General features: G+C 40.4%; 1 protein-coding gene across 3 annotated transcripts; it reads left to right on the top strand.

The window, feature by feature from the left end:
* The first annotated feature begins 1,054 nt into the window (after window positions 1-1,054).
* Window positions 1,055-52,883, top strand: OGDHL (oxoglutarate dehydrogenase L). Of its 3 annotated transcripts, none has more exons than XM_059477289.1 (23): window positions 1,055-1,141; window positions 5,844-6,078; window positions 12,998-13,171; window positions 17,058-17,160; window positions 20,408-20,523; window positions 22,256-22,410; window positions 24,946-25,092; window positions 25,683-25,773; window positions 26,308-26,487; window positions 26,865-26,993; window positions 27,362-27,541; window positions 27,811-27,963; window positions 29,313-29,415; window positions 30,026-30,154; window positions 32,142-32,292; window positions 34,345-34,472; window positions 40,621-40,799; window positions 44,888-44,959; window positions 45,777-45,902; window positions 46,517-46,589; window positions 48,650-48,813; window positions 49,348-49,502; window positions 50,211-52,883. In XM_059477289.1, exons 2-23 carry the CDS (start codon window positions 5,872-5,874, stop codon window positions 50,332-50,334), a joined length of 3,039 nt encoding a protein of 1,012 aa, XP_059333272.1. In that variant the 5' UTR covers window positions 1,055-1,141; window positions 5,844-5,871; the 3' UTR covers window positions 50,335-52,883. The 3 variants fall into 3 exon arrangements, with proteins under 3 accessions (XP_059333272.1, XP_059333271.1, XP_059333273.1); XM_059477288.1 differs by lacking the exon at window positions 1,055-1,141 and adding an exon at window positions 4,714-4,915; XM_059477290.1 differs by lacking the exon at window positions 1,055-1,141 and adding an exon at window positions 4,950-5,161.
* The last annotated feature ends 8,065 nt before the right edge of the window (window positions 52,884-60,948 follow it).

Raw genomic sequence — 60,948 nt, 5'->3', positions numbered from 1 at the left:
GATGATAATAAGGTTTTTGATGTCTTTATGTGAGGATTAAGGGTTTTTTCATCTTGAAGAAATTAATTTTACTCTAATCAACAACTGTATCAACTGGTAAGCCTCAAGAAAATCTGAGTGACCGTTAGGTGACAAAACTCCAGATGAAGCCTGTTGTGTTTCTTCCTAAGGTTTTTCCTTTCCATTTCTGCCCACCTGACCCTGATAAACTCATTTTTGCATTATATCCTTAGCACAAAACAAATTATAGCTCTTTCTCTCTTCCTTCCTTTTAATGTGTGTCCAGTTTTCCCATCAATCTTATTACTTACCCAGAAAGTTAACAAATATTGGGATGTATGTGATAGTCTCAATAGTTATCTGAAATACCAATTTTGCATATATATATATATAGGCATTTGATCTTGGTTGTAACTTGATTAACAGCAGGTAAATAAAAAAATACATCATTTTTGATTTGTGAGAAGAAATGGACAGACATGTAATTTGAAGGAAACCAGGAGAAAACATGAAAGTTGTAAATGAGAATTCTACCAGCAAAGGAACACTTGAAATTGTATTGTCTGGCATTTTATATTTGGTCATATAGGTCAGATACTATCATTTGGTCAAGGTCTACTTTATGTACAAATTTTGGAGAGCAAACGGGTGTGTCCTTGGGACACTTTGTATGTCCCTTGGCAAGCTTCCCATCTTCTTCCCGCCAATCTTGTCCTGCACAGGAGCTGTGCGAGCAGCTTGTCCATGGGACGGGATTCCTGAGGGGCTCACCGGGAACGCGCTGCTCTCGCCGGTATTTACCCGTTCGGTGAAGGCTGAGGGGCGGGAGCATCAAACGCGTTCTGTGCCCACCGACCCCGCCATGGCGCCGGGGCCGGGAGGGCTGTGAGGGGCCGGAGGGCGTGTCGGGGGCTGTGGGGATGTCCCGGGGCGTTTCCCGAGGGGCGGGGGCGTGTCTGGGCTGTGTCCCGGGTGTGTCCCGGGGCGGTGGTGCCGGTGCAGCGCCCGCGGCCCCGCCCCGCCGTGACCTCAGCGCGCCTCACGTGATGCAGGTGCGGCCCCCGCCCCGCCGCTCCCGGCGCTCCCTCCCTCCGTTCCCTCCGCGCCCCGCGGATGCGCTGGAGCCTCCGCGCCCCCGCAGGTCTGTCCGCGCCGGTGAGGGGCGGGGGGCGGCGGAGCCAGGCCGGGCCCGGCCGCGGTGCAGGGCCCGTCCCCCGCGCAGGCCCCCGGCGCGGCGGGGCCTCTCGTAGTACGGCTGAGGGGGTCGCGCCGCAGGCCGGGCCGGGCCCCGGAGCGTGGGATGAGCGGGGCGGCCCGTCCTGGCCCGGGCTCCGGGGATGCCTCAGCCCCGCCGCAGCCGGGAGCGCCTTGACAGCCCGGCAGGCTCCGGCCCCGGTGGCCAGGGTGACCGGGACACCGCGTCCTGGCATCACGGGGAGGGGCCGCAGAACAAACCCGACCCTCCCAGATCCTCCCCTCTGCCTGTTGGTAGGCTGGAGTCTGTGGTGGTGTCATCCCTCCGGTACTGTGGAGTGTCATCCCTGCGGTACCCGCTGCAGGCGGTTTTCAGGGCAGGGTAATAAATCCGTTAATTTTATTGCACCGAGGCGCCTCCATTGCCCGGGACTCGCGCCTTGGGCGCCTTGGGGCGAGGGCGCCGCTGGAAAACCTCCTGCAGGTCAACTTTGTGTGTGCAGAGTCAGGATTCTCCATACAGCACGGCATACCTGTGCTGGGGGAAAAGAAACATTTAGTGCATGGAGGTATCCCTGAAGTAGCCTTATTTAAGGATATTCCCTCTATCTGTAATTTAAATTATCTGTGATAATCTTTTGGAGAAACTTTATCCTGTTCATCCATTTTTTTCAATGTCAGCCTTATTTTATTTGAATTACTCAGTCTTAGGGAGAACATTAAGAGTAAGCTGTGTGGAGAATATTATGGGAAATTACCATGATAGTGGATGAAGAACTATTTTTATGAAATATGAAGCAGATTTTTTTTAACCGCCACTTATGCAGAGCATAAAGAACATTAGCAGAAGGGCTTCACATGGATTAAGAAACTCAGTAATGACACTGACAATATCAGGAGGATATTAATTCATATGTGCAGTATATTTATACTGAAAGTGATTTTGAAAAGAGCTGGATAAAAACTTAATTATCAGAAGTGTCTGCTGTCTGTTTTCCACATGCTTCTATATGAAGCCTGGGTAGAATAATTCCCAAGGCTCTCTGTGACATTAGGGCACTGCTAGAGGTGGAAGTGCCGAGGTGAAAGCCAGGTCGTTGTTTGAGACAGAACAGCTGCAGGAATTTTCAGCTACTCAGGGCTTTTGTTCCTCCATTTTGAGGGTGCTGTGGTGCATTAAATATCAGGTTGTTCTTGTGGTTCACTGCTTCTTTCTTATTTTTGACCTCTGGTAGAGATTTAATTAATGCCATTCTTTCGGTTGCTCTTAGCTCAGCCTGATCCCTTTCCAATGACTGTTTTCATTTCAGGGTTGGTTTGGGAAGCATAGCGGAGTGGAACGTGTGTGACTGCAGCCGGCTCGGTGCGCTGTCCCGGGTGCTGATTTCTGAGTGACAGCCGCAAGGCCGAGCGGGCTGGGACGCTCTGTGATCACGCTGGGGGTCTCTGCTTTGTTCAGCTGCTCACAGCTGACATCTGTGCTGAGGAGTGATGTGTGCAGAAGGAAAAACTGGGAAGAAGTCAGGGCTTTGGAGTCATATTAATCTGGAACTGAAATCTGGCTGGAATGACTTAGCTGCTGCATGCTTTTATAGATTGCATATTCAGTAGTTACTGCTTGAGGTATGGCTCTGACCTCGTTGTGAAATTTAAATGGAGTCAGAGGGAAGTGACTGGTACCACTTACACGCTCTTTTTTTCTGTTATATATGATGTCACTTACACCCATTTTCCAATATCCTTGATACATTTTTCTTATTCTGTTATGTGTTCTTTACTAACTTCTAGAAGAAAGAACTACACATTCTTCAGGCAGACATATGATGATGAAAAAATGTAAAATTACCTGTGCTTAAGAAGCTTGCTGCTGCAGTGTGATCAACTGAGAAAAATGTTTTTCTCTTTCCTTTCTCCCTCAAGTCTTTACAAACTACTTTAAGTGAGAGTAGGTAATCCCTTAGGAGTAGGTAGGAGAGTAGGTAGGAGTGAATGTGTGCAAAGGTGACAGAGGGTGAGATTTGTATGCAGTAAGGTAGGTATAATAATGATAATCATGAAGATGATGATGATTAATAATACTAATAATAATATTCTATGAGAATGGGCACAGACACAAAGTTGTAAGTGCCATGGTGACCTCTCTGTTCTTACTGTTATAACATGTTGAAGTCTCACCCACTTTTGCAAAATGACATCATGAATGCTTGCTGCTAAATCTTACAGAGAATTATGCATGCAGACAGTATATGAGTTCTGTCAGAGCTCTTAATCTGCTTCCACAATGGTGCTCATGGTGTTCCTGTTCCTCCGGTTGGCCAGGAGCTCTGCTCAGAGATGGGTGTTGACACAGGTGTTGTAATAAACTAAATAAAAAGTGGGAAATAACACTGATGAGAGGGAATCAGCATGCCAGTAGCCCAGCTGTTGCCAGTTTGCTGCAAATGCCAGCTGGAGAGAGAAGAGTGTGTGGTTTAGAGGAGCTCATAGGTTGAAATGAGGACTGGGTGCTAGTTTCAGTGCTGCTGCCTTGGAGGAACGCTTGCCACATGTCTGGGCATATGGAAAATGTGGACAAGTGCCTATTTAGAGCATCCAGTTTAGAGCATCCATCCAGGATGATGGCTGCTTCTCTTAGGAGCTACAGCTCAGCTCTGCTGGTGGGTGAGAGTGAAAAGGCTGCAGAAGCCTTGACAGAATAGACATGGGAATCTGGTGTGATCAAGGACAGTTCACTGCTGGGATGATAGGTAAAGGTAGTGGCCAAGAAAAGGATCTAGTCATCAGCTTTTAAAATAGATGTTGAGCTAAAAATGTGATGCCAGAGAAGAACAAGCAGTAATACTGTTTTATTTAGTAGGAGCCCTTTTTCTTTTTTCTTTTTTTTCAAGATCAATATTAACTTTTAAATTGGATGATGAAAAATATGGCTATTCCTATCCCTTAGAAAATTAGGCATTCTGTAACCATGTTTTGTTTTTTGAAAGGAGGCTGTAAGAGGAGAAGCAGTGAGAAAATAATTTAATGCGATTTATATACAGAAATGTTTATGAAGATTTTTTATAGTATCTGTTTTTGAATTAGAGATAAAGAAATCTTAACATGTAATAGGTAACATTAAAATTTTTTCTGTTACTCAAAATAGTGAGTAACAACAACAGTGTTGTTTTTAAAAAAACTTTGAAGTCCATTTGGCAGCTCATAACTTTTGTTTTTAGCAATTGCTCAGTCACACCAAACAACAAAAGGCCTTGGGTTTTACCTTGGACCAAATACATAATTTCTCCAGATGGACAGCTAAACAATTGAGAGACTTTTTGGAGTTAAATATGAATTTTACTTCTAAATTAATACCTCATCGTTCATGATATTGTAGCTTTTTAAATACTTAAAAATGAAAACAAAATTAATAATTTCTTTTCACACTATTGCTCTTTCTTTGCAGTTTTTGCAATTTCAGCATTAGGATTATATTATTTTGGGACTAATTTTAAGATGCATTTATTCTTTTTTTATTTTGAAGGTGAGCCCTGATTCCCTTTGCTAGCACTGGAGCTGATGGTGTTCAGCATTCAGAAGATTCAACCCTTATTGTGGGAAATTGACTTGGAAAATTGAATTTCTCAATTCAAAATTGCATGGAATCTGCTATCCTTGTTACAAAGCTTGTAAGAGATCATTGGAAGCACAAGATAAATGTTTCCAGTTAGGCAAACTAATTAAAGTGAGCCTTTTCTCAGTGTTTCACTGTTTGGTTGAAGGCTAATGTCAATATGAACACTTAACTAACACTTCTAATGATTTGGTCAGCTCCATTACTCGTGGCAGGAATTTGAGGTAGCAGCTTTTTGTTTTCCACAGCACCTGTGGCTGAGGCTGTTTGCTGACCCCAGCCCAGCTTGACTGGGTGAAAAGCCACAGCTTTCCAAACAGAGGGAAGGCAGTTGGGGTTGCCAGGAGCTCTGGAGAGGTCAGTGATTTGTTAGCAGTGCCATTTGTTCCAGGGAGCTGGGCCTGGGGCAGGCAGTACAAGTGGTGTTTAATGGTGTTTGCCTCAGGGAGCAGGGTGGTGTTCAATGGTGACTGCCTCAGGGAGCAGGGTGGTGTTCAATGGTGACTGCCTCAGGGAGCAGGGTGGTGTTCGATGGTGATTGCCTCAGGGAGCAGGGTGGTGTTCAATGGTGTTTGCCTCAGGGAGCAGGGTGGTGTTCAATGGTGACTGCCTCAGGGAGCAGGGTGGTGTTCAGTGGTGACTGCCTCAGGGAGCAGGGTGGTGTTCAATGGTGTTTGCCTCACGGAGCAGGGTGGTGTTCAGTGGTGTTTGCCTCAGGGAGCAGGGTGGTGTTCAATGGTGATTGCCTCAGGGAGCAGGGTGGTGTTCAATGGTGTTTGCCTCAGGGAGCAGGGTGGTGTTCAATGGTGTTTGCCTCAGGGAGCAGGGTGGCATTACCAGCTGCAGGAGCTGTGTGGGGATGGCCAGCAGCAGCCACTCCTCTGCTGTGGCTCCAACTCTGAAGGGAGCTTCATGCCTAGGCCTGAGCTTTGTACTAGGGCACTGTAGCCAGAAACCTCAGTTTTTGCTGTGAGGCTGAAATGTGTCTACAATTCATTGGCTCTTTTTCTGATTAAGTTTGGTTTGATTTTATTAATAGACTTGGATCGTCTGGCTAATAAACAAACATGAGTCACCTGAAGTTGTTTGCAGCTACGCTGAAGAGGCATGGCTTTAAACTTCTGGAAAATCAGGATGTAGCCAGAAGGGCATTTTTACATGGCCAACGGTATGTTTCATCAGGAACCTCAGAGCCAGTCCTGAGTGGGAGTAATTCCAATTACATGGAGGAAATGTACTGTGCATGGCTTGAAAACCCTGAAAGTGTACATAAGGTAAGTCTAAAGCTTGACCGTAATGCTGGGTTAAGAGTGGAATAGGTTTCTTTTACTTTGTCACTTGCTTTTTAATAAAAAGTTCAGGAAAAGGTGTTGTGTGAAATGAAAAACATGAAATTAATTTCCCATCTATTGCTTGGTGTAAGATGTGATATTGCAACTATGAAAGTACAGGGGAGGAACAAGCATGGTGAGCAGAGCAGAAAGAAGGATAAGTACAGACCAGGAATAGACAGCTGCTCTGAAACTTTATTCGTCCATGGAATAAAGTGCTGGTCAAGCACTCAGTTAAGTAATTCATTACATCCAGAAGAAGACCCAAGAATAAATTATACTTAATTTTTTGGTTTATAATAGGGCTGTATCAGAAAATATGTTTAAATAATGCGTTGATGTTGGTACTTCTAATCTGTCTGAAGAAGATGAATGTTCAGTTGTCTTTGGATTAAACTATGGAAGTTGTAACCTTAAAACTGAATCTGAAATGGTCAGAACATTATTCTGAAGTATCTTGAAAAGTATTTTGTTTTGAATCTTTCCCTCTCTCTCCAGGCAGTAGACATTTGTTTGCTTTTCTAAAAGCTCTATTACCCAAATCCTTTCTTGTGGCCAAAATACATAGGCTTATTTTTTAACAAGCTTTCTGCTGACAAAGAGGGCTCTGTTAAGGTGATACATGTATAGTAACTTAAGAAGTTGATGAAAAGTCTGATCAATTCTAAGACAGACAAGTCATTTTCCAGGAAGTAATGTGAATTGTGCCCAAAATGTTTACCAAATTGGTTGTCTGTTCCCTTATTCTCAAGGCACGTATATCAAAATGTCACTTAGAAGTTGTTGTTCTAAGTCCGATAATCTGTCTAGAGTGTGATGAAGTGATGCATGCCGAGGGCAGAAACTAAAAAGGAAACCAAAAAGGGTGGTTTTGTAGCTGCTTTTTTCTTTGGATGTTGTGTGTGAACTTAGTCTTGTTGAAAGGTACATATGCAGTGCCAGCCCTGAAGACTGACTGTTATTCACACAGCAGATTGACCCTTGGTCTTCTGTGTTACACCTGAACTTGGGATGGAGAAACCTTCTCCAGGAATGGCTCCTTCTCATCTGACTTGGAGCCCTTGTGCTGCAGCTGCCAGCTGAGCTGCACCAGTGTGGGTGGGATGGCATGTTGTGTGGTGTTGAGAGTTTTTTGCAGATTGAGGAGTTTTTGTTAGACAGTGGCCATATTCAGCCAATGCACAATCCAGCCTGCTTGTACTAATGGACAATGGTCACGTACACAGGCAATGAATAATGGACATATTCAGAAATGGGGTTGGTATATCCTTGAAAGAGATACAAGAAGAAGAATCATCAGGACTCAGCAAGTTTTTTAGCAAGTTTGGGAAAGTCAGAAAAAAGTAAATCATGGGTGGGCCTGACGAGCACAGCAAGATGTGTGAAAAATTAGGTGATCCAATCAGCATTCTAATTTAGGCACGTGAACAGCCAGGGTGAACCAATCATGTATTAACTAGAGACGCGTGGACAGTAGAGATTATAATAAATATAGTCTTTTTAGGGAGAATAAATTTGGCTTCACTGGATCATGTTGGTCATGGTGTGTTGTCCCTGAACCTCCTCGTCCTGCAGTGTGGGTGCACTGAATTTCTGCAAAAAGCCCTCATGGTGTGTCAAGGCTGTAGATCGATCCCAACCCTTTTATCCTGGGGATACTGAAGGGATGAACTCATGCAAAAGGAGTGCGTGGTGACATCAAGGCGACATCTTGGTTTTTATTGTGTTTACATTACATTGGCTTCTGGCTAACTTCTCTCCTTCTAGATGAGTGAAATTCCTGGTTCAGCCCCTTTGCAGAGGGGTGCATTTTGCTGCAGGGAAGCGCTGCCGGTGTCTCCGTGGGCGGGAAGTTCCCTCCGTGCAGGCAGGGGGTGCAGAGCCCGCCGCAGCCGGAGCGCTCCGCCCGGAGCTGCCCAGGGTGCTGAACCGGGGCTGCCGGAGATGCTCACCTGCTCGGGTAGGCAGGAATGCTACAAACCCTGCCGAAAGGCCGTCCAACTCATCTGGCAGTGCAGGGATCTGATATGGATCCCGTTGAGGTGATGCAGGTTGTGGGTTGGACAGCAAGCAATAAATGAGTTGACTGAGGAATGCAGAGTGTGCCTAGGGAGTGGATCACAGGTGATTCAAGATGCATTTTTGTCGTGGTTTAACCCCATCTGGCAACTACACAGCCACTTGTGCTTTCTCTCTCACACACATGCACGAATGGGGGAAAGAATTAGCAGGGTGGAAGTGAGAAAACATGTAGATGGAGACAAAGACAGTTTAATAGGGAAAGCAAAAGCTGCATGCACAAGCAAAGCAGAACAAAACAAGGAATTAATTCACCAGTTCTATGGGCAGGCAGGTGTTCAGCTATCCCCAGGACAGCAGGGCTCCAGCACATGTAGTGGTGACTTGGGAAGACAAACACCATCATTGAATGTCCCTCTTTCCTTCTTCTTTCCCCATGCTGAGCATGATGTGGTTTGGAATATCCCTTTGAGGGAATATTCCTTTGAGGGATATCGAGGTCAGCTGTCCTGGCTGTGTCCCTCCCAACTCCATGTGCACCCCCAGCCCCCTCACTGGTGGGATGAGGAGCAGAAAGGCCCTGACACTGTGTAAGCTCTGCTCAGCAAACAGAATATAACATAAACATAACAAAAATGTCTCTATATTGCCAATCCCCTTTTAAAACCCAAACCAGTTACTGTGAATTAACTACCCCAGCCCAAACCAGCACAATTATAAAACTGTGTGAATTCTTTCCTAGGTTAACTGTGTTTAATGAACTTGTGACAGTAACAAACGGAAGTAAATTCACTGTGTCCCTGATTTATGAGGCTTGAAAGAATATGATGGATGGAAATAATGGATTACAGCTATTCTTGCCTAAATTATTAGTTTTCTCACAGCCTGTAAGAAAAGGGGAAGGGGAGAAGAATGCCAATTAAATTTTATTTTGTTTCATCAACAAAATTAATTTTTGATTTCTTGAGAACCATTTCATTTAATTGCCTGAAAGCTGTTAATACCTTCCCAAGATTTTTGTTGACAGAATTTGTTCAATTTGAGCTTTCATAAAACTAGTTAAAAATGTTAAGGGTTGAAATCACCCTGTTTTCTTAAAAATACAGAAAAAATCATGCTGTGATTTTGATTGTAAAGATATGCATTTGTCATTCAGGTATAGAAAGGAGAGGAAGTGTTGGAAAATAATGTCAGGAGACACCACGTGGTGTTGATTATGATTTTGTTAATGGTTTGGCTCTCTGCAGGCCACTCATTTTTGTTGTTTTATTTGGTATGTCCAGCATGATTTAGAGATCCAGTTTGTACATTTAGACATTGCATTCTCTTTTCTTATTTTCCTTTTTATACTTTATTTCTCCTCATGTTTCTTCTTAGATAACCCTTTTTCAGAGGGGATGTGCCTCCTCATTGATTAGCTGGAAAAGCTTGTTTTTTCCTGGGCTTTAAAAGTCCTATTCTATTCACTTGTACTTAGAAACTCCAATTAATCAGGGCTCCTGAACTGATTTCCCCCTCAGAAGGTTTGACTGGGCATGTCTTTAGAGCTGTTTGAAGTATGGCAGCCACATTCCAAAGTGTTTCTAAGATTTACTCCTTTCTATGTTTATCATGGTATCATACCAGGGAATATGCATGTTTATTATACATTTTTATATAAATATATATAAAGAGTTTTTATTCTTTGTACAAATCCACTTCAGATGATTTCCTGCTTTTCCTTGCCTTTTGAATTTCCTGCCATCAGAGTAGCCAAAACAACAATCAGAATAAAATGACGTGTGCTCTGAAAAAGGCATCATTATTTCTCCTTGAAGCTTGGTGTCAGGGCCATAGATCATAAGAGAGAAGCTTGACAAGGCTCAGTTATTACTATCACAAGATTAATTACAAAACTGCATGGTTTGCTATGAGTACATAATGCCTGCCATGTTATCCTGTGTGCAGCTGCTCTGCTGTGAGTGTACAATCACCTCCTTGGTTTATGGACCAGGAAAAGCTGTGGGGGTTTGTTTTGCTTTGACTTCATTTTATTCATTTTCTTTTTAAATGATATAGTGGTGCTCAGTGTGTGTCTTCTAAGGCTTTACTGTTCTCACTGTAGTTGATGAATATTGTGATGGCACTAGGAAAAACCCCAAACCATCAAGAGAAAGCATATGTTACTTGTTATTCTAATTGCATCACTGTTTATTGTATGACAGTAAAATATTGCCCCTGAATCATTTGAATTGTGTTATATTACTTGAGAAAATAATGGTTAACTACAATATAGATTTGCTGGTAGAAGGAAAGAAAATGTATAATCTATCACTATAGTATTTTTCTTTTCTGAATATATTTCTGTATTATAAATCTCCTCTACCATTTTCTTGATGAACTTTACTAATTTAGTTGAGAAGCTGCAGGTTTGCAGTGAGAGCAAGCTGCTATTCTGTCTGCTCAGTCACATGGCAAATGCTGTTGCCAAAGACTGACATTGATACACAGAACTTGAAGACTATAATCTGGTATCAATCTTGAAAGACACTATAGAAATTTGTAGAGGCTTTGATGGATGTGTATCTAGTAAAAACTAATTTTCTGTAGCCAAATGATGTATTTTCCCTCCCCTCTGATTAAATGTCAAGCCTGTCCAACAAATCAATAAGTTCAAAAATGTGATAGGAAAAAGTAGTCTGGGTCCATTCTGTCTCAGCTGGCTGCATCTTCAGATGGAAACATTTTCTTTATATTTGTGAGTTTGCATGAAGAAAGAGCCCCATACTGATTCTCCTTAAACAGATCGCTTGTTGGGCAAGACTTTTTGGAGTTTGTTAACAACTCTCTCAGCAGAGCACTTGTCTAAAAACACAATCAGTTGTTTGTGGGACTGTGCTGTGATAACTTTTACATTTAAATGAAAGGTTTTACTCAAAAAAGGAACAGTTATGTTATTATCATCATTGTGTATGTATCATGGTGTTAGAAAAGTAAGGAAGAAACCTTAACATAAGCAAAGCAAATTCTTTTTAAAACTTTGAATGTGAGAGATGTCATGGATCCTAGTGTATTTTAGGAATTTCCTAAATTAATGTTTAATAATAATTTTTTACTGTGTATTGCCCAAATAATTTCTCCAGTCTAAGCAGCTTTAGTAGTTAAAGAAGGGATTGTGATTGTTTTTCACTGTCAGGGGTGTCCAGACTCTCAGACTGGGTGCTCTGTAGGCATGGAATAACAATACTGTTCTTAACACAGACCGGGAAGGTGAATAGAGAGAATCCCAGCTGAAATGCAGTTACACTAATAGGCTCTTGTAGACCACTTATAGGGTGTAAATTCAGACTTCTAATCTCAGTGTGGCTGCCAACATGTCAAGGTAAGAAGAATATAGGAAACAGGCATAAATAAGAGAAGGGAGGAGGAATGAATGCTTCATCAGTGTCTGGAACTGGCTACCACACATGATGTGTCTGCCTTAATTTGTCAGGGCATATAAAAGTCAGGCTATGTTTAGATAAGCCTGTGTAAGAGCTGGGTGATAAATTAGGTTTACTGTATTTGTATTGATGCAGCTTTGTGTGAATAAAGAAGTAAGAGGGATGCATTAAAACAATGTTTCTTGGGCAGGGGCCTCATGCTAATGATGAGGTTCCCACCCACAGGTTCAGTGAATTCTCCCACTTCCACAACTTGAGCTTGGAAGATTGGGTGATATTTAGTTCCTTTATGCTGCCTCTCTCATGGTGTTTCTGAACACCTTAGAACTTTTAGAAATTCCAGTATGAAGACTTTTTGTTAATGAAAGCAAAAAGGATTTTGTAAATATTTTTCTGTCATGCTATGCCTGTGAGTTCTGTAATGCAAGTATTAGGTAATCTTTTAAAAATAATTGTTTTGGACTACTTTTTCTTTTTTTCTGGCACTTGGTTCTTTGAAATGTAATGGAAATCTGCAAGGCTCACAGCCTTGCAGAAATTTATCTCTTGCAGTTCTTCTGTTCCAGTCACAAAGATACGTAAGTTTACAAATAGCTTCCTTTTTGTTTTCTGAAGTTAGCCAGCTGAGGGAATGTTTTACACAGGCTTCCTTCTTTGCTGAGTGACACAGTGACCACATCATCAGAATGAAAACAGTTCAGGAAAACAAGATTGGAGCTTATGTGAATGAAGCAGCTTGTGTAAAAGCACAGAAGGAAATAAAAGGATCTCTTGTTTGTTGTGATTCAGTTTCTGAGAGGAGGACTTTTCTAAACTTGTGACTTGTACCTGAAACCAGGCCCATAATTTCTTTCATAGTAAGGTAACCTAAGCTGGTGAGGAAAGGATCTTAGAACAAGTCTTGCTCAAAAAAGCTTTAATTACTTTTAAAGTTTCTTCAAGGAAAGCTCTTAAGGACTGATTCTGATTTAGCATAATCAGTGAGTGTCTTGAAGTACCCTAAGTTCTATAAGAATGATCAATGAATGATTTAATTTATTTTAGTTTATTAAGGTTCTTTGTTTTATAGGCTTGATAGCTCTTTACCAGCAGCACTATATTGTACCCATTCTTGGCTGCCTGAATAAACAGCACAATTAAAAAGAGCTGTGTGATTGGATAATATATGGAGATGCTTTACAGTCCTGTGTGCTGCAGAATTTTCTACTGAGCAAGCTTGGTGTGAGAAGTGAGAGGAAAAGTGTTCTGTGTAAATAAAGCACACAGTTCTACTGAGACTGGGACGTATCAGTGCTCTTTTTTTGCTGTCTGTGAGTAGACACTGTAATGCAGTGAGGTTCCATTTGCAGTTTGAATGTTGCATTGCAGTTTTGATGAGACTTTTGTTTGATGTTACAAATATTTCTCTTCTCTGTGTGCAGTCCTGGGATGTGTTTTTCCGGAGCGCTGCCGCTGGCCAGGCAGCCCGTCTGCCGGCTCAGCAGGAAGGGAAGGGCTCGTTCCTGCAGAGCCACGGGCTGGCCCCCACACCCACCACGGCTGAGAAGGTTGTGGAGGACCACCTCGCTGTGCAGTCCTTGATAAGGGCATACCAAGTAAGTGCATTTGGGGTAGGGGTGGGAAGGCCTCTTCTCTGCAAACACCCTTCTTCTTTTTTATGCTCTCATCATCCAGAGGAGAGCAGTGAGGCTGGTGAGGGGCTGGGAACACAAGCCCTATGAGGAACATTTGAAGGAACTGGGGTTGTTGCCTGGAGAAGAGGAGGCTTAGAGGTGACCTTATTGCTCTCTACAATAAAATAAAATAAAACACAACTCATTTCTTTCTCCTTGCTTAACTCAGCACCTCTATAGGCAATAAAAGTCTGTTTTGAAGCAGAAACTGAGGTACTCACAGGGACTCCAACCTCATAAAAGCATCTGTAACCGTAATGGAGAGTTTAGTAGCCAAATATTTCCACGGTACTGAGAAATTAAGAGTGAGGTGACTGACAGTAGGAGTGTACAACAATGTGCACAGGCGTTTGCCTGTATGTAAGAGTTCCATCTCAAATATTTGCTCTCCCATGTACAACCATCCTATTTCCTGAAGGGAGGCTGCAGACAGGTGGGGTCAGTCTCTTCCACAGGGCAGCACTGACAGAACCAGAGAACACAGTCTCAAGCTGTGTCAGGGAAGGTACAGGTTGGATATTGGGGAAAAATTTTTCACTGAAAGAATAATAAAGTACTGGAATGCTCTTCCCAGGGAGGTGGTAGAATCACCATCTCTGGATGTGTTTAAAAAAAGACTGGACATGGCACTTGGTGCCATAGTCTAGGTGAGGTGTGAGGGCATAGCTTGGATTCAATCATCTTAGAGGTCTCTTCCAACCTCATTATTCTGTGATTCTGTGATTTGTATTCTGGTCTTAACTACTGTCTTGCTTCTGATCCTAAAGCCTTTGAACTAGACAGCTTTCTTTCCAGGACAGTGTCTGAACATGGAAGTGTTGGATTCACACTGGGGTGATCCTTTGGGTTGCAAACTCATAATCCAGATTACCCACAGACCTGATGTTGGTTATCTGATTTAGCCTAGAAGGACTTTATGGAGACAGTGGTTTGTGAAAGTCTGTCTTCACCTCTGGGAACGTTTTTGCTACAGTTCTAAATGTTACTGCCAAAGGATGGAATGTACTTGCCTTGTCATACATCTTGAGATTCCTGATTTGAGCAGGGTTATAGGTAAAAAGACAGAGGAGAAATGATGAATTAACCAGAAAGTGAATTTTGGGAGGCTGACAGTACTGAGTTTGGGTTAACTTTGATTGATTCTTTTGGAGAGCTGTTCACCAAAATTGATTTTGTTTCACACTCTGATTTTTAACCTTTTAATTAAATTAAGAAATTAGGTCTAATTTCATTATTTTTCCTCTAAAAGAGGAAGGAATTTGGAAATAGGACAGTGAATTTTGTTAGATAGTTTCCAAATGAAAAAAATAAGTTTAAATATTTTTGTTTAGACTTGTATTTAGAATCTTAGTTTCAATGAAAGGCTTACAAATGGTGTCAAAACCCCCCCAAGAATAACCAACCCATAACACTAGATCTGTATTTAACAAAATATCCCACAAGTATTTTTAAACTAGTAACTTACTAAGAAGTTTCCTACAGCTTGTTCCTCCCTGCCCTAAGTATTTTAAATCCTGTTTGGTGTCATGAAAGGAGTAGAAGAGGAACTTCTTAAAAAACCTTTTTTTGTGCACATCACATTGTCACCATTGGGTTGTAGGGTTGTTGTGAAAGAGTAGAAATGTTTGTGAGTATAAAGACTATGTGAAATTTGCTTAGAAATAAATATGCAGAAAATAACCAATTTTGCAGTAAAAATTTGGTGAAGTATTAGACAAAATTGGAGAAGGTTAGGCTGCTTTGACACAGTTTACTTGAAAATAGTTCAGGGATTGCCATTTTGCTCCCTGTATTTGTCAAGTGATGGAACAGAAATGTCTGTACAAATGGCAGGCACCCATGTGTCTGCAACAAACAGTCACAGAGGATTGCCTAAGGCAACTGTCTGCTTTTTAAAAGGTATTTAGTACCCTCTAAATTCAGTGCTGAAGGGGTATGATAATTTGTGACCTTCCTTTGCCTGATAATGAAATGAAATGGAGAAGGATGCAGAATTTTCATTTCTCAAACCTGTCAGTGTTTTATGGCTTTGTGTTAAACTGCTTTGTGGTCTGTTGAGCTGGACTTTGAGAAGGCAGTTAATCTATTGCCTGTTCTAACAGAGAGCACTGGGCACACTGAGAAAAGGAGTTTCAGTGGGATGTGTGTGCTTACAAAAGTGAGGTCAGAGAAATCAAGGTCTAGCTTCTGGTACTCTCTACTTGCATTTAACCATATGGCAACCAATGGAAATTTTCTATGTATGTATTTTCACCAGGTTGATCTCTGATTTTTGCTGCTACTGATGCTACTGTTTTTTGTATTCAGTGAAAGTAGTAGGACTTACTAAAATGCCTTGATATTGAGGGAAATACTGTCTTTTAGTGAAAGACCAGACTGCTCCTGGAATAATATGGCACAGCATTTACTGCTCTGCCTTTCTGTGTTTTGGCATTCCTGCTGATCTTCCTTTTCCTATGAATACTGAAGAGCAGGTGTAACTTAGGCAGGTGAATTCTTTCCTGTTGAGATAGAATTGTTTGAGATATGTTTGAGATAGAATTGTTTGCTTTGTTCCAGTCAGATAAACTTAGTGCTGCTGTAAACAGTCAGATGGAACTGATGTTGCTGTGGGCATCATTTGGCCTGTCAGAGTTTCATTACTGGTGATTCATGAGATGCAAAGAATCACAGAAGTCAGGCTGAGATTACAGGGCTGGTAGTTCCAAAAAAAGATGCCATATTTCTGGTTTCTTATGACTGGAAACCATTTTGTTATAAACTCTCCTGCAAATATACAATAATTGAACAGTGTTTTTACACCCTTCTTGATGAACCACACTTTAATCATATTCTATTACAGTGTGATGCACTTCACTGTTAATGTTGCAATTTATAATTTTGGGTTTTTTCAGGGACAATTAGGATACTAGTAGTGTTAATGAAATTCTACCTAAGGGATGCAAATTTGTTGTTAAAAAGAGAAATTATTAGGAGAAATTATTAATATATTCCTCTATACAAAGCTTTTAATGAGTTCATTTGGTATATGAGAGTCACACATAAGAGGCATATTAAAAATGGTTTTATATTTGTGACTCTCTTGGATCAATTAGTTATTTCTTCTGTAGCAATATTATATGATAATTCACTGGTTTATAGCAATTTGTGGCATGCATTAGCACCAGTCACACTGATCATTGAGAGCTGGCTAAATTCCTCACTCATTTGTGTTCTTCAGTGTCTTGAATATCAATTCTATCAGATCAAATTTCTGAAATTTCATCAATGAAAATAGGTGCTGCCAGATGCTATCTGATTTGGAGCAGAGCTAAGGAAGAGTGATTCCTTCACTGCCAATAGAAACTACTTCAGCACCAATCTGTTTAAGTCAGCAATTCTGTAATTTAATATAATGCAGGTGCAGAAAGGAGGATTTAGGCAAAAATACAAAATAACTGAATTGGCAAATGATAAGATCTATTAGGCTCATCATAGTTACTTAATTTTACCCAGAGACTGAAAGTGTACTCTCTAGTAGCCTTCTTCACTAAAACTCCAGTGTAATCCCAGTTAAATTGTGTGTCAGACAACATAATAAACATTATGTTGTAATGTGTAATTTTTGATAGAGGTATATATGTAATCAGTGATTTAATGCTTATTTTCTGTTCTTATGGGAAAACTAGAGAGTATGTAACCCTGTCATCACATTAGCAGTTTGCTTGTTCAGCTTAATGGCTGATATTATGGAGAGATATTACTAACTTTTTCATTTTGTCTGACTTTTAGTGTGATTTCATTTTGCTCTGCTTTGCTCCTTTTTCAGATCCGTGGCCATCATGTGGCTCAGCTAGATCCCCTTGGAATTCTGGATGCAGATTTGGATTCCTTTATTCCATCTGACCTTATCACCACAATTGATAAACTCGGTGTGTAAGCTGTGTGCCTTCTGTGTGCCTTCTCATTGAAATGCTCATTTGTGTATCCCTGCACTGAGGGGATTTCATAGACATTGCACAGATTCATAGAAAGGCTTGGGTTGGAAGAGACCTTAAAGATCACCTAGTTCCAACTCCCCTCAATGGGCAGGGATGCCACATTTCAGGGATTCTTTTCTGCTTGCTTGATATCATGACATAGAGCCTTTGAGCATCTATAAGGAGGCTAAAATTTCAGGATGAAGGAGTTTCTACTCTGAGATCACAGGTGAGGTTCCTGTGAAATCATCTACTGATGAATGATTGTTATAAATGCTCTATAACCCCCTAAATATTTATTTTTGAACCACACCAGAAATGAATACTAATCAATACATTCTGATAATCTTAATTATTCTTATAGCATTACAGTTCCTACTTGTTTGAACTGGTGACATCTGAAGGGTAGTCAATAGGGAAACCAAGCAATAAAGAAAGCACTGGACAGAGGAACTTAGGGTAAATTTCATACCAAATTTGGAATCTAATGTCTAATACTTATTCCTTGTGTAAATCTTGAAGAAGTCTCTTTAAAATTAACAGAAGAAAATGTGGAAAGCATTCCTGTGGATATAAGCCAAGGGTGATTATATCTTTTATTAGAAACTTCAGTTTACTGCTAAAAGAGGGTACACTAGGGTCTGCTTTTGCATAGGTTGTTCTCATTGTTAGGAGGACTTGTGTCTGAGAAATTGGCACCGATCAATTTCTTTGCCTCTCTCTATTTGAATTAAAAAAACACCTGATTGATTTTTCTCTGCTCTTCAATCTACCTGGTTAGTTTAAAATGTGGTTTTCTACTTGATGAAGACACTGGATCAATTTTTCTTTGATGTGTAGGGAAGCTTTTTCGATCAGACATAGTGCAGGAAGTAAATAAAACACTCCCTGCCTAATTTTACTATAAGCATATCTACTCTTTGCTACTCTGTTTTCTATTTCTGGTGTAGGGAAAGAAGGAGTTCTGATTGTATAAAGGAAGTGGATACCTAAGACTAGAGGGGTGCTTACACAAATTGGGTCTTCTCTCTGAAGTTTTTCAGCTTTAATTAAAGAAAATTACCAACTAGAAAATACACATGACACATTTATTGAGCAAATATAATTAATTTGGAGCATGGGTGACTACTAGCATGTCAGTACACATTTCTTTACACTCTACAGATAATTTAGTACAGGTTGTTGTGACTGATCAAAAGGCATTCACTGAAGCCCTCATGCCCATAGGAAAAATATTCCAGACCTCTGAATGAGATGGGGGGACGTGTTTGAGAGTGTAACTGAGGAGATTTCAGTTTCTGAGGAGAAACAAAATTTCTAATCCAGTCTTGGCAAGCTAAAATAGGGGAAGCTCTCAAATCCTATCCTTAGTGTTCCAGGCAGGAAACTTATGAAAGGTCTTTGTCAGGACAGGAAATATTTTAATATTTTAGTTTTCTGTGCATTTTCTTTGTCCCATCTTCTGATTTCTTATTGAGAAACCTTGTGGTAGGAAATTTCTTCTGAGAGTTGCTTCTGAAAATGCAGGTAGTTACAGATGTACTTAGTGCATGAGTCACAGTATGGAATTGATTTTAGGATTTCAGTGAGGGTGTATCTCTTTAAACACGAGGTGATGCTTCAGTAAATATGTGGTGCTGTGGTACAAAGCACAGATGTTCTGTGTGTGCCCAAATCACTCCTGTACGTGTTCTGCTTTATGCATGAGAGGGCATCAAGAGCCTTTGAAGTCTGAGGGAAAGTCAGCAAAAGTGAAGAAGTAAATGCACTGCTTTGTTTCAAATGACACTAAAGGCCCTGTCATCCCCTGTGTCACTCTAACCTCCTGCTGGGAACAAACTTGTTACAATACCAAAAAGGAGAAGTAATGGTACCTATGCCTTTTTTGGCCATTCCAGGGCTGAAATTTTAATATATTATTGAAATTTTTATTAAAAACAAAATTAACATTTTAAAGTGTATTATTTTTAAAGCAAAAATGTGTTATTTACTAACAGTGCTTTATAGTAAAAGTGGTAGCAATGCAATCCTATGGCCTGTCTTCAACTCTTACATGCTGTCATTATTTCATCTTTAATTTGCTGCTTTGCTTTTATCTTCAGAAAAGTCACTTAACTCTTAAATCAATAAAGCGCTTAAATGTTATGTGCATGCTGTTTTATCACTGCTAAAGTGGATGTCTACAGCTTATCTGGAACCAAGATAAAGTGTTCGAAATTAAAAATGGAGAAGGTGTTTTAATCCTTCAAATATTTTCACATGTGTAGGAACATATGTAGTTTTAATGGATATATAAGGTTCTATAACTGTGGGTGATGTGTATTGTAAGTGTTGTACTTTTTGCTGCTTACAATTATAAGGAACTATTTTTCCTTCCCTCATTTAACAGGTCTAAGTTAAACTTGTATTATACAAGGCCTTTAACTTGCATTGATACCAGTCTTTCAGTCTTGTCTGTTGAGTGTTTTGGCTTTTGAAACTGCATAATAGTTAGGTTAAATATTTTCTTAAATAATATTCTCAGCCAGAACAAGTTTAGATGTGTCCAAAACAAGATGTATCAATGTGGTTAAACAAGGTTTAGATGGTGGGGGTCTAGAAATCTGTGTATTTTATATGGGGTCACTGCCTGGGAACTAGAGCTGTACAGGTCATTACATGGCTATTTCAAACTAATTTCCCTAAAAAGAGAGATTGTATAGAAATACCTTGAAAGTTCTCCAGAGTGCTTGTACAACATTTTATTGAACCTGTTGTGCATTCTTTTAGTCTGTCTATTAATGTAAAATGCTTCCAACCAGATGATTCTGTTGGTGAGAAGGGTTTCTTTTTGTGTTTATTGCCCATGATAGAGTCAGTTATTTTATTAAACAGTGAGCTGTAAGTAGTAGTGTGGAAAACTGATGATGTGTGTCTTAATATGGTAAAATATAAAAAAGGCTAGAAGGATTCTAATTCCAGCTGTTTCATTTGAGCATTTAAGAAAGAATCAAGTAATGACTATTTAATTCAAGTTCTCTTTTTAAAGTCCATTTTACTAATGGATGCCTTCAGAATATTCACACTTTCAATTTTTTAATCTGGTACCTTTTTTCTTAATACCGCTTTATTAAATATAATTGCCATGGCTTGAAAAACAATGCTGGTTTCCTTTTTGTCTCCTGTTCTGCTTTGCAAATCAATAATGTACCTGTTGTAGGGTTTTATGGTTTGCACGAATCAGATTTGGACAAAGTCTTTCAGCTGCCAACAACCACCTTCATAGGAGGAAATGAGAACAGTCTGTCCCTGCGAGAGATCATCAAGCGCCTGGAGGTCAGTGGGACGAGATTTCATGTTTTCATTTGCAATGCTTTCATTCAGACCAAAGGGAACTTTTTCCAGGTGTCAGTCACAAAACCCCTTATTGTTTGCCAGTTACTAACAGAGCATGTAAAGGATTCCAACAACATTAAAAATAACCTTTGTACTGTTTGTAGAGGTCGCAGCACCACTGGTGCAATTAGCTGGATATTGGAAATACACAGATTAAGGATGAGTAGAAAAGAGGTGAATATGGTAGAATATTAATGCCAGCCCTCATTCTGGAAAGAACTGATATTGTTTAAAAGGAAAAGAGCCTTTAGAAATTGTCTTTGAAGTGTTTTAACACAGATAAAACACCTGTGCACACAGTGTTCAGGACATTCAGGGGTTGCTTTCAGATCCTTTACTTGAGGAAAAATATGGAGGCTGAGTAGCAAATTGATGAAAGCCCAGCTGTGGCTTGTAGGCTGTGATGGTCCTTGTTTTCCATCCCCAGTCTTTTTTCTAGAGTTTCATTATCTGACAGGTGACATGGTTTATGCCACAGGAAGCCATCAAAGCTGGAATAATTCAAAGAAAAACTAATTTGAAGGAATAAATATAATTAGAGGTGAACTCCAAATAGCAAAGCAGCAAATAGGAATGGCAATGAATTTGTAGGCTGCCGAGTGAGTCATTGTTGGATATTCCCAGTTGCTTGACTTTTATGTTGGCTTAGCTGAGGCATGGTAAATTGTTAAACCACATTATCTTTGTTGTGCATTTGAGCTCTATATTTGGTTGGGGTTTTTTTGTTTGTTTTTGCACTTCTAGCTTATCTGTGTGGCAATAATTCTTAAAATTGTAATGTGCAAATAAAAGGACAAAATCAACTGCAAAATATAGAAGCCCTAAGGAACTGATTTGTGTTAAGAAACCATAACCCTCTTCTTTCCTCTTGTCTCTAGAGCTTTGGATTTTTTTTTTTTTTTTTGAATAGAGGTTAACATTCAACTCCTTAAAGGCAGTAGAGAGCACATACTATGTTGAGAGTAGTTTTGTCTCAAACTCACAGTAGGTCTTACTTCTGTTGACTTATATTTTGGAAATATTTTTTCTAATGGAATACTCTTTTTAAAGTAAGAAAATTAAAATATAAAAAATGTACAAGGAGATAAGATTACTGCTGAGTTTTTTAATTTCTCCCTGTCCTTTCTCTGCTCTCAGCTGCTTGGATCTTTTTTCACATTTGCAGGTTTCTGAAACTTGACAGTTATCAGATAATTTGCAGTAGATTTCATAGCTGTCTTCTCACTGTCTTTATTTCTTGGTTTAAGGTTACATTTAAGGTTACATTTACAAAAGATGTGATAAAGTACACAAATTTTGATAAATTACTTGAAATCTGTGCTAGTGCATCTAAATAAGAATCTACTATGTCTGTAAGAAAAGCACTGAGTTAGGTGAAATGTGCCAGTTAGTGTAATGCAGGTATGTTGGCCTACTTTGAGTGTAGCATAAGATGGGAATCTTCCAGTTTAAAAATTTTGAAATGTTATTTTGTAGAGAAAACTTTGTGATAAAAAACTAGATTCAGTAAAACAATTTATTCATTTGTAGAATTACTTAGGGGGAGATGTTGTGAAACAGGAAGACAAGGTAGCTTTCAGGAGAGTAACAGAGGATATAATTTAAAAATATATTTGTTTCTTTGTGGCCCACTGGCTCCTAAAGCTTGTCTGTTGGTGTTTTCCCTTGCTAGCATACCTACTGCCAGCACATTGGCCTGGAGTTTATGTTCATCAACGATGTGGAGCAGTGCCAGTGGATCCGGCAGAAGTTTGAGACGCCGGGAGTTATGAAGTTCAGCAACGATGATAAGAGGACTTTGCTGGCAAGGCTGGTGCGCTCCATGAGGTACCCTGGGCTGGGCTGGGCTGGGCTCTGCTCTGTGCCTGCTGCCTGGGAGCTGCTCATGTGGGGGGAACAGAGTCTGTGTTGTGACTTAGTATCCTGTTATCTTAAAATGCATTTTGTGCTGTGCCTGGCAATGTTTTCATTGGCTTCAGGAGGTAAACTAGGAAAAAGTCGCTTCAACACACTAGTAATATACATTTGTGTTAAAGAAAATAAGTGTCAGGACAATGTTGGTGTGTGATTTCAAGTCCTTTCTGCCCTTATCATTTTGAGATGTGCCAAAATGTGTTGTGCTGTTGTTACATGACCTGGCAGCAGCAGTTTTAGTATCTACAATAAAAAAAGCACATTTGGAAATAGCTTATTGACTGCTCCCATTGTGGCTATCTCTGTGGAAATACTGTGATCCCAGAGAATGAATTATCCTCTTACCCCTGGAACAAGACTTCTCAGACATAAGATTTATTTCAGTCCCTACAATCTGAAACAGTGTGTATGTCCTTTGTTAAACACAAGAGTCAGAGATCTGTAAAGGCACACTTTTTGGTTAAGATTCTATGTTCAAACATCTAAAAATGAAGTGCTCATTGGAGGTGTTGTAAAATACTTTTGCCGGGTGTTTTGTTTGCCAGTGTTATAATGTCTCATTAAAAGTTTCATTTAAACAGAAATAAAAATTACACTTCCTGTTCAAGTGAGTATTATACTTGAGTAAGTTTGTTTAACAGGTGCTCAGTATGAACCATCTCCATTTATCCTAAGACAAGAATTTGTGCTTTTATTCCTGCCTAAGCTGTGGAAAGATCTGGGGTTTCTAGTGGCATGAAGGAGCCTAATGTTCATCTTGGCATCCTTGGCAGTTCATCTGCCAAATTAACTGTCTGCTGAACAGGGAAGAAAAAGGTTTTACAAAAATTCCTATCAAGCTATCTTTAGAGTGCTTTTCATTTTATTGTTTGAAAATTACCTAGGAAAAAAAGTCTGTTTTTGTGGAAAACTGGTTGTCCTCTTGAGATTTGTGGCTTTGTAAAGCAGGTTTTCATTTTTTTGCTCAAGACTGTTTTTAAAAATGATCCTTCCAAGAACTAGAGAGTTCAGGTACTTGAAACTGAATTTTAAAGTCGGATTTTAACCTTGTGGTTTTCACTGATAGGTTGTTGAAGAAATGGTCATTTTAAACTCCTCCTATGTAAAATACTCATTGTATATTTCTGAGCTACTTTGTAATGCATTAGGAAACATGTTAGACCCTGGTGTGGAGCCTGATCTGGGCAGGGCCAAGCATTTCCAGATGAATCCCTCATAAGAGCAGCCAGTTTTCACCAGATGTTTTCCTCACTGGGTGCTGAATGCATGCAGAGGCTGGGGCTCTGTGACCCCCAGTGGCATGTGGGGGACAGGCAAAGTGTAACTAAGAAATTCTGTAGCTCTGCACACTTAGTGGCACTTTGCCTCAAGTAATGAACTTGCTGCTTGTCCAGTACTGGCTGAGCTTGCTGCTGCAAAGAGGAAGGAATCAGTGTGTGCACTGCTTTCCTTTGCCCTGTGGGACCTTCACATGGCACCCTGCTTTCCCTTTGTATGCAAACTGGCATAGCCCCCCAGACTTCACTCAGGAATCCTGGCAGAATGGTCAGCTGAGGGTCTGGCTTGTTCTTAGATGGCTGGGTTGATTATAAGGTATTGATGGGTGAGCTAGGAGAGATTCTGGCAACAATTCATATCACTACCTTTAGGACTTCAGTCTAAAGAGGGAAATGTCAGGATTCCAAGTGAGGAATAAGCTGAGTATTAATGGATTATGGCAACGATGTGAGGCGAGGCATTGCACAGATGATGTAACCAATACAGTTGCTTTCATGAAGATGTATTTTCTTTGCCTTTCCTATCTCCAAGCTTTACAATGTATAATCCTTTCAGTGTTTGTTAAAAGGTACTTTTTAACCACTCATATTGCCTCTGGCCCAAATGCATTAAGGAATGAAAGAGCTTAGAGCTGTCAGGGATAGACATCATTCTGTTGCTGAAACTGAGGCAGGGATACCAGTGTCCTGCTTCTTGGCCCATTCCTAAGTGTTACATCACACAGTCTGAGGAGCCTTGCTGTTGAATGAGACCTATGAAATAGGTGTGTTTTCTACTCTGGTTTTGTTACAAGTATTAGAAAATACGGGTTCTCTATTTTTTTCAATTCATGGAAGAGACTTCTTTTCTGTCACTCTGCCTTCTCAGTGGTCAGATTTGTGTACATGAGAACAGAGTTTAACTTGGGAAGTGAATTTTTTCTGAGGTAGGGACCTTTAATTGTTTCAAAGTCCTAGTAAACAGTTTTCAGATGGGGGAGAAAGAAGACTGCATTCACTCCTGTGTTTCCCTCCCCATGTGTGACTGAATTCCAGAGGTGTATAACTTGTATTCACGGATATTTTAAACAATTTTATGTAGCTTTATTTGCTGTAAGATGGTAAACAATTTTATTTGCTACATTACCTTAGTGAAAATAATTTTCTTGTTTTTTGTTTCTTTTTGGCAAAGATTTGAAGATTTCCTGGCTCGCAAGTGGTCGTCTGAAAAGAGATTTGGTTTGGAAGGATGTGAAGTAATGATTCCTGCACTTAAGACCATCATTGATAAATCCAGTGAAATGGGAATTGAATATGTTATAATGGGAATGCCTCATAGGTAATGCTAGTGGAAACACCTCAAAAAGTGGGCTTACTGTGTTGGGACCAGTTTTGGGTTCTAGAAATTTAATTAAAAGTTGATATTAGAGAAGCTGAGGTAGGAAGAGTCAGTCATAACAAGTAATGGGAACAGAGAGCTGTAGCAAATGCCTGTCACTAAGAGGCTACAGGCTTCAAAAGTAAATGATAGAGAAACTCTGCTCAGTGTACTTTGAAGCTGCAAGCAAATGTGGCAGCAGCCATGGTATCTCTGCCATTGCATAGAGTCTCTAGAACTGGGAAAGCTTGTGAGGTAGTTTGGAACTTACTTTTGCAGTCTGCCTTAACTAATTTATAATGGGATTATTTGAAGACTGCTAGATAGCTACAAAATTCGCTTGGATAACAAGATGTTCTAAAATATCTGAGGGAATGCATTGGACAAACTTTGTAATGGGAAGAAGGGTTGAATCAAGGGTTTCAGGCTCAAAAGTTTGAAGAGAACATTTGCATATTTCTGACAGGGTGGTTTGCAGATGGTGTAAGTTTTATGCTGTTGACTCTGTTAGCACCATGTTTGAGTCATAACTGTGTTTGGAATTTTCTTAGAGGTCGGCTGAATGTGTTGGCTAATGTAATCAGAAAAGAGCTGGAGCAGATCTTCTGTCAGTTTGATCCCAAACTTGAAGCAGCTGATGAGGTAAGATGCTTTTTCATTAGATCTGTATGGAGAGGTCAACATTCATGATGGTTTTCAGTTCTTTTGGTCACGGTTACTATGAAAACAGCATTATCAGCTGCAATGCCTTCTTTGCTAGTTTGAGGAACATGATTTGGTGAAATTCCTTAACAAATTAAAAAATAATAATTATAATATTAATATTAATTTAATAATAAAAATTTATAATACTTCTAACATGCAGAAGGTCTCTCAGGAGTGACTGTAGATAAATAAGTTCCATTTGACAGAATTCATAACCTCTAAGCATCTCTTTGTTTTATATGAATGTATTAATATGCTGTAAGTATTTATCTAACATTTGATGACAACAGTAAGATAATAGAATAGGAACAGTGTTTCAGTTTAAAATTATGGTTTCAAACCCATGGTGAACACTGATGTTCAGGTAACCAGATGCAGTTTTCAGGCTGAAGCACAAATTTTAGGCCTAGTGAATCAGATGGAGCAGGTCTGAATGACATTCCTGAATTGTGATTATGTCTTTCTTTTTAGGGATCTGGGGATGTAAAATACCACCTGGGAATGTACCATGAGAGGATCAACCGAAAAACAAACAAGAAAATCACTCTGTCCCTCATGGCTAACCCTTCTCACTTGGAAGCAGTTGATCCTGTTGTGCAAGGCAAAACAAAAGCTGAACAGTTTTATCGAGGAGATACAGCAGGGAAAAAGGTAAAGATTGTTTAATATAGTAACTTGTAATAGTAGTTCTCATGGTAATGCCAATAAAAATAGTTTGCCGGTAGTTTCATATCACTGAATCTTCCACTTTTCCTCCTTCAAAAGGGCTATATCACCTGCTGAACTAGGTAAGGTTCCTGACATGAGACCTCAAGGGTAACTTTGGGAGGTAGGCTTAAAGCTTCATTTCCTTTGCAAACTGAGAAAAGGCAGCAGAATGCTGAGAAATTTATGGTTTATTATAAAATTGCTGTTTTACTTTATAAACACTACAAAAATATGGAGCCAAGAAATCTTGCTGAAAAGCTGAAATTGCAGTTTTCCTTTCTAATATATGTGTGGTATGTGTGTACAATTCTCCCTCTTAGGTTATGTCCATATTATTACACGGGGATGCTGCCTTTGCAGGACAAGGAGTGGTTTATGAGACATTTCATCTCAGTGACCTCCCATCCTACACCACAAATGGCACTATCCACGTTGTGGTCAACAACCAGGTAACAAGTACAGCCTTTTGCAATCACCTTCTCTGCTGAATATTTGCCCATCTATCTCTTTTTATTGTTTGTTAACTGGGTTCCTCTCCCCCTCTGGATATTAGAATGGTTGAGATGTTTCTGAAAATGATCCTAGTATCTAGCAGCTCTTGAGTGGATAATATTTTATCACCTGTGTATATTCCATTCAATTTGTAGTACTTTATTGGATTAGGCTTGCTTTGGTTTTTAAGGGAGCAAAAAGAAACTAGCTAGCCAAAATGAAAAGCTGATGCTGTTGCTGTGTGAATGGCTATTAAATGCAAATTTCAAAACAGAGTAGAGGGAGGTGGCCAAATTATTTTAATGGAGGTGTCTGGAATTTTTAGATTGGCTTCACCACAGACCCCCGCATGGCCCGTTCCTCTCCGTACCCCACGGACGTTGCTCGCGTGGTCAATGCTCCCATTTTCCATGTGAATGCTGATGATCCTGAGGCAGTAATGTACGTGTGCAGCGTAGCTGCAGAGTGGAGAAACACCTTCAACAAGGATGTGGTTGTTGACTTGGTAAGTCTTGGTTTCTTTACTTTTCTTTCTGTGCATTTTGTACTACTCTTTATTTTTTTTTGTGCCTTAGAAGGTCCAGTCAAGAAACATATTTGATTTTAAAGGCCTTTAGTTTCCTCATTTAAAAAAACCAAGGAACAAACAGGCCAACAAAAAGCCATGAATGTTTTTTGTACAATAAACCTCTCAAAATCTCTGTAAAATGATGAAATGGAAATATTCCATTTTACATTTTTCCTTATCAACAGAAGCAATCTTTCCCTTTGTAGGTTTGTTACCGTAGAAGAGGGCACAATGAAATGGATGAGCCCATGTTCACCCAGCCTCTGATGTACAAGCAGATCCATAAGCAGGTGCCAGTCCTGAAGAAATATGCTGACAAACTGATTGCAGATGGGACTGTGACACTGCAGGAGTTTGAGGTACATGCCAGCAGAGTTAGAGGGAATCTAAGGAGTTGTAAGGAGAAAGTTCCAACAGTCACTGTATGCTGCCTGCTTGAAAACTTCCTTACTGTGATATGTCTTTACCCTTTGTCAATTTATGATTCAATTTGGCTTGGATTTTTGTATAAAATACTATTGTTGGAACTAAAGGACTGGAAGTATTCTGAAGTAATTAAAATATATTGCTCACAAAAAATTGCTTCAGTTCTGAGGGGAGAAGGTGATTAAATGAGAACACTGGAAAATGGAAGCATTTGTCAGCTGTTCTTTATCTCTAGAACCTTGATTCAGCAACAAGACAGTATTTGAACACTCCTGTTGATAGCTTAATATTGAGACCCTTGGCAGGCTTGTGTTCAGCAATGATGAAATAGAATCAATTTAACCTTTTAGTTTTCTTGCAAGAATTCAACCAAGTTCAGAGATCATTTGAAGTATTCCAGAACGGTGAAGTGTAGAGTCTGGTATCTATTAAACTGGTTAGGTCTTTCCCTTAATTTTTTTTTGAGAATGGAAGTTTAGAGTGCAGATGAAACCTTTTGAAGAGCCTTGAAACATTCAAGGACCTTCTGAGAAGGTGTAGTGATGTGATATTGCAGATCAAGAAAATAAGCAGTTTGTGTAGTTGCATTCTGTAAGAAGCATCACAGCTCATGCAGAAGTAGCTTTCCTGAATCATTTATTGAAAGAGCATGCCAGTAGAGGCACCATGGAGTTTGGTGACTGGATCTAGGATCCTGGATGGATGTTTGGCTGCACAGACTGAGCTCAACATTGCTGTTAATTCCTTTAAAGATTAGCTAATAACTTCAGTGTGATTCTGGGTTGAAACACAGGTATGGCAGAGGTGTTCTGCCTCTGTGGAATATGGCATTCTCTGTTGCCCTTGAGAGGTGTGGCCAGCAGGTTCTTTGCTAGACTGTCCCAGACAGACTAAGTTTTTGGAAACTTCTTTTCCAAACTTTAGTGACTTTCATAGCCAGGAGTATGAGAGCTGGATGATTTTGATCTTAGAAGTATGACTGTAAATTATATTTAGTATTTCATTTGTTGTCTCATTCAAGAGCAATGCTTGCAGCTTCAGCTCTTGGTACACTCCTCTGTAACACCTGTCCAATGAAATGATTTATTTAGAGTGATGTGTGTAAGCATGTTTCTAGAAGGCAGTTTGATGCTAGATAAAATTAATTTTATTTCTTTGTATTATTGTAACTAAATTTTCTCATGGAGTTAAATAGCTGGTATTGTCATGCTGAATGAGAGGTGTCATCTGTAAGATATGAGGGTGTTATATTTATCCATTTTAAAACCTTTTTGTTCTACAGGAAGAAATTGCAAAGTATGACAAAATATGTGAAGAAGCATATACTAGATCTAAGGATAAGAAGATCCTTCATATCAAGCACTGGCTGGATTCACCTTGGCCTGGTAAGCAGTTGTCCTTTCACTTATTGTAGTGTTACCCAAATGTGCTTTTATTTTGAGTCCAAAATCTAGGATTTAAATAGATTTTATCAGACAACATTCCTTTAAAATGGAATATGCGACCTTTGATTTGCCCCTGTTAATAGTAAATATAGCATTCTGTCAGATCAACTTGAAATAAATGCTTTTGTTAAAAAATGTGCATAGTAAGCTGTGACTTTGAAAAAGCCATTTTCCAGTTTAGCAGAGAAGTGGTTTGCCTGTACTGTTAACTGTCTGGGCTGTCAGGAAGAAGGAGTATGTCTCATGTTAGTTATTAATTTATTTATTTTTATTTGAGGGATTGAGGTGCCATATGCCTTTTATTGGCAGCCTCTGCCCACATAGCTGGACTTCACAGGGAGTGAAAGCAGAAACAAAATAGATCATTGTGTGCCTGTAAGGTCAGCTTCTGTTGTCACGCAGACAATCAAAATTATTGGTTCCCAGCAAAAGGGGAAGAGCTAGGCTTAGTCTGCTGCTTAGCATGCCACTTGAGTTGTTGAATAAGTAATAGGTAATGTCCATATCTCCTAAGCAGTCCCTGAGCATGTCCCCATCGTTGCCCTTGCAGGCTTCTTTAACCCGGACGGGGAGCCCAAGAGCATGTCCTGTCCCCCGACGGGCATCTCGGAGGAGCTGCTCACTCACATCGGCAACGTCGCCAGCTCAGTGCCAGTGGAGGACTTCAAAATACACTCAGGTCAGCTGAAGGCTCTGTGTCTCCTCCTAGCTTGGTGTCCTGCTCCAGTTTTGTATTTCTGCACAGAAGTTATTCTTGGGCCATTTCTCAAACAGGAAAATGCCTGTGACGTTTTTTACTTTGACTCTTCCACTCCATGGGTGAGGAGAATGTGACATTTACGTTCCTGCTGCTTGTTCTCAGCAAAATATTCTTTCAGTATCACACTACTTCTGTTTCATACCTCATTAAAATAGATTTTCCTCTGAGGGAGGTAGAAGTCTCTTTGCAACCTTAAGTTAATAACTTCTTTCATTCTTCAAGTCCTCGCTTTTTTTCCCAAAAGTCTTAGCTTTTGTTCTGAAAAGATTCAGTCCTCTCTTTGGCATCTATTACAGTAAGTGCCTGTGTCACTGGGGAGTCCCAACACTGTGTCAGAGTTCTGAGATCGTTTTATTTTATGGGCAGGTTGAAATCTAGCAACTATTGGGAACAGTAACCTGCTCATTCCATGGAGAAGCATGGAGAGCCTTTGTTTAGGAATCTTTTTGCTTTTGTTGACTTACAGTATACATACTAAGGATAAGGAATAAAGAGATTTTTTTCTCCTTAAAATCTTTAAACAGAGAAAGCTAATCCTCTCTGGAGTTATCCATCAAAGAATAAAGTTTGTCTTCTGTAAATATTCTGTGTGTTTCTGTTCCTTTGGGAAATTATACACAAGTAATGATGGTTAGGCATTCCCAGTTATTAATTACAGGCTTATTGAGCAGATACAATTAATGGATAAATTTAACTCTTCTACACATTTGTGCACTTCGTTGTGACACTGATAAATTAAAAACTGTAGTTGCCCAATAGAATTTAGTATTAGACATTCTATTTAAAAGGTAAATTGGTCTCTTGTTAGTAAGTTGATTAACCATTGACACTAGGGAACAGTTGCCAGTATATAAGGTAGATTTATGGTTCAAAACAATTATGGTATGCTAGGTTCTTTATGCAGTTTAAAAGGCTGTGAGAGAGAATTTGTGGAGAAACAGAATGGAAGAGAAACAGAGATTTTATGTACTTTGTCCTTTCACTCGAATGAAAATGCTTATTATCATACAGTCTTGCAAAAAAAAAGGGAAGATTTTTTTTTAATCAAATGTTTAGTATATTCTAAAGGGAAAACTGTCAAGATTTTTTTTAACTTAAAATGAAGCAATTTCAAAGAGAGTTTTATGTGGAAAGAACGAGAGGTGTTTTTCTGTAAAATTGTGGAAAGTAAGGAAAGAGCAATATGGGAAAATAACATATGGGACAGCTTACTATAATCATTAGTGCAGATATGAAAATAAGATGCTGTCAATTGCCAGTGAATACAGGTGACTTGTGGCCTCAAAGCTGGAAGCACCTGTGTGTAGCTGTCAAGTTTTGTTCCCTTTGAAAGTGACAGTGTTGTAACTTGTGTTTTGGCTCCTGAGGTTATAAAATCTTCCCTGAAAAGTCAGCCATTGGTTGCCAGCTGAAAATCCATTGGCACCTGCTGCAGTTTTTCTATTTGTATGATATTCATAGTGTTGATCAGTCCAGCCTGTTTCACTGTATAACATCTCCGGAAGTGCAATAAGACAAATGCCAAAAATGAGGAAAGGAAGGAAGACAAAAATTCAGAAACCAAGTTGCTATTTTCAGTCCATTATAAAACAGTACTTGATCTTAGGGATGTGAAAATAAATCTTGAGAAAGAAGAAATTCACCATGGGTCTTTTTAGTTGTCCTCAGTAGTTTCTGACACAGTCAACGTTACTTCTTCAAACAGAGGGTATGAACATTACACAGCTGTTTGCTCGGGAGGCAAGTTGTTTTATTTTGCCAGCAGTTCAGTTCTAGAAAAGTTTGTAGACCTGATTTGGTATCTGTGCTTAGTCTAGGCAATGAGGAAGGAGAATGGTGAATGCAATGTGAAGAGAGAATCTCTCTGAAATAGATCCAGTCATTCCTGATCTTTGTTCCCATGCAGGACTCTCTCGGATTTTGAAAGCGCGCGCAGAGATGACGGAGAACAGGCTTGTTGACTGGGCCTTGGCAGAGTACATGGCTTTTGGCTCCGTCCTCAAAGAGGGGATCCACGTCCGACTGAGTGGCCAGGATGTGGAGAGAGGTACTTTCAGGTTAGTGCTGAGATAGCTGTTAAATGGTGTTAAAACTCTTGAAGTCCCACACTTAAAGAAACAGCTTAGCATTTGTTTAAAAAATATGGTCTTCTGCAGGGAGGGGGAGGTTGGGGCTCTTTCTTCAGCATTAATCTGAATGCTATAGGTTCTTGCAGTCAATAATAATCAAATTTCTTGTATAGCTGTAAGCAGCATTTTAAAGTATAATATTTAAGCCAGAACAAGCATTTTTAGACACTTTCTACCTTCTCTTGCTGAAAAGCAGAAATGGTATCTTTCCCTCTGCTTTCTAACAAGAAATGCAGTTGCATTCCATCTAATTGCTGGGAAGTAAGAGAGGATACTTGCTGCAGCAGATCCTGAGTCTCTTAAATTCCAGTGGTGGCTGCTTGGAGCACATGTACCCTGTACACAAACATGTTGCCAGTTGGTGAGGCTTTTAAAGTGAAATTTGTACTGAGACTTTTAATGCCTGTGGGACTATATGAAGGCAGGATCTCATCACTTGGTAAAATATGTACAGTTTGCTGCCTTACCTGATTCTCTGTAGAGTAAAATGTTAATGATGTATTTAATTGAAACCATTGAAGTAATGCCAATTCCTGGGGTAAATGCTGCACTGTGCTGCATTGTGAATGCTTGTAGAAGCGAGAAATAAATTTTGGTGCCTGCCTTCTCTGGTATATCATTGGCTAGAATTTGGGAAGAACTGAATGTACTGTGCTGCGATAATAAAACAACACGATGGGGTGCTTTCACTATTTTGGAGCTTCTAAAGTGATGTCTAGAAAATAGTTCTTTTTTTCAATATTCCATGTGATGGGTTCTTTTCTTCCTGTTTCAGTCCTCAACACTATCAATAGGTAGAAGCTAGATAAAGCTGCTGACAGAAGCACCAGACCCTTTCTTTTCTTGTTGATAACTGTTGAGGAAGGAGGGAAGGGGGTTGTCAGTAAATCTGACAATTGTAGGTGTGCAGATTGTATGTCTGTATATTTCTGGCTGGCCATCTATGCTCATCTTAATCACCTTTTGCTAGGGAAACACAAAGCTTTGTATTCAAGAAGCTTAACAGCTAGGTCTTCTGTCATTGGCTTAATGATAAAATCAAAATTACAGTGGCAAAAATGATTTCTGCCAAACAGCTGCCTGGTGTGTGAATTTCCCCTTTATTCTCTACTTCCATCCCTGTGCTGCTCTTGAAGGGTTCAGTCTTTTTCTGGCTCTTCATTGTTGAGTTCTAGATACATTTGAGAGCTCTTTTGCTAGTATTCATTATAGCAAAGGGAAGTGCAAAAAGATTCAGACTTCAGTGTTGGCAGCTCTACAGCACGCAGTATTGTTAGCAGTACAATAACTGGCCTGATGTTAGTGGTTGTAAAGCTGGACATATTGCTGTGATTCACTCAGTCTGCTCAGAGAGTTAATGGATTGCAGTAATTACTTCAGTCATCTCTTTTTTGGTAGTATTCCTTGGTGCCCTATTCTAATGCTGATTAATGGTGTTCTGGAGAACAGTAAATGGTGCATGTGAGTGGAAATAGCAGGAAAGAGGATACAACTCCTTCAAGTTCCTGAAGATCACTTTTTTTTTCCAAAGACAAACAACAATTATTTCAAGGAAAATATTCGAATTTGTGAGGAAGGCACAAGGAAATGTTTTTAATAACAATTTTGTTCCTTTGAATTTCTTTAATAATTCTATTTTATAGCAACAACTTCCCCATCCTTTTGTCTTCCTCCCAGTTTTACTAGCGATGAGGTATTTTCAGTTTCTCTGAGTACTTGAGAAGCCTCAGTAGTCAGTAAGTCAGTAAAAGTCAGTAAAAAGTCAGTCAGTAAAAATCTTTACAGTGCAGCAATTGTATTTAGACATGTGATTGCATTTCCCATGGCTTCAACCAGACCAGGATGTTGTGTGTAGCAGAGATGACCACGGTGCTTGCTTGCTTTCCAGACCACAATTTTGCTGCCTTAGCTTTGAAAAAAGCTCTGTTAAAGCCCAGAATGATTCTTGGCTAATAAATCTCTTCCAACATCTCTTTGCAGCCACCGTCACCATGTGCTTCATGATCAAGATGTTGACAAGAGAATTTGTGTTCCCATGAACCACCTGTGGGAGCAGCAGGCCCCCTACACCGTGTGCAACAGCTCCCTCTCCGAGTACGGGGTCCTGGGTACGTCTCCATCTGCCTGGGCTTTGCTAGGGCTGCTGGGCAGCAAGCAGAGCTCAGCAAGGACAAGAATGGGGGGAAAAAAGCTGTGAAATGGTTATGTATGAAACAGGTATCAAAGCTCTTCCTCTCAGGTTCTGCCATCCCTTAAACAAGCATCCCCACATTTTACAGTTTTGGGATTCATTTAAAAGCATCCATCTGCTATTGTTGATCTTGGCAGTGCTGGAATGTGCACCTGATGCTTTCTTAAGAGGAACTGACAAGAAAACCAGAGACACTTTGTCATAGACATATAAAAAAAATCCATCCTGGCCTTATCTGAACTGCTATTCTGAATGTGCTATTTCAAGAAAACAAATTCTTTTTAGTGATAGCATTAATCATAGTGAATTATTTTACCTTCAGCCACAGAGAATGGATAACCTTACTCTGACATGATGAGGGTGGCAAGAGGAATTTGGAGCACAAAACAAATACATCTAATAATTTATCAAAAGTGTTACTGATTCTATGGATAATAAAATATTGTGTGAAGGAAGAACTTGAAACATTGTAGTAGATAAAGGTGGTAGTTGATAGCTGCTTGTTTCAAAGTTCAGAAATATTTGGTTACTTAGTCATTTTTGCAATGCTACATATTGCACATTGCTAATAATATTAAAATTCAAGTGGTATAAAGCTGTACAGTTGGAGCAGGGGCTGAAGATCAGATTTTTTAGGTATTTTTGCTAGCTCTGTGGCAGAAATGGTGTGAACAGAATCACATTTTTTGTATTGTATACATGTAATGGTGAACTCAAAATAGGAGAGTGCAAGCCAAGCAAGGATTTGTATAAACGGGAGAAAAATAATTGGCATAGATAAAATTCAAGAACTTAATTTCAGAGAATGATTGTTTCCAATTTCCTGTTGTTTCTCCGTGTGTTCTGGGGTTTCTTATTTTGAGCCTGTTTACAGTGTTGCTGCAAAACTTGTGGGTAAGTGGGTCATAGGTTTCTGGATTTGGTTTTTTTTATATTCCAAAAGAAGTGACAAATGTCTGGATATGGTTGAAATCTGATTTTGTTTAAAAAGTAACACCTCAAAGGAAGCCTAGTGTTGATATGGTGTGAAGGCAATTCTGTCCCAATTGCATTCTTTACAGAACTAACCAAGTGGGCTCTCTTTCTTTCTTTTTCTCAATCTCATCCTGCTCACTATTGTCCTTCCACCTTACCCAGCAAAAGATGGGTGGAAGTTGATTTAATAAAATTCATTGAATACAAGCAGTAGGGTAAAATGGGGTTTTGTTTGTATGCTAAAAACAAGAATACCATTTCTGTGCACTTCTGCTTCACCAGATGAGATGACAAGTTCTCCAAAACTAATAATATTGATGCTTTTAATTTTCAAGAACTTTAAATCCCTTCTGTCTGAGATACTTTCTAACAGTAAAGGAGATTAAATTTGTACAAATTGTTGATAAGTGATGTGACTTTTTGTGTGTTTGTTGGGTTGGGTTTTTTAAAACTAAAAATGCCATGTTCTATGTTGAAGTGATTTTAAAATGAAGTTTTCTCTCTCTTGCTGGCTTTTATTTATTGGCCTTTCCCAACATGTTTACTCTTGTGTATTGCCTCCATAGAGAGACATTTTTGGGATAAGCAGCAGTGTATGAACATGTCTCTTCTAGTTAAGGCTCTGAGTCAAAGAAGAGCTATCGGAATTTATATTTATTTGGCTGGTAACATCACTGGGTCTCCTTTTTAATAATGGAAGAATAAGCAAAGGCTTGCAGTTCCTGGAATTGGTTCTTCAGGAGAACCAAAACCCCTGAACACTTTATTTTCTCTAACTGCTGTTTCCACTAACTAATTCTGTTAAAAGAAGCCATTTAGAATTAGTGCACTGAAGTGTTTGGTGGCTGTAGGAGAGTTGTGAGATAATGTAAAGGGGGAAAAATGGTGAAAAAGTGTTAGGAATTTATTTATGACTGTGTTAACATGCAGCATCTCAGAAGCATTTTAGGTATTTCCTTAGTTTCTGTGAGAGAGAGCTAAATAAAAAATGGATTAAACAGCCCAGCATGATATAACTACAGATTATTTCCTTGGCAGGTATATAAGCCAAGAGCTGGTATCTGCTCAGAGCTGTGAGTTTAGCACCAAGTTATAGTCGAGGTATTTAGGAACACCTGGGGAGCCACTGCTCCATTAAAATGATACTCTGGCAAGACTCATTTCACTTAGAAAGAAAACAAAGTCAGTTGTAGTTCAGACAACTGCTTATGTTTTGCCTACAGGAAACTGTGGAGTGGGTGTAAGCTGGGCATAAAATCAGAGTACTTAACAATCTGATAATTTAGAGTATTTAACAACCTCTGATAATTTTGTTTGACATCCTATGTCTACTATTTTTAGTTATACCCAGATTATGATAATTTAGTTGTGCATCCACTTGCCTTGCTTATTTCTGCCTTGTACTGAAACTGAATATGGAAGTTTAAGTGATGGCTGTGAGAAGTCATTTAAGCAAAAGATGTTTGTCTGAACTTTTTTGCTGATTAGGATAGAGGAGAAAAACAAAAGTAAATTACAGATGCTCTATTCTAGCTCTTCAACAAATTTTTAAGACTTGAAAGGATTTCCTGTCTTTCTTTACAGCCCTCAGAATGACTTGTGTAGTGTTGAGTCTCTATCCAAGAGGTGGGGGTCTTTGTCAGATTCAATACTGCCTTTGAGAGATCTTGGGCTGGGGCATTCCATACTGGGACCTTTCAAGGCAAGGTAGACTTGGAATTGTGTGTAGTTCAGGAAATTCCTGAACCATGAGACTTGAAGTACAGTTTTTTCAAGGGAAAAAGTCAAATTTTAAGCAAAAGATGAAAGGAAGAAGACAGGTATTAATGTAATTTTTTTTTTTTGCAGTACACACCTAGGGTGGAATATGTTGTATTACTGTTCAGTCAGAACAATGTATTTTTAAAGTGAGGGGTAGCAAATACAAATACCTGTCAGAAATCCTGTTAGTAACTAGGACAGACTTTAGTAATCAATGGCATCTGCATGGAGTTCTGAGAAGGCATCAGTCTGCCTGTTCAATAGAGTCAGCCACCAGATGGGTACTAACTTCACTTTGTCCTGAGCTCTCTTTGGGTCTGTGAAAGGATGCATATTCCTGTGCTTAGAATTTCTGTTAAAGATAGCAAAAGTCTGTCTTTGAACCTTTCTTCATTCTGGCATAAAATCCTTGTACTGATAATCCCTTTTAACCATTAGTTAACATTCATGCCCTAAGTCACTTTAAAATCATATTGAATTAAGTTATGGCTGTAGCCTTACTTACATTAATTGAAAACTAGCTATTCTTGACAATCATGAAAGTGCTGTAGGGAAAAACATAGCACAGTATGCTGTGTAAGCTGCCACTTGGCTTGGCAACACTTCTGTCTGTGCCAGAGTGGCAAAAGAACAGTGAGGGAGCACAGCAGGCACTGGACTAATAGAAGCAAGCATTTCTGCTAGGTCTGTCATCTAGGGACCATAATGAACTCCAGCAATTGAAACATTAGCTTTGCAGCCTTAATCAAGTGCTGTGTATTTTTCTTCCCTCTGTCTCCTCAGTGCAGAAGTTTTCCAAACTGCTGTGCTGGTTCCTGGTTCCCTGTGCCCTGGTGTGCTCTGAGCCCTGAGCAGCTGCCTGCTGTTTAGAGCTGAATGGTTGCTCTCCAGCACCCTTTGGGTGTGCAGATTCCTTACCTGACATTCTTTGGAAGTTATTTCATTGCCTGGATTTGGATTTCCTCACAGCTTCAACCTGTTCTCTGTTTTTAGCTGTGTAAGAGTTAATCCTTTAAACCCACAATATTTGCGCAGGATTTCAAAAAAATGCTCAGTTCTTATGAGGGACCTGAGTAGGAACTTGCTCCTCTGCAGTTCATGTCCCATCTCTAGAACAGTGGAGAGTTTCTACTTCAGGTCATGTTCCCTGATCTTGACTCTGGTGCCCAAACAATTCCCTTTCAAGAGAACACTTCACCCTCTCTTGGGCTGTTTACCTTCCTCTGTCTAGATCGCTCTCTGCCAGGACTTTCTTTTTTTAGTTAGCAGTTTAGATCTTGTTCTTTAAGCAGTTTTCTCCCCATGAAGTTAGTAGTAGTAATTCTTCACAGACTTCTAAGTCTATCAAGAGTTAAAGCTGTTCCACTGCTACAATCATGATTGGAATAGTTTTAATTTAGTAACTCTCATTGTCATTTCCCTGGTGGAAAATTGAGTTCTGGTTTACCAAAAATGTGTATACCACAGACACATGTGCCATGAAATAGTAGTCTCAGCAACATTTTTCTCAAAATATTAATCAGAATGTATAGATTACATTTGGATAATTTTTCCTAGACAATTTTATAGCTGTCAGAAAGCTTGCAAATGGTATCTGTGTTAAGATCACATTGTTTGATGCAGCTTCACCTAGAACATTTTTACCCTGCAGAGATTAGTGTGAAGTTGTCAACAAGATAGAAAATGAGAAATTATACTCCTTTTTCCATGTGAATATTAGAGGTGATCTTTCATACATGAAGTAGAATTATGTATACTGTGACCAAATTTTAAGTATGCACTGAGCTCCATACTCTTTGAAAAGCACTGTTTGATTATTGATAACTCTTGAGTGGTCAAGAGCTCAGTTTGTGCTTCTCTAAAAGCAAGATTACCCCACCCTTACAGAGAGCAGCATATGCACAAATAAGTCTTGAACATATTGCATATTTTCTCAACCATGTCACCCAATCAGTAGAAATGGTCTCTTAATGCTTGTGTAAAATTAGAATGGGATTCAAGCCTATCTAGGGAAATCTATTTTTCAGATACCTTTGGGAATATGATTGACGGAGTTGTGTAAATTTTCCCCTTGTTTTCATTGTGTTAAGAACCACGGAATTACACAAACAAGGAGGCCAGAGATGGAGGAAAGGCTGAAGGAAAGGCTGTTCAGGCAGTCAGGCCAAAGGCAAGGCCAGAAAAAGTAATTCTCTTTGGTAAATACCCATCATGGGCACTCACAGACGAAGGGTAGTCTGTCTGACTTTGCAGTCTTTTTTTGGCCTCTAAGGTATCAGTTGCCTTTTGGTGGGACCATGAGCATCTGCTGGGGTCATGGATGGACTGTTCAGAGATCAGTAGTCTAAAAGCCAAGTGACTCAAAGATTTCTTGCCATAGGGGTGGTAAATGAAAAACTGGGTTGGAATTACCAAGGAGTAGACTATGAAGACCCAAAAGTTAGTTGATCTACTGGGGTAAGCTTCAATAAGAGTACTCCCATATTGGAGTTCTGTATTTGCAATCAGATCATTATACTCTGTGTAGAGCTTCAACATGAAAGGTATCTATTAATTACATATTTATTCTCTGTGTGTATTGAGTCAGTTTTGCCTCACTCAGAACCTCTACACCCAGAGCACTGATATATAGCTCTGCTTTTTACTGAGAGCTTTAACTTTTTTGATTATAATCACTCCAAACTATAGGTGAAGAATCTGAGTACAGGTATTCATTCAGCACTCCAGGCTCTGCTATATCAAAGGGTCAAAGGAAAATACAAACAGAGATCAAATACTTTAACACTGAAGCAGAAACCTAAAGGTTCTGAGGCCCCGCCTCAGAAAGGACTTTTTATCCAAGTCCCAGATATGTTTGCCATGCAGCTGTTATATTCAAATTTTTGGAAGATCTGAAGACCAGGATCATGTCTGTAGAATGAAAATTGATGTTACCAGTAATTTTCTTTGTCTTTCTTTCCCCCTCTCAAATGCAGATGATAATGTATGGAAATATTGAAATTAATAAATAAGTCTTTAACTGGGCTGTAGGTGCATTTTTAGAGGAGAAGATAGTAGTGAGCTTTTAGGGAAACATATTAAAGTTGGAGAGGAGGGAGAGGGTTTAATTTCTTTAAAAACTCCTATGACATTGAAGTGTTTGAGGAAAAGCTTGAAGGTTTGAAGTCAGGCTTGGAGAAGCTCCTGTTGAAAACTGCATTATTTAGAATGGGGCCCCAAAAATCCGTTTCATGCTGTAATTTTGGGTTTGTTATATTTTTAGCGAGGAATGAACAGAATTTTCAGGAAATCTGTTGATTTTCTATTTCTCCCGCCTGTTTGCTTGTCAGGTTTTGAGCTTGGCTTCGCTATGGCGAGTCCCAACGCGCTGGTGTGCTGGGAGGCGCAGTTTGGGGACTTCCACAACACGGCTCAGTGCATCATCGACCAGTTCATCAGCTCCGGCCAGGCCAAGTGGGTTCGGCACAACGGGATCGTCCTGCTCCTGCCGCACGGCATGGAAGGAATGGTGAGCATGTGCCCAGGGGAGGGCTGGCTGCACTGCCCTCTCTGCAGCTGGAAAAGACAAAGGGGGATGGGGATCCCAGGGGAGGAAGGCACTGTTAGGCATGTGGGGCTGCCTCAGTGTTATGAGAAGAATTCAGATAGATTGACTGGTGAAAACCAGAAAACCCTGAGAAGTATTTCTGAGCTCTTAGCTTTGTGTCCTTGTTAGTGGCATGTACCACTTCCCCCATTTTTTTTCCTTTTTTTTCTCTCTTCTTTGGTAACTTTCCCTTAGACACTGCCTTCTTTCCTCAGAAAGCTGTATTCTCAGTGTACAATAGGAAAAAAATCATGTCTTAAGAGTGCCTGCTTGATTTTATTTTGCATGAAGTATAAATTCTGCACTAAATTCTTTTGCTATGAAATTATATAAAACAACTTTAAAATGTCTTCAAAAATCATTGACCTTGGTCAATTTTGATATAATAAAAAAATCTTCATCTTTCTGGAAAGGAAGATGTTTCTACTAGCTGTTGACTCTCTTCTTTGGGGGCTAGTAGGAGGAACTAGGCAATGTCTTAGAGGGAAAGGGTGTGGGCACACCCTGTGTATAAAGCTACATGAAGTTCATATCAGCAGCAGAATTGTTCTTCAAATATTTTAAATTCTTTTTAAGTTTACATGAGCATCATGTCAGGCAAGGTTAATTTTCTCCTTTTCAAATACATTAGCCTTCATGAATTGTTGCATGTATGTTTCTAGTTTTCTATTTAAAAAAGCATAGTATGTGCCACAGTGGCAATCTCCATCTGTATAAATGCTTTAGACCTTTTCACCACAAACTGTGTCATTTCTATTCTCACAAACAATTTCGTTTATTTCCATTCAATTATGATCCTGTCCTGATACACTGGGGTGCATTCATGTCTTATGAATGGCTTTCCACATCCATTGTGCTTAAAGAATAATGGGTCTGATGCTGTTCACAAGGGTTTTGATAAATTAATTTTTTTAACTGTATCCTGAGGGGACAACCTGAATGAGCCCTCAGCAGGAGGTGTGGTCCTCTGCAGGGAAGCACTCAGCTTAAGGGGCTGATTCTCTGCTACTTAGAATACATTTAATCTTTCTTTTCCCATAGCCACTTGGCAGAGAAGATTTGCACAGGTCTTCTGAAACATGCTTATTTTGCTACTAGTGTCAGCTGCTTTTGGAATATTTCAGAATCCCACCAGGCTGCTGAAATCTTTTTCTCTTCCCAGAGGACCTTTTCATTACAGGGGGACTAGTCTTTGTAGAACTACAGTGTTGGGGACAAGATGATTTGGGGAAGGATTCTTAATGGGATATGGATCCCTTCACCTCTAGGTCATGCATTCACAGGCAAGTTGGCTGTGATTGAAAGACTCTGCAGCCTAAGGGCTCCTTGGGGACTCCTCTGAAAGTAGCTAATGGATTCAGTATAGGTCTCACTGGATAGGTGGTCACAGTAGAGATAAACCCTACCCCATCCCACGCAGTTGTTGCTGGCAGTCTGATTGGTGGTGTCAGCACAGAAACCGAAGATGGATGCGAACATTGAGGCTCTGGACTGAGGTTGTTGCTGGGGCAGTGTGTGAGTGATGGGAAAGCCTCACCTGCCTCTCCTGTAATTGTTTGCTGGGAACATCTCTGTTCCCAGTGTACTGACTGCAGTGTGCCTGTGCAGCACTGGCTTTTGTGCTGTGTGTGCCATGCTTAGTGCAGGATTTGATTTACAGCAAACAGATGCGAACAGCAGAGGTGATACAATAAACTGGGCTGCTACTGTGCACCACAGTTTTCTGCAGCTTTGCTCCTTGCTCTCAAGTCCTTTCCTTCTGTGACCAGATAATTTGGCACCTCAAAACTGGAGGCAGAATTCTAAGGAGCAGTGATACAAGGCACAGTTCTAGGCTGTTTGTGTTATACCTTTGTTGACGACAGAATGTTTTTTTCCTTTGAATTCCCTTAGTCCATGAAGCAGACTGAATCATGGAGTCATAGAATGGTTTTTGTTGGAAAAGACTGTAAAGACCATCCAGTTCAAACCTGTTCACTATGGTAGGGAGCCTTTCACTAGACCAGAGACTGCTCAAAGCCTCATCCAGGCTGGCCTTGAACGCTTCCAGGGACAGGGTATCTACAGGTTGCTCTGAGCAGCCTGTGCCAGTGCCTCACCACCCTCACAGCAAAGATTTTCTTCCTTGTATCAAACCTATGCTTGCTCTCTTGCAGCCTAAAGCCATTCACCCTTGTCCTATTGCTACCTGACCTTGTAAAAAGTAGCTCTCCAGCTTTATTGTAGGTTCCCCTTAGGTACTGTAAGGTGCTGTAAAATATTTCCCTGGAACCATTTCTTCCCCAGGCTGAACCATCCTGACTGTCTCAGCCTGCCTTCATAGGAGAGGTGCTCCAGTCCTTGAATTGCCTTTGAGTCCCTCCTATGGATCTGGAATCCTGCACTTGGAATTAGGAAGGAGGATGTGTTCAGTCAAGGGGGACCACAGTTGTCAGAGTAATGACTGATTTTGGAGTTCATGAATTAAGATTTCAATAGAGGAAGTTACTATGAGAGATAGCTATAAAAAAGAAGAAATCTCTTTATGAACATTATGAACTTAGGAGACATGGAGAGAGATGAGAGGTGTAATAGTTTGTCTTTGGGTTAAAATACTTAACAGCTGTGTGAAATGAAAACCCTTCCTAAGGGCACCTGTCACTTGAACAAGCCAAGGCTGTCAGAAATAGCAATACATAAAACAGCACATTGCATTCTCACACTCCTCACAGCTTTCTCTTATCCTTTATAAACAGGGACATGAAAAGGAAAAACAACAGGTTCTGCGACATTCCTTATTTCTGATAATTTCTGTGGCCAGTATCCATGTTTTGCTAATGTAAAATGGAGCTAACAGCATTTGTGCAATTCAAGTAATTGCCATGGGTACTGCTAGTGGGACAGTGGATGGGAGTGTTGTGGAGAGTTTAGTTCAGGCATGGCTTGAGGAAAAAGGCCATGAAGCCATGCAATTGAGAGAAAAGTAACAGGTAGCTGTGAAGCAGTTCCAAAGCAGTTCCCAGCCTGACTTCTATAAACAATTAGTCTCTCTCAGGCATCATTGTATAAACAATAAGGTTCTCAGGCAGTCTTCCCATAACAAGTGAAACACCCTCTCTGGGAAAAGATGGCACCCTGGGAAGAGATATGGAAGTTTTGGGAACCGTTCATATCACAGTGGGAACACTGGTTTTATTTTGTATAAACAATCAACGGTATTGTAAAACAAAAGGAGTGGTTAGAGTTTTCTCTGTTAGCCTATCATAAACCTGGATTTTGGAATATGCATGAAGTGCATTAACACTATTATTTAAACTGACTGATCGATCAATAAAGTTGAGTTCGATGCATTATAGGATGGTCGTTCTCCCCTCACTTCAACAGAGTGTTCAGTAATGACAGAACATAAAATATCTCCTGAGGAGGCAGAAATTAATCGTAGGTTAGTCTGGTAGATAATGCATGCGTGTATTTTGATCCATTTTAGCTAAAGCATTCATCTCAGTATTTGGTCCTGTACAGAACAGTGAACAATAGTAGGACAAATCCTGTGCCTGCTTTTGTTGCTAATACAGCAAAAGTGGTCAGCAGTTAACTTTGTGTTTGCTTCTGTTCAGCATGCACAAAGTGTGAGTCCCTGCAGTTCTCTGAGGCACCCAGTGCTTCTCTTCCTGACATTCCTCGTGCTCCTGTTTGCTCTGCATTAGCAAGGTGATTGCTGTGCCCACATGGACCCACTGCCTTTCCAGTGGTCTTCATTGTGCAGCTAGTCTGAGGGTAGAAATCACTTGCAGCTGGTAGAAACAGCTGGAAATACAAGCGAAACCCAAACTCCTATGAAAGCCAAAGATGAGGAACTCTGTCCTGTGGTGTGTCCTGTCTCTCACTGCTGTTGTTGATGCCTTTGGCTGGGGGGCAGGTGTGCAGCTGGTGCAGAGGGAACAGGAGGTACTCATGCAGTGAGTGATCTAGACTGATGTCTAACTGCTCATGTAACTCTTTAACATGGTTTTAAATGATACTTTTACCAGGGTCCAGAGCATTCATCAGCCAGGCCTGAGAGGTTTCTGCAGATGAGCAATGATGATTCTGATGCCTATCCAGTAAGTAGCTTTGTCCTTGTCTTGCTTTTCACATCCCAGAGATTTTCTGTTAGTAGTATCCTTTTTGCTAGGTATGGCAGGTTAGGATTTAGCTTCAAGTCTTGGTGTAACTTTAACTTGATCCCAGTAAAGGTAATGGAAGTCTGCAGCATTGCTGCTCATTACAAAGCTGAGGTCACATACAGTTAATCTCTGGCAGCATGATCTTTTTATGGCTGTTCCTCAGGGCCCAGTGATCCCACTTGTTTATACTGCTGTGTGTACTGCAAATAGGTGTCTCCAGCCAATTTCTAAAGGAGGTCAAGTGAGACTAGCCTGGCTCTTTGCAGTGGAGCTGAATTGTGCTGCTAGGAGCACAAAAATAAGCAACTTCTAATTTTGATTGGGCTAAGACTTTCACAGATTGGTTATTCACTTCTACAGATAAAGTATACAGCTCTACAAGATGGGAAAGGGAGTGAAAACCAACTGTACACTGAAAAAATGAATTTCAGTTTAACGTTCTTTCAAAGCAGTTCTATTTTTTTTTTCCACTGCTGATATCCTAGTCCTCCTCAGTTTTCCTTCCTGGACTTCCCATCTTTTCTGAATTAATGGAAACTTTTCATGTTGATTTGCATAAATTTTTGGGAAGAAATAGAAACAGAAAGGATGCTTTGTAGGGATGGTTGCCTAGCCAATAAAACAATCTCAGCTGAGAGCTGCTAAATAAAATTTTCGAGGAAAGAAGTTTGAGAGTCAGAAATAGAAGGATGGTTTTCAAGCCTTTTATCTCATCTTTCAGACATTTTTCTAATGCCTTTAATGTTTCTCTCAGGAGTTCACTGAGCATTTTGAAGTTTCCCAGCTGTATGACTGCAACTGGATTGTGGTGAATTGTTCCACTCCAGCCAATTACTTCCATGTCCTCCGAAGGCAGATCTTGCTGCCATTCAGAAAGCCGGTAAGGTTACCGGAATGGACTTGATTATTCCAGCTAAATTGGCCATCAGACAAGGAGTGGCCTTTGCATATGACACACTGCTGAAAAGAATGAGGATTTCTGGTGAAAAACCTTAACTGAACACAGGTTGAAGTTGCCAGTTTGATGGAAAGAAGCTCAGCTCTGATTTACTGTGGCTCTAAAACTTGATTTTCAGCTTTGCTTCCATCTGGCTATGCAGATCTTCAGATGAGCTTGTCGAGATATTAGTGATGTAGCTTACAGGTTGCAGAACTATCATCTGCATGTCTAATTGCTGGAACTTCAAAGACCCAAGATACAGCTGTTAAATGTTTTACTGGTTCATAGCCTGTGATTTGATTTTCTTGTCAAAAAAAAACATAACCAGTGAGTTTTGAGAACCTGTAAAAGGACTAGGCTATCTAAATCTTCTGAATTATTTTGAAACTTTCATGGCTTTTAAAACAGGAAAAAAATTACTGTGTTTGGTGTTCATACTAATTTATTCTATATAATATTCAGTTTGTGGGTTTTGTGTGCACAGTGTTACAAATGTTGCATGTGTAATGAAGATAAAGCAGCTCCTGAGTCTTGGAAAAATTTCTGTCTTACAGCTGATTGTTTTGACACCCAAGTCACTGCTGAGGCATCCAGAAGCTAAATCCAGTTTTGATGAAATGGTATCTGGTAGGTCACCTCAAAGTATTGTGGGGAAATAATTAGCTATACCAAGTTGCATGTCAGACTCTGAATCTGCTCTGCAGAGTTTGTCTTCTCTTTTGGCATAATTCCTGTGGAGCTGCCATAGTGAGAGCGAGCAGGGACTTCTGCTGAAAACTTTGCTTTCACATATAGGTTCTTAATTTTTACAGGTTTATCTTGTAACCTTAACCCTTAAACTTAATGGCAAGTGCATTCCCATCTCTGCAGGGAGTTTCCCCTCAAGAGGCTACTATGCCCCTCTGCCCTTTTTCTCTTCATTTAAATATGTAATTGTTCTTTGTATGGCCCATGCCTCCTGCCCCCATGACTGAGGGATAGGTTGTAATTACACTGGGCCCATTTGGAAGAATAATGTGCCCAGTTCTTGTTACAGTGCTTGGTTTGGGGCTGCTGTGTCACACCAGCGATCTAAAGTGAGACCAGTGAGTTCAGAGCTGTTGTTGGCATTCCATCAGCACCAAGAGACACACAGTGACTGCAAGGGGAATATCAAACACTGCAGTGGTTTTGTCCTGCCTTGCATTGGTTAGTCTGTGTTGGAGTGGCATCAGGAAATGCAGTGACATGTAATGAGTGAGGGATTAAAGTGACTCTTCAGAGTGAGAATGTGGGCATAGGTGTGCTGGTCTATCTCCAGTTCCAGTGAGGGTCTTGACTACTGTCAGAAGAGAGCAACTGCTCAGTTTTTTAAAAGCAACTTACACTGCATAAGTGTGCTTAAATATTGTATTATTTTATTTTTGTAAGTGTGTAAAATCTGCTCCTCAAGCAAAGGCATTTGCTGTTTTTATTACTGTTTAAAAGCTCTGTAGAATGGGTCAGATTAGAAATTCTGTAGGCTTTGGGATTTGTCACTTTGTCTTGGGAGTCCCCTCTACTTCAGGCTAACCTCAGTAGTGGCCAAACTCCAAATTAACATTGAATTTTGGCATACTTTCATGTTTCTGCTAAAGAGGACAGCAGATAATAAAGTATTTCTGACTCTAAGCTAACCCTTTTTGCTCTGCTTTTAATCGAAAGCTGAGAGAGAGGAAGATTGACTCCAGCTGACCCAATGAAGCACAGATTCAGTCTTTTTTAATGATGAATTCTGCTGTTCAGTGGGACAGGATAATTCTGATATAAATCAGTTCTTCTTTGATATGTTTGTGCTGTTGCTTTTCTTCTCCAAGACAAATGATTCAAACAGGAGCTTATTCTCCTGCTAAGGGGGTGTGCTGATTCAGAATAGGAGGTTGAGCTGCTGTCTGCTACCCTGCAGTTGTTTAATGTGGAAATAGTTCTACTCAATCATATAGGAGAGCAAAGAAAAGGATCTTTTAGACCATCAAGTCCCTCTTCCAGTAACCAAGCAAATTGTACTCCTGGGAGGTGGTAGCAGTGAAGATATGCATCTGAAATGGTACTTGTACACTAGCATTTATACATGTGGCTCAGCTCTGTGCTAGTTCTTGCTTTGGCTATTGCTGTTTTAGCTCTGAAACAGAAGTTTAAATCAAATATACAGCAGTAATATGTGTGCTTGGGTAAATATTTCTGCAGTTTCCAGATTTAGTTGCATTACGGATATGTGTTTTGTTTTTATAGAATATTCTGAGATTTGTAAAGCTGTATTAATGTTACATGGTTGAGATAATCTTGGAAAGAAGAAAGAATATTTCAGGTGATTGTCTGGAAAAAAACACCAAACTGGAAGCCAAGCTAAGCTGCCCAATCAATTTAAAATTAAAGATGTAATGCACAGCACAAAGCTGAAAAACAGTCTGCTGTTGATATGATTCTGTCTATTGAGTGTAGTGAAAGACTGGATTATTGGAAATTCTCTAACTTCTTGAAACAGAACTGCTGAAAGTTACTTTAGCCAAGTTACCAGTGTGAAAAGTAGGACCAGAGAGGCAGGAGAACCCTTCAATCACTGCAACCTACTGCTTGCTCAGTAAAGGACTAAAGGGCTGTTTCCTGGGCTGCTTTATTGAAATGTCAGGTCCACTGAGGGCACTTTTTCTAATTTGTGCTCCAACTAGGTACCAGTTTCCAACGTGTGATTCCTGAGAATGGGCCAGCAGCTGAGGAACCACATGAGGTCAAGCGCATGATTCTCTGCACAGGAAAAGTCTACTATGACCTTGTGAAAGAGAGAAAGAACCAAGACCTGGAGAAACAAGTAGCTATAACCAGACTTGAACAGGTGAGCTCCCTGATCCTCAGAAGACAGGGTGGTGTGGTTTCTGTGCATTTAAGTAGACCCCTCCTAGAATGGATGGTGATAGCATTTTTCTAGCACTTAGCATCTCACGTCCTTTGCGGCCTTGTGGAGAAGGAACACATCAATTGCATACTGGACAATGAGATCCAGAAAACTTGATCACTTTGTTATGTTGTTCTGGAAAAGTTAAGATTACAATATCATAGCACCTTAAATTTGAATATGCAGTCTGCTAGCATTAAATTTTGTGAATAGAGCACTTTGAAGCTATGTTGTCATTCATTGATTAAGGGCATGCTACAGCTACTTCACTAAAAAAGCCATAGGAGTGCAGGTGGTCTGGACTACAATCACTTCTGTTCATCCTAACACAACTATAAAATACTTGTGTACTCATTTCTGAGCATTAAATCAATTAGAGAAACATGACTCACTCTCCATGGAAAAGTAATGACTCACCATGGGCTATTACCACATAAGAGGAAACCCTTGACAATTATTACCCTCCTTTTCCAGATCTCACCATTCCCCTTTGACTTGCTGAAAGAAGAGCTTGAGAAGTATCCAACTGCTGATCTGGTCTGGTGTCAGGAGGAGCACAAAAACAGTGGCTATTACGATTATGTCAGACCTCGTTTCCGCACTATTGTGAACCGCACTCGACCCATCTGGTATGAGACTTTAAACAACTGCTCTGTCTCCTGGGCTGATGTGTTTGCTTTTAAATTTGGTTGGGACTGTTTTCAGGTATTTATGGGTAAGTCAGGTTCTTCACAAATCAAAACCTCTGAATCTGGGTTCTTGGTGAAGGAGGGAAAAATCTAGACTATTATTTCTCAAATATAAGATGCACATATTGCTTCTCCTTGTAGATCTAAAAGAAGATCAGTAACTAGGTCTGTATTTATTGCTACTTAGCCCAGCACTCACCTCTCTTTTGTCTAAGATTCTGTCATTTTAAGAATTTCATTCCAGATATTAGGTTTCTGCAGGAAACAGCTGTTGTGAGCTCAGTTCAGGCACTTTTGCATTTATTTTAGATGATTGACTCTCAGATCTGCCCATGCAGCTGTCAAAGGAATGTGAGTCTTCATTGCTAAAAGCAAGTTACCTAGTTATGAGACAGTGTACCTGGCTGCCCTGGGAGGGATGGGAAGAAGACACAGCTTAACAATGGTGGGAGGAAAGAGAGGGAAGCTGACCAGAAGGTGTAACTTGGTAGAACTTAGATTGATTGTTATTTAAGAAAGATTGATGACTAAATATCCAAACCTGCCAAGCTGACTTGAATGCATGAAATAGCATGTTCTCATGCTTTTTATTGTCAAAATAGTGTCTCTTCTCACCTCATTGTCTGCCCAATTCTTTTTGTTGTGAAGGTATGTTGGCCGAGAGCCTGCTGCTGCAGCTGCCACAGGCAACAAGAACACGCATCTGGTGTCACTCAGAAGGTTCTTGGATACAGCTTTCAACCTGGAGGCCTTTGAGGGAAAGACATTCTAACTGCAGAGCCCTGACCTGTCTCTGACTGCAGGGGACATCCAGTCTGGATGTCTGGTAATCTCTCAAAACATTGCATCCAAAAGGAAAGTGGGGAGAATACTGGAAAGTATGTATTTTTTGCTTTACCAAATAAAAGGATCCTGCAGCTGTCTTCATTACTCTGTACCTTGCTTTTCAGTTTATAAGGAAAAAAAATTCCAGCTTATCTTCCACCATTTTTGTCACTTGTCTATTTAAATTGGGACCTCTTTGACACAAGAAGCTTCTCCTGTCTCAGAATGCAATGTGTGCTTGGTGAGGCTCATCTCTCAGTCTGTGGGCACTGTCTGATTGCTCTAAGTAAGTAGAGTAGGCATGGACAGCACCATAGTTATGCACACAAGAGTCATTACCACAAGGAAAAGAAATTACTTATTTCTGTCTATATATCAGAGAAAAGTAATGAAACTGAAAAGCAGAGTTGGTAGATGACTTTGGTAGAGAAATGTACCAGCTGTGTTTGTTGGAAGGAGATGGTGAGGTAACCTGGAGGTGTGAGGAGGAGGCTGGAAACAGGGAGTCGCGTTACAGAGTTGTTCAAGTGGTGATAACAGAAAGTAGCATAAACCACTTAGATATGAGGTCAAGAAGGGCAGAAGTAAAAGGGACCAAGAAAAGGTTGTTTGGGGATACTTGAAGAGGGAAGAAGTGTACATGAGACCACAGCTGACAGAGCAGTGGGTGATCACCAGGAGAATTCAGCATCAAATGACTTCAAAAGTAAGAGGTGCTCCTGCTCCCTGGGCTGCCTGCTTTGATGCTGGTATTAGGGAACTGTGGGGTCCTGTAAACATCTTTGTTTTGGATGAGAAGTCTTTCCCTCACCATAATACTAAGATATGCTTTTCCTTGACCATTACAAGATGGTGTTTGGATGAGAAATCTCTGTTTTTGCAACAAGCAGTTGGTTTTCTGCTTTGTCCAGTGCTATTCCCTACCTCACACCTCCTTGCTGATAATAATTCAGTTCTGAAGTGGCTATTCCTGATTTACTTACCCTTTTTTTAAGAGGAAGGTGGGCAAGCAACAGCTGCAGAATTACCAAAAGCACATGCTATGGTTTTGCACAAGTAGTGATTGATTTTTTTGGTCCTTTATGTTTTTTTGTCAATTAGTATCTCAATTACATGTACTTTGAGTATGGGTATAAAAGTGAACCTCCTCAAGCTGCTCTGTGTCTGATGTACAGCAAGTGCTGGAGGGGAGAGAGCAGCAGGGGCTGTTTCTCTTGCTGGGAACTAGTCCTTGGCTTCTGGGGAGGCACTGCATGGCAGGGTGGTCTGAGAAGCATTGCTTGTGCTTCTTCCATAGTGCTAGAAGGCAGGGGAGCCCAGCTTTCCTCACTAGTATTGTCAGAAGTCCTGTTCCCTCTGCCCCAGGAGAACTGGCTCTGAGTGGGCCTTGTGAGTGCAGGTTTCTGCAGCATAACCTGTGTAGTGGCAGGAGGCTTTCTGCCCTCTGTGTTCTGGCTGGCAGAGGGAATGGTGAGGTGAGCAGTGTCCATGGGGTGCAGAGGATGGCCATGCCTGGGCTGGGGCAGGGAGCTGGAAGCAGCTGCACAAAGACCCTGAGGGTCAGACTGGATGTCCCCTGCAGTGCCTGGAGACAGCATAACAAGTGACTGGAAAACAGAGATGAGGCTTCACCCCATCTCCACCTCCTGTCCTGAGCATGCTCCTTGGACACGCTGTTGCTCTGTGAGTACCTTGCCCTGCTGCTGCTGTATGGACTGTGACATAACAAAGCATGGTGCTTCATGTCTGATTCAAAGAGTCGGGTGATGCTGGAAAGCTTCTTGTCTCATCAAAATAAAAAGCTGTAATTAAAAGCTTTAGCTGTGATCAAGTACTACATACCCAAGCATGTTTCCAAAAAGGCCTGTGTGCCTTGAATTGTCCTTTTATTTGGCTTGGATATACCATGATGGTGAAGAAACAATCCTCTGTCAGAGCAAAGAATTGATGTGGTAAGGTACTTACCATGGAACCCAGAACTGAGCTTAGTCTAATGTTTGTGAAACTCTGTAGCATCCTTTGAAATCAGGCTCGTTGCCTTGGGCTTTTTCTCTCACTGAAGCATTTAAACTAATTTAGTCTTTGAAAACCTAATGAACTTGGAAAGTACTGCAGCTGACAGCCACAAATGTTGTTTCCTATCCTTTTCTATAGCTCAAAACATTAAGCTGATAGACAGTAACCATCACCCAAAGTATTTTAATGCTTTTATGAATGCTTGTTTCTGTAGCAAGAATTGAGTGCAGCTAAATATTGCTGGCTCTGTTTATTGTATTCTCAGTTTGCATAAGGCAGTCAGCGCTGCATGAAATATGATAAATGTACTTTTGCCACAGTATATGCAGAGGTAGAAAACAAAATTAACATAGAAATATAAATGGTAAATAACAGATTTTCACTCTCATTGTGTATCATAGATTGTGGCATAATACTTGCATAAAAAGTCCATCAAAGATGCAAAAAAACTCAATAAAATAAAAGTACATAAGAAGAAAATTCTCTGTTATGGCTGTTCTTTTTGACAATTTCTCCTTTGAGTGGGGATATTAACATCCTATTTGTAAAAGTGTTAGGACAGATCATTTGTCTGTTTTCTATTTGTTTCCTCAGTGTTGGCTTTTTTAAACATAGAAGCAGTGAGGTAGACAGCCTTTGGACTAGCAAAAGATAATTATTCAAAACCATTGAGTCAAAATTGACAATAACATTGAAGTTACATTAGAACATTTGGTTTTTTATTTGCTTTTTTTTTGAAATAACACATTAATGCATTTTTATTTCGAGGAGAGTTTTTAAAATACTGGAACTAGACTGGAATTAACATCTCTAATTTCTAAACATGTTGTGTCTTCAGCTTTGAGATAGTATATGATTAAAAGATTCATCTTTGTATAATGCTTGACAAGAACTGAAGTATTATATAGACCTCTTGTGAAAATAGTTGGCACTGAAATTCAAATGACAGCTTTGCAATTTGGAAGAAATAGCAAATGTGAGAGTGAGTTGACTTCATCTACTTGGTGACACACCACGCTGTGCATGACCACAGCAGCAAGACTTGTCACTGTTCTTCATTCTTGACAGACAGCAGGAGAGTGCTTGATGGAAACCTTTGCTCTGTCCATGGTACAATCAGAGTCTGTGTTAGAGCAGAGGAGGAGCCTGTTCTCCAGAAGAGAAACCATTCTGCTTGTTCCAGGAGGTAAAAATTAATATATGAGACTAGACAAGAGCCAGGAATGTGTGCATTGTTTGAACTGAGTAGATGAAAGCGTGTGCCTTGGGGGGTGCTGTCTGTTTCTTTTCTGTGTTTTGTTTTAAGTATCCCTTGCTAGACTGCCTGGCTGCTGTTCCAAGAGCTCTAGGTAGCTCTTACCTGGGTGCACAACCAGCAGATGTGCTGCCTCTGATACAGAGCTGGGAATATCCACTGCTGCTAAGAATAACAACAGAATGAAAGCTTGGGAATCTCTACTCTATGCTTTCACACATGCATATATACATGTATGTATGTGTATGTATATGTGTGTGTGTGTATATATCTCTTCTTTTAATTGCTGTTGGCATAGATGATGTCGAACATTGTTTAGAACATGAACCAGCAGCACACTTAGTACTCACATAAAGCCAAAATGGCTGTAAAAGCAGATAGAATAGATTTGTAAGGTTAACAAGTCTGGTCAAAGATGGAAGAAGAGTACACTGTTGTCTCTCATAGAGGTCCAGTGAATTAGGAATGTTTTGATTTTCCAGGCAGCTCCTGGGGTTGGTGCTGGGCCTGGGATGTGCTGAGGGGCGTCAGGGCTAACGAGCAGCCCAGGGCAGGTGGGGATAATTCATTGTGGCTGAGGGGACTGGCCTGTGTGCTGTGGGGCTTAAAGCCCAGGTTGTGGTCACAGCTGGCCCCTCTCTCTGTAATTTGCTGTCCTGCCCTAAATACCTCAAGCATTTTGCCTTGTTTGCCCACACTGAAGGGCTGTGCCCTGTGTGGGCCCTGTGAGCGCCCTGTGTGGCGCTGCCGCCATTTCCGCAGTAAGAAGGAATTATGGAGTCAAGGTGAGGGGAACAAGGCCGAGGATGGCTGCTGGGAAAGGCTCAGGAGGGAGAAGTGGCCTCAGACTTTGTAAGGGCAGGTAAGAGACTGGGAACTGGGAGGGGATGTGCTGTCCTGGCCCTGGGGGGAAGGGAACACTGAATTACTGTCAGAGCTGCTGACACCGTCAGGCCTGGCGTAAAGCCCATGGGTGAGGCTGTGGGGCTCTGAGGGGAGCCAGCGGTGAAAGCTGCTCAGGCTGGAAAATGCTGCCACTTGAGTGGGAGTGCAGTGAGGCTGGCTTGGGAAAAGCAAGGGGACCTGTCTGTGGTAAAGAAATGGATTTTGTTCTTTTTGCAAAAGAACCCCCAAATACTAAAGAAAATTAACTCTCCTTTCCTGGGCAGAGCTATAGAATAACCTGGATTTTTCCAGGCCGCAGCCATCATCCCCAGGTGAGACCTGCTGGGATGGGCACACACTGAAGCTCTACTTCTCTCTCCTTCCATGTCCTGTGGACAAACTTGCAGGTCTTGGAGATTTTGTCAGTACCTGTCACACAACCTTTCTGTGCTGATGATCATTTTAGACACCAAAAAACACTTCTAAATATGGGTAATTTTGCTTATATCTTTCTGCCCTTGTTCCTGAATAGTAAAGGTTACTGAGTAGAGTAACTACAATATGGCATTCAAGATTCCTATGAGGCCTGATAAAAAAAAAAAATCGTGTTTTTTTTCTTTCTTTGCTCCTTTTGACTGTTGAGTAGTCCTCCAAAGTCCAGTTGTGTAGCAATAGAAATCTTGATTTCATGGCCTCTACTGATCAAAAAGACAATTGAAAGTTTTTCTTCATGTTTATACAGAATGAGGACAGAGATTAAGCAAGTACATTTTCCTAATCATTGGTGTAAGACATCAAGGAACAGCATGGAGTCTAAAATAGAAATTCAGCATACTTGCTGGAAGGAAACAGATTAATATTTTTTCTTTTCTAATTTGTGCTTTTTAACATTGAAACCTCTTCTGGTTTTAGATACCTCTTAACAGTTACTTCAGGTTTTTTTAATGTCTTTATTTAAAATGTTGCCTATTATCCAAAAGGAATAAAAGAACAAAAGGAGTAATTATTCAGGGAAAATAATATTTTAGAGAATTATTAGCTTTGATTGAAAATGTTTCACAGATTTCCTCAAAGTTTTCAATTATTAATAAGCGCACCAGGCAGTTCCTTTGTGACACTTAAGTGATTCAGTCATTAATGGCAAATGGAAATCTAATTTGTTTAGAGGGGAAAACAGTTGTAGTCATCACTAAAGAAGCCCTGAATTATAATTTCAGAAGTCTTTACTTCCTGCTCAGTAGCCCATAAATTCATGATACTCTTACAAAAAGAGCACATAGACCCTTTCTGTCCATGTCACACCCAGCCAGTGTGAAATTCTCTTCCAGTTCAGGACAGGGTGCATTCAGCCTGCCACCAGAGGAGGGGTCTGTGTGAGAGCTCAGCTTGGCTCTCGAGTACGTTCCTTGGGTGGACAGTAGATTATCCCTAGAATGGGTTTGTTTTAGTACTGGTTTAAGTGGCTGCATTTCACTGGAATTCCACCTGCAGTGGAATAAAGCTGTCTGCACACAGACTTAGTTGAAGGGCTGTGATGTTTGGTGCTCTCACAGAATTCCCTGTGCACCTGTGATGCTGCCTGAGCTGAAGGAAAAGTGCAGATCAGTGCTTGAAGCTGCCTGAAAACCCACCCCTGCCAGCCTGTGCCTGGGGCTTGGCCGTGCCACAGACCAGACCTGGTTCCTCTCTCTGCTGCCCACAGTGACTTGCCCAGGCTGAGAGGTCACTTCTGCAGTGATGCCCTGGGTGGGTTTGCTGGGGTTCCCACTAAAGCTGCCTATCTGGAGTGAGTCAGTTCACAGGAGAGGCTGGGAAGTGGATGTGAGCAGCCACAGTGTACTGGCCAAGACTTTGCAAGGGTAAAGTTAATTAGCAAAAGCCAAAAGACATATGAAGGAAGAGTATGTTTCAATATATTAGAAGAACGATAATATTTCCCCAAATTAGCATACCCACTGCTGGGGGTAAAATGAAGAGGCTAAAATAAAATTGTCTGATATAAACATGACAAAATGACCCTACATAATTTCCCATGACTAGAAATAAATGTTTAACAAACTGCTCCCAGTAGGCTTGTTAAAGATGAAATATTTATTACTATATGTTAATTACAGGGTTTAAGCAGTACTTAAGTAATTTAAGGGGATTGGCTTCATCTTGCTTTCAATAATTGTATGTGATTAAATCCTCCTTCATCAGTTGTTCTTTGTGCTACAGCAGTTTGCCCAAACATATTCTTAATTAGTCTGTGTTTGAAATGTTGGTTATTTTGTATAGGATGAACAGTGAACAGCTTTCTTTGTGAGTTTCAAAACCCCAAAAAAATCAAATTCCATCAACACTGATGTTTTTGCATGTGGACTGAAACACAATAACTGGTGAAGTCTAGAAAAATCTTATTACTATGGTAAAGTTGTATGTTACTCTCAGGATACTAGTCTCTGACACTACAAATCTGTTTTGAAAAAGTCTTTATATACTTTTTTAGGCTGCAGTATGCGAGACAAACACTTAGCATCAAAGTTTTCATCTTACCCCTGAACATACCATAAGGTATCTGTAAGTCTTTTGCACTTTTACATCTTAAAATACTGGTTTGTGCCAACCCATTTTGCACAAAATTACATTGAATAAAATGTCTGGCTTATCCTGACTCCAAACTGGTGCTGACAACACTGTCATCTTAGAGCTGATGAAGAGCTGAAGCTCTGTGTTGCTCAGGGACTCTTCATTGCAATGACCTACTGCCTATTCAGAAGGAAAGATAAACAGAAATAAAGCAACTTAATCTCCAGTGATTCTAAACGGTTCCTAGTTACACTCCCAGATAATTAACTTCTCCTGTGATGTGCTCATTTCATAGATACCTGGTCATATGTGACCATGTTTATTTAATGTGCTCTGCAATATTTATACCACAATACACCCTTCTCATTATAAACCAGACAGGCTTTAATTTATTTACACACACATATTCTGAAGCTTTTGCTTAGACAAAACTCTACAGGCTTCAGGAAAATATATCTGAGTGTGCATGTCAGTTTATGACTGCTCATAAATAGCTTCTGAAGGGACTGCCAGGAAAAAAAAAAGAATATTTTTCCTACTTTTCAGCATAACTGTTCTGATATTTATGTACGTTAAAAAATTAGGGAATAAATGAAATGGGATTATTTTTGTTACTTCCATTTTTATTTCATGTTCATTTATCACAGCCCTCAGGTCCCTCATTAGACTCATCAGTAAAATAATATTTGTCATAGTGAGCATAATATTGCACAGCTCAGGAGCTCAACAGATTTATGCAGATTTCAACTTTGTGGTACCTGTCTCCGTAACAAAGCCCAAAGGGAAGGAGATCTCCACAGCCAGGCTCTGTTCCCCAGAATTAATTCCAAAGCCTACAACAAAGCCCACTTGTTTGTGATGTTTCTGTACTTCATACAGCCTCGGTGGGTCATTGCTGGGCACATTTGCATATTCACCTATATGTGAGCAAATATTGATGTGCCTGAAAAGTGCCTGTGTGCTGGTGCAGAACAACCCTGTCTTTTCTTAAAACTGCCTTGCAAATCTGGTCAAAACGGAGAGCTGTAGCAAGCAATGGCTGCATTCCAAATAAATTTTAAATTAGTGATGCATCTTGTCTCTCACCTGAAGGAGCCTGTACTGAGGATTACCTTTGTAATTCCTTCCCATGTACCACTTCCATCTCCACAGAGGAGCTCCCAGACCTTTGCAGGTCTTTTCTTCTGCTTGATCAAACTGGCAACCATGAAAGTCTGTACATCTTGCAGCAATAAATGTGCCCCTTTTGCATTAGGCTTCTGAAAATCAGCTGCTTGGAAATTGTCTGCTGTCTTTAATATGATAATGCATGGGATAAACACCTAAAGGCCTCCCCTGGTAAGGGGAACTGTCCTGTTGCAGTGTATGGCTTGTGCAGCCACTGGGAGTGATGGCCAAGAGCAAAGCCCTCCTGTTTGCTGGAATGAAGACAGCCCATCAGGGGTGTCTTGGATAATGCCAGTTTGCTCCTTTTTAAATGAGCTGCTTATATGAGGAAGAAGCTTCATCTTTCCCAATATTGTTTCAAACCAAACACCAGTGAAGTACCTGGATTAGGAGCCCAGAGCTGCTACAGTCTGTACACAGAGATCTGAGCTGCAGTGTGGGGGTGTCTGTCTCCATCAGTTACAGAGCTAGCCCAGGGCAAGCCAGCCCCTAAACTGAGGTTCACTGAAGTGCCTGCACATAACTGAGCCAAAGCCAGACTTTGGAGATGTGTTCTGCAAGGGGGAGTGAACTGGGTGCCACAGCCCGCGCTTGCTGCAGTTGTTTTCATATTATTCTAAAAATTATCGAGTTTTTAAAATTTGTTTCATGATAGCTAATGAATTTTATATATTTTTCCCCTCTTCTTTTGGAGAAGTTACTGGAAAAACTGTCAGATTTTTTGGAGCCATTTGCAAAACACAAGGAAATGCACATGATGGAGTTTAATCACGTTATAAGAGATTGTTACTGTGAAAGGCATAACTATTTTAGTTCTATTGGGTTATTGTGCCATTAGCACTGTTTGACTGCCAACTGTGCAGCAGTGGGGCTCCAATCAACAGGAGTCTGTGAGCCTTTTCCATTGCAAAGAGTGCCAGGGATAGGAGGGAGAGAGGCTCTTAGTGGTACCGTTTTTTCACTGATTAATAATACTTGAGATCCATTTCAGTGATCAGAAATGTGCCTTAATGAGACAATTAGTCAAACCACAAAAGCTGCACAGCAATTTAGTTGGTGTTACTACTGGAATAATTTGCTGCGGCTGCTTTCTTCTTCCTGATTTGACTTTGTCACAATAGTCTGGCTGGAAGTTGCTGTAGAGAAGACTTGGAGGCTAAATTCAGTTTTGAATGGCCATGATTATCCACAGGGCAAATAATCTCCTTATAAATGAGGAAAAAAGTGAGGGGAAAAAAGTGGATATTTCATTATAAAAAAATTACATGCCTTTGTCCACGTGGCTGCTGTAGTGCCTTTCAATATCCAGCTGCCTGCTAGTGCTGTGGCAACTAACTGCAGGTATTGTCTGGGGGCAGGTACCAGACTGAAAGGGCTACTGCAAATTTGTGTTTATTTCTTCCTTCTGTGACAAAAACACAGTAATGGGGCCTGAGATCTCTATGTGGAGCGATGAGATCTCTTTTAGGTGCAGCTGATTTTTTGCCTTACTCTTACAATTTGGTCATAATATTACTCTAAAGCAAAGTCAGAGCACCTGTTCTCAACCCATGCTTGTCTTGAAAGTTTGCTGTTTCAAACCTGCAGCTTTGTGTTCCTCAAAGCTTGTTTGTATTTACTCCAGTTAAACATGTTGATTTATTAAGGTCTATATCTCCCTACAAAACTGCTGTTATTCTGACTTGGAGGTATGTCAGAAATGTCTTCAGAGTGATGTTAAAGAGGGCACCAAATACAGCAAAATTAACCCACCCAACAAACAAAATAACAAACCAACAAATCTACCGCAAGACTAGTCACATTAGTGAGCTCATCTGCTTGCTGTGTTTCCAGTGATGTTCGCAGCTTTCCATGCTCAAGAGATCTGGGGAGTTTATTCTGCTATTTTTGGGAGTAAATCCTGCCCAGAACTAGCATTATTTAAACTATTTTAGTCTAATTAATTTGCATTTACCTAAGAGGCCAATAAACAATTTACTGCCAGAGCAGAAAGTCATTTGTTGGTGTCCCAGTGATGAATGTGGTAGGTGTGTTCGAGAAAGCCCTGCCTCTGCTGAGAGCTGCACTGGAGCTGCTTTGTGGGCAGGACAATCTGCTCAGGAGTGGCAGGGAGGCTCGGGGTGACAGCAAGGTGTGACAATCTACTCAGTAGTGGCAGGGAGGCTCGGGGTGACAGCAAGGTGTGACAATCTGCTCAGTAGTGGCAGGGAGGCTCGGGGTGACAGCAAGGTGTGAACAAACTCCCTCTGCCCAGGGCAGGTGAGCAAACCCAGTTTGCTGTGTGTGTGAATGCTTCCTGCAAAAAGTGCCCCTGGCCAGCTGTGCCAAACTTCACTGTACTGATCTTCTCAATCCAGCTCAGTCTGGATGTTCCCACTTTCTAATCTTGTATCAGAGTGGTAGAAAGCAAAAATGTTTCAGTCTTCTAAAGGAACAATACAATTCCTGCTTTGCTCAGCTTTAACTATGAGTATTGTTTTTTCTTTTCCGATTGTTCTTCTATTTCAATTTTCCAAGAATATTGGTTTAGTGCCTCTGTCACCTGGAGGGAAGGGGACTGAACCTGGACATAGTGATAGTGTTATTTTGACACACTGTAGTGCTGGAGCAGTGTTACTGTAAATGTGGTTTGCTATCTCCCTGCAGATTTCAGCTGGTAGAAGATACTCA

Source organism: Ammospiza nelsoni, chromosome 8 (assembly GCF_027579445.1).
Source record: "Ammospiza nelsoni isolate bAmmNel1 chromosome 8, bAmmNel1.pri, whole genome shotgun sequence".
Taxonomy (NCBI): Eukaryota; Metazoa; Chordata; class Aves; order Passeriformes; family Passerellidae; genus Ammospiza; species Ammospiza nelsoni.
Note: the sequence above shows the minus strand (reverse complement) of the source record. Positions and strands in the feature narration are given on the sequence as shown.

Excerpts from the sequence above, each read along its gene's own strand:
- OGDHL (XM_059477289.1), top strand. The coding sequence starts at position 5,872 with ATGAGTCACCTGAAGTTGTTTGCAGCTACGCTGAAGAGGCATGGCTTT. Across the intron at positions 27,542-27,810 it reads AGGATGTGGTTGTTGACTTG|GTTTGTTACCGTAGAAGAGG; the intron begins GTAAGTCTTGGT and ends TTCCCTTTGTAG. Across the intron at positions 34,473-40,620 it reads CTCCGAGTACGGGGTCCTGG|GTTTTGAGCTTGGCTTCGCT; the intron begins GTACGTCTCCAT and ends TTTGCTTGTCAG.